At 41.8% G+C, this 72089-nt stretch overlaps 1 protein-coding gene and 1 pseudogene across 1 annotated transcript; both read left to right on the forward strand.

The window, feature by feature from the left end:
- The first annotated feature begins 13670 nt into the window (after nucleotides 1-13670).
- LOC147892971 (peroxisome biogenesis protein 2-like) lies at nucleotides 13671-49713 on the forward strand (annotated as a pseudogene).
- Nucleotides 49714-69089: 19376 nt separating this feature from the next.
- On the forward strand, nucleotides 69090-70164 carry LOC147892972 (17.7 kDa class I heat shock protein-like). The gene is made up of 2 exons (XM_087386968.1): nucleotides 69090-69417; nucleotides 69529-70164. Exons 1-2 carry the CDS (start codon nucleotides 69186-69188, stop codon nucleotides 69795-69797), a joined length of 501 nt encoding a protein of 166 aa, XP_087243094.1. The 5' UTR covers nucleotides 69090-69185; the 3' UTR covers nucleotides 69798-70164.
- The last annotated feature ends 1925 nt before the right edge of the window (nucleotides 70165-72089 follow it).

Genomic DNA, 72089 nt, shown 5'->3' on the forward strand with positions numbered 1-72089 from the left:
AGATCTGAGTAGTGCTTGACTATGAGAGATTGATAGCACTCTTTTCAAGAACGTCCCATGCACACCCTACTACATTTCATAAATGAACAAATTTGGAATTAAGGGGTGGAATCTATGTAAACAAATTTGGAATCTATGAAGGTTGAACAACACCACTATTAAATATATTTATGTTATTGTCTTACAAACATTATGCTCTAGTGAATTCATGCAAACATGAAAATGACATTCAAATCTTTGGTCAAAGGACAATCATTAATGCATGAAGGTCCATGGTTGATGATAATATTACTTAATGTGCTTATAATACATTTTGCAAGCCTTATAAAAACTAAAATGAACGTGGATCGATTCACAAAGTACATAGATAACATCATTTAGTTACAATTCATACATGACAATACATTTAGTGCCAATGTACTACACCTTGTCGGGGTTTTGGGGTTTGACATATGTTCGTGTTTTCTCAGGATCAACCATCTTTTCTAGCACCCATCCTAGATGTATAACAAAACTTTTTGTGACTTGCAAGCATTCCCAGTCTGACCAAGCCCCAAAAGGGTCTCCAGAAGCAAACTGCAGCCGATCTTGTACACTTGGGTCAATGGCTGCTTGGGTGTAGCCAATTTCAAAACTATGTTTAGGGCCATTTTGGATCCGCAACGTGATGTGCTCTTGGGTGAGATTTTGAATTTGGGGTGGACCCATGCTTTTACCAAAAAAGTTTCTCACATCATGATGCTGCACTGGCATAATAACAAGATGCAATATATCATTCTAAAATTTGCAAAGCTCGACACACTGCAGCTCTACCTTGCTTCGTGTAGTGCAGTCTCTAGCCTAACTACATTGTGCATCTTTGCACTACTTCATGCATCACAGTCTTTGGCCGGACCATCTATAATCACGTAGCATTTTGCCATAGCTTTTCCACCTTTCATTGGGCAACTCGCCCATGTAGATCCTGAGAATTCAAGGTTGGCTTGGAGAGACCAACATAGTGGTTCTTGGCATAATAATGAGGCATAATCTATCATTCTAAACACTACAGAGCTTGACACATAGCAGCTCTACCTTGCTTTGTGTAACCCAGTCTCTGGCCTATGACCACCTATCATTGCCTAGCCTTTTGCAGCAGCTTTGCCACCTCTCACCAAGGGAGTGCACTGGTGTAGATTAAGAAAATTCAAGGTTGGCTTGGAGCGACCACCGCGTTGGTTCTTAGAGTTATGGAGTTACCTATTTTTACTTATTACAGAAGGAGATCTATGACAACCATCACCCTAGCAAACAAAAAGAAATCTATGACAACCACTACATTGGTTCTTGGAGTTATATATTAGTGCACCAAGGAAAACGTATTTTCTTATGCAACCCAGGAAAATCTATTTCCTTGTGCAACCAAAGAAAATGCAATTGTTTGATATGGCCCTTGAGGGGTCCCCTTTAGGGGCAAGGGCCATATTGACATGCCTTATCTGTCCAGTGGCATCCTAGACATTATAGAATGCATGTCAATATATGCCTGATTTGTCCAATGGCATCTTGGACATTGTATAATGCATGTCGATATGGCCCTTGCCCCTAGAGGGGACCCCTCAAGTCGTATCATCAATTGCATTTTCTAAAAGTTTAATTGTATTTTTCTATATATATCTCCATGCACCGCCATCGTGATGGATTTTTGGAGCTATTTTATCACTATTTTGGTTCTAAATTAAGGAAAATATAGTCCTACTTTACTAGTATTTTAGTCCTTGTTGCAATAAATCCTAAATGAGGTCAAAACTATTCTGAGCCACCATGGTGAATTGAGGCCCGATGGTGCCATCCAGATAATCAACTACAATTCTTTAAGAAACTTTAGCATGCCCTTCACATGCATTTTAATAAATGATGCCTGTATCTCATCTTTCTCAAGTGCTACACAATTTCTCCCACTCTTGACAACACAAGCTATTGTAGTATTTATGTTATAGAATGCAAATAATTTAGTATAAGATCTTATACTACCTACTCTATACATCTTTAGAATGCTTATTTACATCTCTAAATCCTATACTTTAGATTAAAAACCCTAGCTGTGAACCCTAAAATACAAGCAATAATTTAAAATTTTTGGTGCTTTGTGCAACAGGTTTGGGGTGTACCCCCAACTTGTTGCATGTGCAACAAGTTGGTGGGTGCAACCCCAACTATTGCACAAATCACCAAAATTTGGTGAGGGTGTACCCACCAACCTGTTGCACATGCAAAAGGTTGGGGGAACCACCTCGCAACCTATTGCATGGGCAATAGGTGGTGGGTGTACCCACCAACCTATTGCACATGCAATAGGTTGGGGGGACCATGTTGATTTGTGCAACAGGTTGGGGTTGCACCCACCACCTGTTGCACAAATCACAAAATTTGTGCAACAGGCGGTGGGTGCACCCACCAACCTATTGCACATGCAATAGGATGGAGGTACGTTTACCATGATGGGTTTGGAGTTTAGGTTTACGATTTAGGGTCAGAGTTTAGGGTTTAGGATTTAGGATTCAAGGTTTAGGTTGGGGTGCACATCAATATATTTTGTTTTTTTATTTCAAGTGTGAGATTTTTTGGGATTTTTTACAGTTTTGCTAATGTTTTTTGTCTAAAATTTTTACAGGTATTTATCCTAACAGAGGGTTTAGAAGTGGTGTTATATGAGAAGAATGAAGTCATAGGATTTGGACAAATACATAGTCTTGATCCTATGAATGTGTGCCATTTTCAACATTGTGGTGAGAGAAGATGTATAGTGATAATCACCAACATGCTAAGTCTTGCTGTGCATTTAAAATATCCACATGGAGACTTTGAAACATTGGGTGATATCTTACAATGTGACATTTTTTATATGCAATCACTTAGAAGTCTTTGGGACCAAGATGAAAGCGTTCCAAAGATATACTTTCAAGATATCAAGAGAGCCTTTATTGAGGGGGAAAAAGTTGACATGTTGTCTTGCTCAGGAGAGGTGTTAGCACTTGATATATTTAAGGGCTATGCTTAGAATATTCTTTGTATCATGGAGGTAATAAGCTGACTAGTGAAGGGGTCATTCACAATGCAATAAATAATATGTCACATCTAGAGGTCCTTTAATACTACATCTCATCTTCAAGTTCATAGCATTGTCAAATGGGGTTAGATTTCTTGAAATCAAATTTACGTATTAATAAAGTTTCCTTCAATGTGGTGGAAGATATAGGAAAGTATTATGAGAAGAAAAGAACTGCACAAATGGGCTCGAAATTAAGAAATCATGGCAGCTCTAAAGACTACCATAGTGGCATGATTTCAGGTATTGAGGACATTATAATAAGTGATGTTGATGCAAGAGAGGTTGCAAGTCACTCAAATATGCTCATTGGTATAGAGGACATGTCTTGTGTTGCAAGTGACTCAAACATGCTCAATGGTATAGAAGACTTGTCTGGTGTTGCAAGTGTCCAAAAAATGCTCACTAGTATAGAAGACTTGTCTTGTATTGTAAGCAACTCAAACATGTTCACGATTATAGAATACTTGTCTTGTATTGCAAGTGACTCAAACATACTCACTGAATCATTGATATTAATGAAGAGGCATTGGCAACAAGTTTACTTTAATGAACAAGTTGTCTACTAGATTGTTAATTCCAAGATATTATAAAGTGACATCAAATAATTCCCAAGGGCACTCTGCATTTGATTTTTAGAGATGAAGATTAAGGAGAAATAGATTCAATGCCAGATAATGGACCCACAACTTGCAAACGCAAGACACTATTCACAAAAATAAAGTATGTGAGTGTCAAGAGGCGACGAATCATGACACCAATTCCAAAACCCAAGAGATATGTAATGTTATCTCAGGAGAATATAGAAAGGACTCTTATGCACATTTGTTGCAGGAAAATTTGCATAAGAAAAGTTGCAAAAGATGATTGTAAAGCCATGCGCATCAGCATTTGGAGTAAGACAGGGACTAATAGACATAACTATCTTCTTCAAGTGTTTTCTTGTTTTCTTCATCAAGGTGATAAGGACTTGAGGACAAGACACTGTAAACCCAAATTGAAACCCATGGTTAATGGAACATCCATATGTAATCGAGGATATCAATGGTTAATTGGACTATCACATGGTACATATTGGACCATCTGGGCAGAGGTAAAAGACAAAGTGGTTCATAAAATTCATGGAAATGCCTACAAGCTTAAAGGGAAAAGAAGCACTAGAAATGCAATTGCAACATTAAAGCAAATCCTCGACAATCATGAATTACCATAGCCTCATCTTCCACCACAAACAATGCCGGATGGAAGTGTGAAATGCCAACATCATCTTCCTTTGGGAATGACAAAGAAGGTTGTGCTAGAAACAATCAATAAAAGTTTACAAGATAGAGAAGAGAGCATGATTTCAAGGGCATCCTTGTATAAAATTTGGTGTGGATAGTTTTTCCATGTCAAGACACCATCAAAGCAAAGGATGTCAAAATGCAAGACATGTGATGAATTGAAAAATGCCATTGAACATAGTAAATGTGAGCACAAGCGAGAAAAATATATAAGATGGTGAACAATCCATTTAACTCATGTGCAAGATGCTAGATTGTTGTATGCCACCTCTTGGAGAGAGGAAGCTATTGTGCATGTCAAAAAGTTCCATGTGCATTACCATTGATGGCATGGATTAGAGTACAACAACATTACCAAGGTATAGATGTACCTCACCACCATTGGAGGGTAAACGTGGACTACAAACACATTTTTGTGGAGTATGAGTGCATGGATTTCAACTCTTTGAAACATCACATATATGCACAACTTCATAGTAAAGCGAAGACTGAAACAAAGAAGTTGAAGTAGAAGCAAGAAGCAGGGCTACCCTTTTCGAAAGTGTTTGTCTCAGTGTCCATCGCCTCAAGTACGTTCTCCATATCTGCCATCTCAGAGACATGAACGAAGCATGCAAGCGGCAGGCCAACGAAAAGGGTACAGAACAAACAAACGATGTACCCAAATTTATAGGAAACCCACACCCATTCGCCCGTTTGTGCCACTACTATCATCGAATTATGTATAAAATCCCCTTCTTGATTACCGTATCTTCCTCCCAAGTGACAGAACACCTCATGCAAGTCGAAAATCCTTATTCTCTACGCAGAAGGCAGTGAAAATTGAATGAACAACTGTCAAAACTTTACTCGGCCTTTAATATCGTCACCCAAAAACCGCCTTCATTCCCAAATCTTTTCTCAGCAGCAGGGAGTAACATAGAATTCGTGTTTCCTGCATGCATCCACAGATACATGCAAAGCTTCTGCATAGACATCTGGCACGAAGATTTAATCCCTGCAGGGTCCCATGCACACATGATTAGACTCTACAAAGAAGACAAACTTGTTTGCCAAAAAGTAGTGCCTAAACTTCTTTGTAGCGTAAACCATTGCGAGTCCTTCCCTCTCAGTCAATGTATAGTTAAGTTAGTGGCTTGTAAAATATATCGGAGAATCTGGATTATACTTGCCTGGTTGCACCAACACACACCCTATTGGGAGCTTAGAGGCATCAATATGGACATGGAATATCAAATCCTAGTTTGGTGCTCACAAGATTGAGGCTGAAGCCAGAATGAGTTTGAGAGTTTCATAGGAGGTTTGGCACTTCTCTGTCCAATGGAAAATTATCAACAATTTATCTTGGCATAATTATAGATAAATCTATGATAACAGCCCATATGCCCAATAAATTTTTGTACACCCCTTTTCATTAGTGGGGGCGGTAGCTCCAAGATGAGTTTGATTTTATTATAGTCTGTGGAGATTTTATTCTTAGACACATGTCCAAGTCCCTCAGATATTCTTTAAAAGCCATGATCATTAGTCTTTGGAATGTTACGGAAGCATTGGTGAGCCCGAAGAGCATCGCCTTGCAGCAGCAACAAAACTCCCCATTCCATGGAAAATGCAATTTTATGTTGATCCTCTAGTGATATAGATACTTGAGTATATCTAGAGATTCCATCAAGGAAGCTATAAGCCTCCTTTTCGATGACTCTTTCCAGCACATGCTCCATGAAGGGCAGCGGCAGGTAGTGATCCTTTTGAGTCGTGGCATTTATCTTTCCTAAATGTTACTGCTCTTTTTCAGAACAATTATGATTGGGGAAATCGAGTCCGTATGCTCAATCTTGTAGATGAATCTTGCATCAATTAACTTATGTATCTCCTCTCACAATCATGGAATATTTTAAATTCATCGGGTAGGGTCTGCTCCTCACCAATCTAATATCCTCCATCATAGGGATGGTATATTGTACGACCTTGGGTGGTGTCATGCCCTTCATATAAGTGTACTTCCATGTGAAAATTCTTTATACTCATGCAGAAGGACAATTAGAGCCTCTTCTTGCTTAGGGGTAAGGTCTCTGCCTCACCAATCTAATATCCTCCATCATAGGGATGGTATACTCGGTAGTTGAGGCCAAAAGTTTTTATCTTAATATCCCTCAAAACCCCTATCGGTCAGGCAATTGCGGCATCGGCTAGCTTGACAACAAGATTTGTGCTTTCAATTTCAGGTCTTCTCCACTTGGCCCAGCACTATTTGGTGACAATGTTAACACCCACCCCTCCATCCAAGATTGTTGTCATAATCTTGTTTTGTTAGGTGATTGGGAGCACATAATTCATATCGTCACTTTTGAAATACTGGCCTAGTTTATGGACCAGTATCTTAAGCAGATTTGGATTTTCCATGGGGGCTTTGACTAGCACAATGGCCACTTTTGCATTCTATCCATTCATCTAGCAAGAGATCTCTCTAAAGGATGGGGTGCCCTCTTAATAAGGCAACTATAGGCATTTTTACCTTTGTGGACAAGAATACGGCAAGCCCTGTCACATCTTGAGGTTGGTTGATTGGCTCTCAACCTTCTAATTGCGGCTCTTCGAACCCATAAAAGGACACATGGTCCTCCTTAGCTACCTGGTACCAAGTGGGATCCTCTTCAAACGTTTTGTGCCCTAGGAGCGATCATCCCACTGAAGTGCCACCTAAAACTTCCTCCTCCACATTTTCGGTTTGGGCGCTCTTTTTAGGGCTTGGTAATTAGGAGGTATAGTATCCATGCCCTAGTGGTCCCAAGCCTTTGATCAAATTTCTCCTAACACTCATGGACTAGCTATTGTGCCTCTGCAAGGCATTGCTTCTCAATGGCAGGGTCAGGGTATTCGTTATGACTGATTGGACTTAAGTACCGCTTGTGTGGCTGTACCTTCCTTGCATTACCCTTTTCCTCAGGCCAAGGGTTGGTAGGATCTAGTACTGATCGGGCGAGTCCTGAAGATGTGGAGGTAGATATGGTGGCAATATCCCATGCCCTTCCTACTTTAATTGCACCCGTGCGGCCCTTGTCTTTGGACTAAGATGTGGCCGCTTTATCGTTCTTGGCTTGCTTCTGGAGTTCCTTACTCATAGCCCTAGCCTGGCCCTCATAATCACATTCAATGATAGAGGACACTTGGCCTCTCTCAATACTCAGTAAAATTAATGACGGTCGTAGGATCAAGGGCCGTTCTAGGTGTCCTTCTCATGGGACAATCCTTGTACAGATGATCCACCCTACACCTAAACATAATGGAGCATTTGGGTTAGTAGCACATGTTCCAGGCAGGGTTGATAGGGACGCAAGTTTGATAGGGACAGTCCTAAAGGAAGTGAGGTCCTTGGCACTTATAACAAGCTATCGGCTAGTTGGTTATTACCTTGTATGGACACTCACTTGCTTGGTGTGGGCCTTGACTAAACATAGTATCTAGTTGACTAGTACACAAAACTCTATACAGCGAGGAATTGGGTGCCAGAACGGCATAGACAAGATCTTCCCACTCCCTAGGGCACCAACTCAATATGTATTATGTTACTACCCTTGTCCAAAATCCAAGGTATGGGGGGACAAGGTCCATATACAATATGCATGGATTTCCTTTAAAATTTTCAAATATGCAAGGGAAAATATAAAAATCTCATGTCCCCCTCCCACAAAATATGAATTATATACCTTGAAAAATATGCAAGATTTTAAGGTTTGTACATATTCTTCATAATATGTGAGGCCCAAAGGGGGGGGGGGGGGGGGTTCTTTTAGATGGGGGGGTAAAAACAAAAAATACACTAAAATACGAAAACCCATCTCCTTTCAAATTAATGTAACTTTTTCATGTGCTACCTACGTTTCAAGGTGTAAAGACATATTTGAAGCTCTTTTGGTGTAGAACACAACCATGCTAATTTGGCTAATTTCTACTCATGGAATATTGTTAAATTCATGTCATACTCAAGATTTTGATGGGCATTCTTACTAAAGGGAGTTGGCGCCCCAAGTCCCACTCACTAGATGGCTCCTCAATAATCACCTAATTCATAGGTGTAATCCGAAGTGACGGAGGTTGAGGGCCTAGGATGGGTGGTGGCAATGGGGGGTTTTGAGCCCTCTATGGCCCTTCATTGGCCAAGGGCTAGTTGGCCCTGATTGTACTAGTTTGATGGTGCGGGCAGAGTCAGTGTCTACCGTTGTTGATACATTGGTTGGGGAATAGCCTTGGGGTACCAACATTGCGATATCTCATGATTTCCCCATCTTGCATAGTGGGCATAGCAATGTGCCTTGCCTAGCCCTAAGGCGGGGGTGTTTGCTCATGTAGAGACCACACCAGGGGGGGAGGATTTCTCGGGCCTTCTCTTAACAATCCACCCTTAAGTTGTTGGGCCACTCTATTTAGAATATCAGTGGCTATTTCATCAATATTCATGCCCTTAGGAATTGGAGTTTCCTCCTTAGCCTCGCATGTACTAATAGTCTTACCCGTGTGGGACACCTCAGATGAAGCTACTTGGAGCTTTTTATGATGGGCCTTATCCTTCATGTTGTCATCCAAGAGTACAACAGTCTTGCTGCACAGCTCAAACGATATGGGGTTTAGGGTAATGGGATGGTCATGAAGCTTAGCATCCCTTAAGCTGATGAGGAAGCGTGGCAATAAGCATTCATCCTCTCAGAGGCTTGCACTGGGAATTCAAGTGTTTAATCCTTGCAATATATTCCCATAGGGATCCATATGGGACCATTGAATGCTTGCCTAAGCGTTTCCCGATTGAATTTCTCTTTCGCACCTAGAGCCCTATCCTATTAGGCTAGGAATAGCTAACACAATACCTACACAGCCTACAACCTTTTACAATCCACCTAAAAGGCCACCCAATCTTGGCATCATGCGAGCCCCACAAGTACCTCTACCTCAACCACAGACTGTACTTTCAGATGAGGCTATGAGGATCCTAGTGCAAGCACCGGGCTGTGTGCTTTTGTGGGGAGAGATATATTGGTGCTTTAAGGAGCCGTCCATTACCAAATTCCTAGGAGCACGAGACTCGGTGTCCCATGTCGAAAGGTTCGAGCAAATCTACAAGACCTTTGGCGACATTGGTAACTTAGATAAGGTGAATGCTTTCACGTTGAGCCTTGATGGTAAGGCAGGCCAATGGTACCTAGAGCCAGCATATGTGGCAAACTTGGTCATACTTGCCGCACTAGTGTGGCCCTTGGCAAAGGCATATCACATTAGGTGCTGGCCTATAGGGTGCAGCCGTGGAAAAGGAGTGTCTTCTGGGACTCCTACCCAAGTCCAATAGTACAGATTGGGACGAGGGGCCATCGTGTGTGGAAAAGTATTCTCCCCAAAGTCCATCTATTCATTTCCTTGCCCTTCTCGACTCGGTGGCAAGAAATTGGGTACCTAGCGCTCAGAGGTTTTAGTAAAGGATGGCTCACCTTCATAAAATTGAACATGTTGCCACATAGGATCTATGATCGAGATGGGAATTGGGTTACTTTGAGTACTTCTTGATGTAGATGTTGGAGGAGGGTCCTCGCAATTTGGTTTGCTTGGCAAAAGGATCGACCAAATCAAGGTCAGCCAGGCTGAACCACCTTATGAATTTAGAGAATGATTCCCTCAATCACGAGGCTATGGTTGGAGGTGTGGGGGATTGGGGCCTAATCAAACTGGAGTTAGGAGCCATGCCCCAGGATTTGGTTTTTCCCCCATCTCGACATTGAAGCTCATCGCATCCCTCGAGCTCGAGGACTTCGTGTGTATGCGATCGTGCACTAAATATGAGCTTAGGGTTGAGATCCTAGATGGAACTGATAATCCATTGATGGGCTAATTAGAACGTTAATTGAGGCACCGTGTTCCAACTTTGTGTCAATCCTATCACTCTGTTAGACCTGAGGTGCATGTTCTCCATTCTGAATTAGTCGCTGAGTCTCCCAGGACTTCAAGGAGCAGTCACTGTATTAGCCTTAAAACAAAGACTTCTTAAGTCACTACGTCATCAGGTTGATGCATTGCATTATAACGTAGCAACTCCTTAACGCGATGGTTTTTTATAACGACTCTTAGTGCAACGACTTCAATAATGCAGCGAGTGATTATCAGCAATGACTTTTTAAGTGGCAGGTTTGTAAAACGGAATGGTTGAATATAGCATTGACTCCTTATCACAGCGCCTTCGGAGTCGCTATGTCAGCCTTAACGTAGCGGGTTGACTTTTGATGTGACAGTTATGAGTTCATTTAACACCATGTATCAGTTAGGTCAGGAAGTTGACCAACTATCAAATAGCATGGGCAATCATTGTATTATAATGCAATGACTATTGCAGTTGCTACATTAAACTCGCTAACCTTAACGTAGCGACATGCATTTTGGCTATGTCGCCGACTGATTTTTGGTGCTCGTAAATTTGTGAGTTTTTGTGCAAGGTTTATGAGCATTGGGGGGTGCTTTCCTATCTAATCTACCTACTCAAATAAAAAAACCACAAAAAACAATGTAAACGCGACAAATGAGAGATTTTCCAAGGGAGTGGTTGGGAACTCACTCACACCTCTTCCAAATCTGATTTAAACTCCATTTCTTAGTGTTTTTAGTAAGATTTGACAATGCACACACCTTAGCAATCACTCAAACTAACTACTTCTGTGATTTGACGACAAAACATACTGCAAAACAAGCTCAAATGCATTAAAATCACCCCGTGAATAGAAATGATAGTTTTTGTTTTTTCTACTCCAAACACACTCTTTTTCCCTTTAACCAATCGTATTCTCCACTAACAACACTCCTCGGTAAGCTATAAAGCATTGTGCGATGGATAGAAAGCTTATGCATTGCAAAGGCTTACCTCAAAATCCCCAGCAGTGATATAAAAAATGTATAGTTTAGCGGTGACTCCGTGTGTCGTAGGGATCTAGGAGGAATGCCAACGAAGACTCCACTCCCGAGCAACTCCTTGTGAGAGCTTAGCACAAGCGCGAGCCAAACACTTGCGTCACACAAGTATCTACCGGATTGTGTCAATGTGATTCCATGAAGGAGGGGAAGGGAAGAGGAGAGGGATGGGAAGAGAAGGGGAAGAGAGTAGAAAGGAAGGGCAAGGTGAAGGGGGAGGAATGGCAATCACAAGGCAACAACTCACAAGAAGATAGAGAGAATGAGAGAGCTTGTATTCCAAAAGTTGTACGTACACAATGAAGACCAAAAAACTTTTGGCATTCTACCTTTTCAAGGGAAGGCTAACCCTGTACTCTCTTTCTGGTCTCTCGCTTTCTTTTTACAAGCACTTGGGTTCATACGGCTCCAAGGTGGATATCATATAGCCTACCTCACATCCTCTCCTACTTCTTCGCTTTATCTTTACAACTACCTGGCGCTTGCATCAACTGTTATTTGCCACAGTTAACACGAGTCTATAAAGAAGTATAAACAAGAGGAAGGAAGAAACCCCTTAAGCAGCCTGCTAAAGCTATGTTTATTTGTCTAAGGGCAATAGAGACTAAGGGCATGCCTAAGGATGTTTACACACTTGCCCGCCTGTGGGCACGCCCAAGGCTCATGGACAGGCAAGATTGCCCGCCCATTGCCCACCCACGGCTAGATGTCTTTATTGCATCTCGGGTGCCCATAGTGAGTAAACACCCTCATTAGAAAGCCCAATCATCATCATTGAGCTCCAGTAAAGGCAAGTTATCACGTAGTGCCCTCCTTTTTGTGCGGCGGCGCGGCAAATCACGCCTCTCCACGTGGAAAACACTTAAGGGGACACTCCTTCCGAATGCCAGCATCCTATAGTGCAAGGACGAATTATTCTTATGTGTTTTTCTGAGCTCTCCAAGTTCTCCTGTTTTCCCCGAGTGGTTTCCCTAATCCGGCTTTCGTGTTCTTTTTCGTTGTCCTTCTGAGGTGATCTTCTCCCGAGGTAAGTGCTTGTTGTTTATGGTTTTGTGGAAGCCATTTTTGCCGCATGATTGTGGGTTGTTTATGGTCTTCATCATTCATTATGGATTAGCTGAGTTCTTGTGCGTGTTTCTTTTCTTTTTCTTCTTTTGTTTGGTTGCAGATCTTCTTCTGTTGATTTCTCATGCTTGAGGATTCATAAGAATCGCAGATATTTTTTTGGTCATGACAGATATTACATTAGAGCTGTCCGCAGCTTCAATCTTAGACGATAGAGACTAGAGTAGCCACATGAGCGTCAGATGCTTTCAAGGAGGTAATCTATCTCTGTTTTTTTGGTGCTCTCAGCTCATCGCAAAGTCACAGTATGTTTTCTGTGCAAGCACATTTTGGGTTTGAGTGCCGATTTCATGTCTTTTTCTCCCTGTCTGCAAGATTTGCCTTATCAAGAACGGGGTGGTCTTGGTCTTCGGTGTGAAGCTATTTTGTTTGCTTCTGGATCCTCTTTTGGGTAGTTCCTTCTTTCCTTTGTAGCATGTTATAGTTGTCTTGTCTTCTGCTTTCCTCATTTTTATTCAGTTTAGCAAGTACGGTTTCTTACTACTTCTCTTGTGGTTTTCCATGTGTCGTGCTAATGCTTTTGTTACCTTCTTCACATATGTTGTAGTCGCATTGGTGCCTAGCTTTTTTATCGTCTCTCGAATGTCTATCGAATTTGGGTTAATTCTCAAGCCAGTTTGTAGCTAGTGTAAGACTTTCTTGTTTTTGATTGCGGATTTTGTAGCACTATTTTAGTTGTGTAAGTGATGTTTGATGCTTGTGGTTGAGCTGCTAAGTTTTTTGTGTGTTGTGAGTTATAGCTCTCAATGGCTTATTCTGTTGGGGTTGTTGTATTTGTGTTGATCATTGTTTGTAACGACTAGAATTTCTGTTATAAGTTCTTGGGAGGTTTTTTGTGTTTGGTCTCTTTTTTTCAGAGAGATTTTTTTCAGTTTCATACCTCTTTTTTCTCTTTTACAAATTTTATGTATGACAATCTGGTAAACAGAAGTTCAAAAAAGAGTACACAAAAGTTGTCAAAAGCATCATAGATAGCTTCAAATTGGAATCTTTGTACTCCCATAGCTTTATTCGTGGTTGTTTCTCTGCATATTGTGCAGGCTTTCACTGTAGTTGAGCGTGTTTGCTAACTGTAGCTTGCTGGGAGGATGGCTAGTATAAAGGTACGAGGATCTATCTTCTTGTGTGGGGAAAGGTGCGGTTCAGTGATAGATTGGAATGTGTTGTCTTGACCAGAGTTCATTGTCTGTCAATCTTGTAGGTCTCTCCTTGGGTACCTATATCAAGGGTGAATCAGTTTGATGCAGCTAAATTGGACGTGGACATGACACCTATGCTAAAGGAACAGCTTATGAAGGTGTTCTCCTTGATGCAGGCAAGTGCCGACTTTTGTTCAGTAGATGAACTTCTCTTGCTGCCACTGCAGGATCATTTTTCCAGAGTTTGTGCACTTCTTTGTGATGAGTGGAACTTATGGTGCAGCCAGGTTTTCTTTCTCGTTATGAGCCAGAATTGCAGGCCTTTCTTGAATTTATGATTTGGAGATTTTCAATATGGGTGGACAAGCCAACTCCTGGAAATGCTCTTATGAATTTGCGATACAGGGATGAGAGGGCATTTACTTCACTAGCCACTATCGGAAAAGGTGTTATTTATTTCGGGCAAATTTGCAATCAAAGCAGTAACGCAAAGGAAATTATAAGGTACCTGACATGTTAAACCTGAGCCATGAATACTCTCAAATGTGCATTTAGCTTGGAATTATGTAATGATGTCAGTTATGTTTTTGTGTGCTTGATGTTTAGCATAAATAGATTTTGGCTTTATCATTGCTAATCAGGAGAAATTTTGTTTCTTAAACTTTCAGTTAGAACTGGGTTGGAAGGTCCTGGACTCACTCAATATCAGAAGCTTGGGTATTGTTTGGCCTTGGTTGGTTGTCGTTATGGATGGGCTTGTCTGCAAATGATTTCGGCCTTTCGACAATGGGGTGACATCGGCCAGGTATAAACAAAAGAGGTGGTCACTTGAATTCTCCTTGCATGCAACCCGATTAGTTTTTTTGCAGCATATATATGTATGGCTACACATGGAGCTCATGGTCTTTGTTTTTTTGGGGACTTAAGACTCTATAGCTTTAGACAAAATTGTGCCTTTTAAGCTAGCATCTCATGCGATACCTAGAGTGCCATCAGAAATGCAACGAGTTTTTAGAATTAAATCAAGATGGATCTCCAACATGGTGGTTTCGGTTCCCTAGATTATGCATGAGTTCCATTTGAGGAATTTGAGAGAGATTCATTATGCACCTATGCATAAATTCGAAGCAAGTACTCATATGAGGCAAGGGGATCTAAGATAAACAATGTGGGGCCTAATAATCCATCAAATTGAGGCTTACCCCCTTTTTCCCCTTCTAATCCCTCGACTTGCCTTTATTGGAATCTCCATCAGTTTGAGGCTTACCCTTGGCTTTTCCTTGCAAGACAAGCCTTGTCATTGGATTTGTCAAGCTTCTTCCTGCAAGAGTAGAGGCACTTAATTGGTGCCGACTATTGCCTTGCAATGATGGTTGTCACAAAAATTTTGTAGCTCCTGGGGAGTATGCCAAGCAAAAGACTGGCTACCCGACGGGAATGCTGAGAACTGATCCCTTACTATTTCTATCTATGTGATGTGGTCCTGTATTTAGCCCCCTTCGTTCATGTTAAAAAGCTATGTCTTGAGGCCGAGGACTTTGGCTGCGGTGTTGATCTCATTCATGTCTGTCAGGATGGTCCATGCTTGAAAACACTGTATCCACAGCTAAATATGTGGGAGGACTAAGTCTGCAGTTGTGCCAATGACTATGGCTAGGGAGTCTGGATCATGCAGTACCCAATCTTTTGACTGCAAAAGGATTTACTTTGTGTCACTACTACTGGGCCGCATTTTGGATGTCCTGAAGCCTCAGCTCCACTCCTGTATCTCCAAAATCACCCTCACCACAACCCTATTAGAAAACTAGAGGCAGGCTACTTGCTTAGGGCCAACACTACTCCGCAGCGGAACATGATCACAAGAGACTATTGCATGGAACCCAACTCAAATACATGTGCTTTAGTTGAAATGAAGAGGGCAATCCAGATGTGAAAGAGTGCTCAAAAGTAGAGGAAAAGCAGATATGTGTGCACGCACGCGCACACAGTACTTACCATTGGAAACAAACTGAATAACATTGTTTGCTGCCACATTCTCAATGGCCTTCATCCAAAGCTAGCCAACCTCTCGGCTAACCTTTGAATTGTCAGTAGCTTTAATGCAAAAGCTAGCTCCTTTAGAGTATGCAATGATTGCCTAAATAGAGCGGCTCCTGCAGGATCTCTACAAGACCAAGGACACAGGGAGGATTATCATGCTTCAGAGCCAACTATTCAACCTATATATTGACGAAACTTTCTAGTGAAGGTAAAGATTCAGAGAGATCAACTTGGACCGATGGGTCGCAAAGTGGATAGTAACCAATTAGCCATGCTCTTGGTCAATAAGCATCCCAAGAAATACCCAAGGGTTGGTGACTCTCTACTTGGAAAACATCGGAGGCCACACACATTTGAGGAGCTAGGTCCATTGTTCCTTCAAGAAGATTATGTACATCAGTAGGTCCGTACAATAGGCTTTTTGTTGTATGCGATGACCCACATTGTGAGCACTAGTTCGAGGACGAGTCAGGCATAAGCTATGTGCGTCAGTCTCCAGCCCTTAGGTTAAAGTCTTGTGTACCCACTGGAGAACTAGCTAGATTAGCTAGAAGTCAGCCTAGATTAGTTTAGGGTTAGTTTAGATCAAGTAGCCGCCTTAGGGCTGCCATTTCAAGGCCTTCCATGTAGCGGGAGATAGACTATCCTCACTTTCTTTCTTGCTCAATACTAACTTCAATTGCAAGATGATGCACTCAATACACAAAGAGATGTTGTGGATTTGAGCGAGAGAATCAGAGGGAGAGAATGTAGTGGACCTCCGAAGACTGGATAATGAATGCTCAAAGGGCTGAATACAACTATATGAAGGGACTGAAACCCTCACTGCAAAACTGGAAAGACTAGACTACCTAGAGGAGGTGGATCCCTGAAGAGGTTGAGGCTACCCTATTGGTTTGCTGTGGGGAGGCCTTGTTGCTTGTGGATGCCCGTGACATCCCGTTCTGCTGAAACTCGAACTAGGGTATGAAAGGGGCCTCCCATCGTGCTGACGTAGGTGATTGTCTGTGGTATACCTAGATGATTAATCCTGATCTGAATGCCTGGTTCATGAATCCGAAGGTGATCTCTTGGTTCGATGCCTGATTTGTAGGAATTGAATTCCTACGTCTGGTGCTAACTTCTGGTAAGGATATTGGATGTGGGTTAATGATACAGGATGATGCTCCATGTGTTTTTCCTCGGTGCATATAGGTGATAGGGATGGAGGACTAGGTTTGAGAGAGGCATCCTGGTCTTGTTGTAACCCGTTGCTTGCTGTAATACTGTATCCTATAATCTATTGTATGACTGCGTCTTGATGGCGCCTGTCTTGAACCCCTTGAATGACCGATATCAAAGGTCAAGGTGGAACACCCTTATTCCAATAGATGAACCCATGGCCTGGGATTTTGACATCCAAGCCTTGGTGCTGATAATCTGGTCGACTTCAAACTGGTGCCACCATTGTGCTCCTAGGATGTCACATGCACCCTTGCACTTGGGTGCAATGTGACACATTGGCTACATCGACAAGTGCATAACAATTCCCTAATAGGAGATTTTGTCGTGTGCTGTGATCCCTTTGTGAGCCCTTGTCCAGGGACAGTCAGGCACTACGTAAGTCAGTCTCTAAGCCTTAGATCAAGTCAGAAAGTCATTCTTGCTCACTGGTACCCACTGGAGCACAGTATGATAGTGTTTCCATCTTAGGGTTTAGTTAGGTCTAGGTCATAGCGTAGGTTAGGAGCCCGAGAGGGACCCCCAAAGGCTGACCAGGATGCCCAGAGCAAGCAGGGAAGGCAGCCTGCAAAGGCTGCCCAAAAAGTCCCCTGGCAAATGAGCCAGGGTTTTTTTTTTAATAGGCTGAACTGAGCCAAGCAGGCTGCAAAACAGCCGACTCAGTTGGCTATTTGCAGCAGGCTGGTTGGCCCAGCCAGCCCTATAAAAGGGCCCCTTCCAGCCCTCTTTTGCTCATTGAGTCCTCCCCCCTTCAGCCTCCTACAGCTCCACTCCAGCCCCCCGTCTGAACAGCCTGACACTCTCCAGCAGTGGGCCTTTGACCAGCCTCAGCTCTTGGCCTCAGTTCGGCCCTCCTGGAAGGTGTTCACGCACCGCATCAGACGGGGAGTTGGGACAGCAAACGGAGTAACGTTTGGGGTCTGTTTCAGCAGCTTTTTTCAGTTATCCTTTACAGTTTGCACAGCTCACTTCTCAGCTCTATATTTTCAGTCATTTCTCAGCTCTCTTTAGGATCTACCACTCCTAGCTTTCACTCTCACTCATGCAGTAATCCTGCATTCTGGTGGACAGCACAAGCCTCTCCCTTGCCTTGCAGAAGTGTCCTACATTGTCAATGTGGACAGCATTTCTCGGTTTCGGTCAACGTTGCCTCTCGGGTCTTTGGGTTTGCTATATGTGCGCACAATGAGCTCTTCAGAAGCGTGTTTCCGTGCTTTCTCGAAGAGTGTTATTTGTATTTCTGAGTTCCCGAAGTATAAAGAAAATTCTCCCCTGATTGGGGAGGGGGGTCCTTAGTGGGTACAGGGACTCAATCGGTTGTCAATTCAATTCCCTCTCTACTCTTATCTCCTTTCTCTCTTTATGGTGCATAACGCTAATTCCTCGCTAAAGCTTTAAAGGTCTTGCTGTGATTACACGATTAGATTACTGTTGCATGTTACACCCTTCTGCCCGAGCTCAAAATCCTGAGCAAGCTCGTGTGCACACTCATAATCCCGTGGCATGAAACTTCTGACATACCACTGGATGTCTGTACACAGCCCATGGAGAAATTTGCTCAGCTTTTGATTGTCCTCCGGCTGCAGTTGTAAAAACACTTGAGTAAATTTGTTGGCAAAATGATTCACTGTCTTGTTTTCTCCCTTGCGTAGCTCGTAGAACTGACTCTTGAACCTGTCCATTGCAGTGGCAAGAACCATGATCGAAGATCTTTCACAAATTTCGTCGAGCTGTAGAAAGTTGTCTCCTCGTCTGCAACATAGTGGTCCTCTTGCCACTTGAGCCACCGGGTGACCACCACCTCTGTGAGGTGCATGGATGCTAGGATGCACCGCTCGTTGTCCTTCGTAGGCATCACTGGAAAACAAATTTTGAATTGATTGAGCCACGAAGTCAACACTAAGGGTTCTTGCTCACCATGGTACCGTGTGAAGTTGAGTTTCCCCGGAAAGGAAGGCTTGGCTTGAGGTGGAATTCTCTTTGTTTCTCCCCCTGTCGGTCGGAGTAGAGAAATGAGAAGCTACCGGTCCCATTCTTCCTTCTCTTCTCGAGCGGTACGTTCTCGGTGCTCCTTGGCCTCATGAGCCTCGCAGTTTCGGAGTTTCTAGGCTTCCCGAGTCTCTCAATCGTGTTCATGTTTTTCTTTTCCTGATCGCGTGCCTCCGGAGTGTGTCTTTTACGCTCTCTGGCGGGGTGCTCATGATCTTCCTGCATCTCCTGAAGCTGGGCCATGCGGGTGAAGAGAGCCTCAGACTGTTGTTGGTGCATCTGCATCATAGCCTATAACATGGCTGTCATGGTAAACATGGAAGTGTCTGCAGGATTCTGTGGTGGGGGGGGTGTGTGTGTGTACGCGCGCGCAAGAGGGCAGCATAGAAGATTCTTCAGGATCATCATGCTGAAGCGGCTTTTTAAGCTGAAAACTTATTGGAGGCAGCTTGTTACTTCTTCAAAGTGGAATGCATGGAATGAACATAATTGTGTGAGGCCCCAGAGACTTAAATCCATTGTTTTGGAAAGATGTTGGCCTATTGCTTCAGGTCACAAAGCCTATTCTCATTACATTGAGGCTTCTTGATGGGGATGACCCTTATAACTGGAAGGTGTATGAATTGTTGGATAAGGATTGAGACAATTCAAGTTTTAATGCTTTGTATGGTTGGAGGAAGGTTGAGGGCACTTACAACCTCTCGGCCGACAGTATGATTCACCTTTGGAGATTGCAGCCTTTGTTTTGGATCGATAATTTCAAGGGCAAGGGCTATTGAGGCGGTGGAAGGATGGGAGATAATATTGAGATCAGCTGTCTCAAATGCAGATGATTGAAGGAAAGTGAGGGAGGAGCTCACATATTACAAGCAAAGAAAAGAGTTGTTTGGCTTGGAGGATGCACAAAATGACAAGTTTAAAATTTCCTCGTTTGTTGGTGGAAAGGACTATGGAGCAGATGCTCTATTGTTAGTAGTTACAAGGATTGGCCATTCGCAATACTCAAACAAGGTGCTAGCTCTTTGCCTATTGAGTGCCTCTGGAGAATTTCTGAAAACATTGTATCTGAAAGAGGAACATGCTTGTGGTCCAGAAGGCTAATGCTTGTATTCGCTAATGCAAAGTTGTCTATGCTTAAACAAGTTTAGGATAGAGTGCACTCCTAAACCATATACTGGATTTTGACCTGACAAGGATAATGACAATGATGCAGCAAAGGCTGCTCCTAAGCATGAGGATGATGATGAGGTCCAGATGAGTCAAAAGGAGGAGGGGGCTGACACCACTTTGTTAGAAAATGTAGAGGTAGGTTGCTTGCTTAGGGCCAACACTACTGAGCAGCAGAAGATGCACTCTAAGATCACAAGAGATTAATGTGGAACATGACTCAAATAGATATTCTTTACTTAAATGGGCAATCCATAAACACAGCCTACTGGGTTTGTTTTGCTGCATTGTCTATAGGAAACTCTTTCTCTCTGCCACACACCTCTGTGGTGGGCTTTAGTAGCTGCTCAAGGCTGAGCACTCATGCAAAGTTCTGCTCCATTGTTCTATGCTGACAGACGCTTCCTCTTCAGATTAGTTATGCTCTCCTACTGGATGTAATCTGCACCAAGGTTTGCTCTGGATCTGCTGTGTGTCTGCTCCAACATGAACGGTTTCTGACCTCTTTGCTGCCCTGGAATGCAGCTTAAGTGTGTTGTCCTTGGATTGTGAAGTAGATCCCTGGATCTCCTGCTCCTCCTCTCTCAGAATAGTGACTGCAGGTGAGGCTTCAGGAATGACTTTGGCTCCTTGTGTGGGACACTAATTATAGGGGGAAATCCCCTCCAAAATGGCCAACTGGTTGGGCAGACTGCCGACACAGTCTTTGGTCTACAGACAGCTGACCTGCTGCTATCTCCTGGGTCCACCCAGTCTGCAGATAGCCGACGTGCTTCTGTCTTCTCATGATAAAAGGATTTCCTTGAAGGCACCTTGATGATGGTTCTTCCATGCCTCCTGTACCTGCTGCTGTTGCCGACCTGTTTGTGCTGCTGTACCCACCGCCCTCCTGATGTACTTGCTGACATCCAAGCCTTGGTGCTGATAATCTGGTCGACTTCAAACTGGTGCCACCATTGTGCTCCCAGGATGTCACATGCACCCTTGCACTTGGGTGCAATGTGACACATTGGCTACATCGACAAGTGCATAACAATTCCCTAATAGGAGATTTTGTCGTGTGCTGTGATCCCTTTGTGAGCCCTTGTCCAGGGACAGTCAGGCACAAGCTACGTAAGTCAGTCTCTAAGCCTTAGATCAAGTCAGAAACTCATTCTCGCTCACTGGTACCCACTGGAGAACAGTATGATAGTGTTTCCGTCTTAGGGTTTAGTTAGGTCTAGGTCATAGCGTAGGTTAGGAGCCCGAGAGGGACCCCCAAAGGCTGACCAGGATGCCCAGAGCAAGCAGGGAAGGCAGCCTGCAAAGGCTGCCCAGGGTTTTTTTTTAATAGGCTGAACTGAGCCAAGCAGGCTGCAAAACAGCCGACTCAGTTGGCTATTTGCAGCAGGCTGGTTGGCCCAGCCAGCCCTATAAAAGGGCCCCTTCCAGCCCTCTTTTGCTCATTGAGTCCTCCCCCCTTCAGCCTCCTACAGCTCCACTCCAGCCCCCCGTCTGAACAGCCTGACACTCTCCAGCAGTGGGCCTTTGACCAGCCTCAGCTCTTGGCCTCAGTTCGGCCCTCCTGGAAGGTGTTCACGCACCGCATCAGACGGGGATTTGGGACAGCAAATGGAGTAACGTTTGGGGTCTGTTTCAGCAGCTTTTTTCAGTTATCCTTTACAGTTTGCACAGCTCACTTCTCAGCTCTATATTTTCAGTCATTTCTCAGCTCTCTTTAGGATCTACCACTCCTAGCTTTCACTCTCACTCACGCAGTAATCCTGCATTCTGGTGGACAGCACAAGCCTCTCCCTTGCCTTGCAGAAGTGTCCTACATTGTCAATGTGGACAGCATTAAGGTCTCGGTTTCGGTCAACGTTGCCTCTCGGGTCTTTGGGTTTGCTATATGTGCGCACAGTGAGCTCTTCAGAAGCGTGTTTCCGTGCTTTCTCGAAGAGTGTTATTTGTATATTTGAGCTCCCGAAGTATAAAGAAAATTCTCCCCTGATTGGGGAGGGGGGTCCTTAGTGGGTACAGGGACTCAATCGGTTGTCAATTCAATTCCCTCTCTACTCTTATCTCCTTTCTCTCTTTATGGTGCATAACGATAATTCCTCGCTAAAGCTTTAAAGGTCTTGCTGTGATTACACGATCAGATTACCGTTGCATGTTACACCCTTCTGCCCGAGCTCAAAATCCTGAGCAAGCTCGTGTGCACACTCATAATCCCGTGGCATGAAACTTCTGACATACCACTGGATGTCTGTACACAGCCCATGGAGAAATTTGCTCAGCTTTTGATTGTCCTCCGGCTGCAGTTGTAAAAACACCTGAGTAAATTTGTTGGCAAAATGATTCACTGTCTTGTTTTCTCCCTTGCGTAGCTCGTAGAACTGACTCTTGAACCTGTCCAGGTATTGCAGTGGCAAGAACCATGATCGAAGTTCTTTCACGAATTCCGTCGAGCTGTAGAAAGTTGTCTCCTCGTCTGCAACGTAGTGGTCCTCTTGCCACTTGAGCCACCGGGTGACCACCACGTCTGTGAGGTGCATGGATGCTAGGATGCACTGCTCGTTGTCCTTCGTAGGCGTCACTAGAAAATAAAATTTGAATTGATTGAGCCATGAAGTCAACACTAAGAGTTCTTGCTTACCATGGTACCGTGTGAAGTTGAGTTTCCCCGGAAAGGAAGGCTTGGCTTGAGGTGGAATTCTCTTTGTTTCTCCCCCCGTCGGTCGGAGTAGAGAAATGAGAAGCTACCGGTGCCATTCTTCCTTCTCTTCTCGAGCGGTACGTTCTCAGTGCTTCTTGGCCTCATGAGCCTCGCAGTTTCGGACTTTCTAGGCTTCCCGAGTCTCTCAATCGTGTTCATTTTTTTCTTTTCCTGATCGCGTGCCTCCGGAGTGAGTCTTTTACGCTCTCTGGCGGGGTGCTCATGATCTTCCTGCATCTCCTGAAGCTGGGCCATGCGGGTGAAGAGAGCCTCAGACTGTTGTTGGTGCATCTGCATTATAGCCTATAACATGGCTGTCATGGTAAACATGGAAGTGTCTGCAGGATTCTGTGGTGGGGTGTAAGAGGGCAGCATAGAAGATTCTTGAGGATCATCATGCTGAAGCGGCTTTGGAGGCAGCTTGTTACTTCTTCAAAGTGGAATGCATGGAATGAACATAATTGTGTGAGGCCCCAGAGACTTAAATCCATTGTTTTGGAATGATGTTGGCCTATTGCTTCAGGTCACAAAGCCTATTCTCATTACATTGAGGCTTCTTGATGGGGATGACCTTTATAATTGGAAGGTGTATGAAGGGTTGGATAAGGATTGAGACAATTCAAGTTTTAATGCTTTGTATGGTTGGAGGAAGGTTGAGGGCACTTACAACCTCTCGGCAGACAGTATCATTCACCTTTGGAGATTGCAGCCTTTGTTTTGGATCCATAATTTCAAGGGCAAGGGCTATTGAGGCGGTGGAAGGATGGGAGATAATATTGAGATCAGCTGTCTCAAATGCAGACGATTGAAGGAAAGTGAGGGAGGAGCTCACATATTACAAGCAAAGAAAAGAGTTGTTTGGCTTGGAGGATGCACAAAATGACAAGTTTAAAATTTCCTCGTTTGTTGGTGGAAAGGACTATGGAGCAGATGCTCTATTGTTAGTAGTTACAAGGATTGGCCATTCGCAATACTCAAACAAGGTGCTAGCTCTTTGCCTATTGAGTGCCTCTGGAGAATTTCTGAAAACATTGTATCTGAAAGAGGAACATGCTTGTGGTCCAGAAGGCTAATGCTTGTATTCGCTAATGCAAAGTTGTCTATGCTTAAACAAGTTTAGAATAGAGTGCACTCCTAAACCATATACTGGATTTTGACCTGACAAGGATAATGACAATGATGCAGCAAAGGCTGCTCCTAAGCATGAGGATGATGATGAGGTCCAGATGAGTCAAAAGGAGGAGGGGGCTGACACCACTTTGTTAGAAAATGTAGAGGTAGGTTGCTTGCTTAGGGCCAACACTACTGAGCAGCAGAAGATGCACTCTAAGATCACAAGAGATTAATGTGGAACATGACTCAAATAGATATTCTTTACTTAAATGGGCAATCCATAAACACAGCCTACTGGGTTTGTTTTGCTGCATTGTCTATAGGAAACTCTTTCTCTCTGCCACACACCTCTGTGGTGGGCTTTAGTAGCTGCTCAAGGCTGAGCACTCATGCAAAGTTCTGCTCCATTGTTCTATGCTGACAGACGCTTCCTCTTCAGATTAGTTATGCTCTCCTACTGGATGTAATCTGCACCAAGGTTTGCTCTGGATCTGCTGTGTGTCTGCTCCAACATGAACGGTTTCTGACCTCTTTGCTGCCCTGGAATGCAGCTTAAGTGTGTTGTCCTTGGATTGTGAAGTAGATCCCTGGATCTCCTGCTCCTCCTCTCTCAGAATAGTGACTGCAGGTGAGGCTTCAGGAATGACTTTGGCTCCTTGTGTGGGACACTAATTATAGGGGGAAATCCCCTCCAAAATGGCCAACTGGTTGGGCAGACTGCCGACACAGTCTTTGGTCCACAGACAGCTGACCTGCTGCTATCTCCTGGGTCCACCCAGTCTGCAGATAGCCGATGTGCTTCTGTCTTCTCATGATAAAAGGATTTCCTTGAAGGCACCTTGATGATGGTTCTTCCATGCCTCCTGTACCTGCTGCTGTTGCCGACCTGTTTGTGCTGCTGTACCCACCGCCCTCCTGATGTACTTGCTGACCAGGTACTGTTGCAGCCTTTATTTACTGCTGCTCACTGTTCTGCCCTTTGCTTGGGCTGTTGGCTGGGCTCTTTCCAGCCCCACAGCCAGCCCATGTGGGCATCCTGTGGTGGCCGTGCCAAATAAACCCTAACAGGGACTTCAGTATAGCCATGTTGCTGCCCACATGGCACCTAACCCCTTCCCCCTGTAGGTTCATCCTCCCAGAAGTATGCTAAGGTGTCAACCCCGTGAGCTCTCCTCATTTGGGGCTCATAGGTTGGGCATTGGCCCTATTTCTCCAACACCCACTCTCATGACACACTCTGGCCCAACACCAGCTCTATCAAAGCTGCTCCATCAGCTCCTTTGCAGATGCTCTTAGGAACATGTCGAGGATGTTCTCTCATCTGGCCTGAATCCCGCATATTGTGTGTGCAATCTATTTTTGTATTGTTTCTTTTTGTTGACTTCATCTTGATGCTTCCAGTCCATGGCTGAGTCTGTCCTTCACCTCCAGAGTGCTGACAGAAACTGAGTACATAGACTTTGTATAAATGGATGCTCAAGTATGCGTGGGTGTGTGGATTTGTATGTGCTAGAGCATATGTTTATACTATGGTCTACACCCACTGTTGGGTGCTGATGATGTCAGTGGGGATGTCATAGTAGCTAGTCCCTGCTATGAGTGATGGGTTTTTTTATGGTTTTCAACCTAATGAGTGATTATCACGAGATTGAAACTGCACTATGATGAGTTTGGGCATGTTCCTGGACTCATCTAGGTACATGTCACCTACTTTATACATGCAAATGCTTTTAGACCTGTGAACTCCATAAATATCACAAATGAAAAGCAGGATTTCGTGGGGAAGTGGTCATTGTACAGGGTTCATCAATGTGAAGGCTTCTGAAATTTTAGTAAATGTGATTGTTGCCCTTTTCGTACGTAGTTCACATGCATGCATGATGACAAATAGTGAATTTTTTCTGCTTGTAATCTATGTTCAAATTTACATCTGTGTATGCTTGTTTACTGCAAGCTAGCTACTGAAGGTAGAAATCTTTTCTTGTCAAAAGTTAGAGCTTATATGCCATTTAAGAACATAATGCGTTCCCATCGTTCCAGAAACTTCATTGGGTGGGGATATCTGTCATTACGTGGGGTCTCTCCTAATTTATAGAAAGAATAAAACTCATCGGGGGCACCTACTTGTCTCTAAAAGGTTTACATTCTGAAATCATGGCTCTTTTGTTTGCCGGCTAAGCAGTATGTTTTTTGGCTTGCATAGAACTCCTTGGGACACAAAGCATGGGTGTTGCTGCAGCGGGCGGAAACTGTGTTCCAGCTTGCAAGTTTTGTCAACCTGCTTTTTTTCCTTTGAACGGGAAGGTCATATTTTTTTCTTGAATCGCCGATCACATTTTGCTATTGTAACTGTTATCTAATGTATCGTTCTTCTTTGTGGTGCAGATATCGAAGCTTGATAGAGCGTTTTCTTGGTGCAAGACTTATCTATCAAAGGCCGAACATGGATCGATCAGTAAGCTTTGAGTACATGAACCGGCAACTTGTGTGGCATGAATTTTCAGTATCCCTCTGTCAATATTTTTTGTGAGATATGCTTTTGACTACTGGAGTGGGATTGTGCAATAATTGAAAATTTTCACAATATAGAAAACAACTTTTATGGCAGTGCTACTTACTAACCTATTTAATTTTTATTTGTACCAAAATAACAAAATGCCATTAAATTGCAGGAACTTTTACTGTTAGTTTTACCACCTTTGAACATCACTTCTATTAAAAAGGCTTTTACATTTCCGTTTTCAAGTGGAGAAGGGGCAAAGGCAATCACGAAAGAGGATGCTTTTCCTGTTTGCGAGCGATGCCCGATAACTATCACTTACATCGCACTTCTGTGTGAGCATCAATATTGCTACTATTGTTTGAGCACTAGATGTATAGCAAGCTCATCATTTCGATGCATAAAATGCAATGTACAGGTTTTGGCCATGAAACAACGTCATTTGCAAGTGACCGTTGAAACAAAGAATTAATGGAAGTCAGCCGGGTATTATAAAAAGTAAGCGTGTGAGTCACTTTGTATGAAACGACTCCTTTATGAGTGGAAATGTAAAATGGGTATTCTATTATAAAAGTTGGGTTTTCGTCCAAGTTGCGGCCTGTTGGTATTGCGATAATTCTTTCTATCTTAAATGGTGCGTTGCCCTATGAGCTAGATTTAGATTTAGATGCTCGTTTGGGAGAGACTAAAATGAAATCGTTAGACTTCACAAGCAGTTGTACTTGAATGAAGAGATTTGGACTGCTTTTTGATTAGCCTTCTCCTTTAGTGCTAGCCTTCGTCATGGCTGAGTTTGCCCTTCACCTCCGGAGTGCCGATAGAAACTCAGTACGAAGACTTTGTATAAATGGATGCTCAAGTATGTGTGGGTGTGTGGATTTGTATGTGTGAGAGCATACTTTTATACTATGGTCTATACCCATTGTTGGGCGTTGATGACATCAGTGGGGATGTCATATTAGCGAGTCCCTGCTTTGTGTGATGGAGTTTATGGTTTTCAATCTTACGAGTGACTATCGTGAGATTGAAATTGCACTATGTTGTGTTTTTAGAGGGTGAAGTTGGGAATGTTCCTGGATTCATCTAGGTATATTCTATTATTAAATCTTACTCAAGACTGAGAAGTCATCCACTAGAGTTGGTTTAGTGGTTGCAGGGTACTGGTTTATTTTGTAGATGCTCTAGGTCATTACAGGGCAATTTTGCTTGTGAAGTATTCATAAACAATAACAAATTTCATAAAATAATAACAGGTGGGAATGAACCTTATGGATTTGGTACCCCACCAAAATCCATGGAGGATGAAAGATAAAGTTAGGCATTGATATTGGTTGGACATCATAGTAGCTATGGTGTGCGTGATGAAGCTCTTGGTTTTCAAATTTGTGCATGACTATAAAGAGGTTGAAAAGGCATTGTTTGCTTTGTTTCTATAGGATGAGGCTCGGTCGTGTGGAAATATGCTCTAGAGTTTTACTAAATACATTTATCTCCTTACTTGGCCTTGCAAGACCTCACTTGTTATCTTTTTATCCTCATTAGTTCGTATTCTTGAAGATTTTAGATCTACATTTTTCAAAGCTTAGTAGCATAAAATAGAGATTCATAAATAAGGAGTAAGAAAGCCACCCATGTGCCATAGACCCTTCTGGTCATGCCTTTTAATTTGCGAATCCCTTGATAACTTTCATAGCCCACTTAACAATGAGCATGCTCTCTTAGTCAAAATAATATGTGAATGTAAAATAAACAAAAGATTTGTAGAAGTCATCTATATGCATGCTTGCTTACCTTACAGCTACTCTTAGAGACTTAAAATCCAACGTGAAGATTCTCAGTCTTAAATTATGTTACAAAGGCCAGAATATAGCTATGTCATATAACAACTTGGGAAGAGTTGAGCCTTGTGCACTCCTTGAATTCTTCAGTTCTCCAGATAGAGTAAGTTACTTTTTGTGGTTTATACTTTGTCTCATAGCCCCATGAAATGTCAGTAGATCTTTCTTTCTTCACATATCTCTTTTTCCAATCTAGCCCACTTCTTGTCAATATGCAAGAGGTTGGCATGGCCTTGTTTCTCTACATGGTGGTAGGATGTTCCTATCATTTGGATACATCACTCATCTTAGGCATTAGTATATTTGGTATCCAATTTCTTGTCATATGCTTGACATTTATTAAGAACCTTGGCAAAGTCTTTTACAAACAATTAAAGAGTATGTTTATATTAACGGATCAATACATATTTTAAAAAATGGTAATGACATAATACATGAACTTAAAGAGAGATTGGGATCATCATGAATCATCCATATTAATATGCCATGTAGTGTGCATCTTTCGCTAGTCTAGAAATGTCAAATATGTCAACACCATTCCATAGAAGCCTGAATTCTTCTATTACTTGCTCCAAGTATACATCCCATGTTTTTGGAGAGCATTAATAGAATATATGTTGATCATATTGCAAATGTATACGCATGTGAAAATAAAAAAAAAAGGTCATAGAATGCTATTTTCTTATCACCAAAAGTTGTTAACAAATATAACTAGCCACATTATTCCTTGTGTTTAAACTAAATGCTCTTTTCTTATCACCATAAATGGTGGAATATGGTAGTTAACAAATACAACTAGCCATGTAGACCATTTTGTTAAGTGTGTTCCAAAAAGACTAACTCCCTCAAGAGCAAGTCCCGTGTTCACATTACGAGGCTGTCACCATTAAATCCAATTTCTTCTGGTCACTTAGTATGTTGTAATCCCAAACCTTTACTACGTCCACAGATCCTAATCTACCCTTTGCTAATCTCAATCTTATCAAGTGCAAAGGCAAGATTGGGAGGACCCATCAGAGTCCCAATCCGATGACAATCATACAAGTCTTCCACTTAGGAGATCTAAACCAAAGGCCATATGGGACACAATGTAATCAAGATCTAGAGAGCATGACATAATAGAATCGCCCTTGCATTGGCCCACGCATGAGATATCTCCTTCATAGTCTCCGACATGGGGAGATAGATGATTGGAGCAATGGTGGCCCTTGCCAGATGGTGAGCTACAACTTGTAGACCATAAAGGAGGAGGAAGGGTATCAAAATAGGTTGATGAGATTGAGCACCAAAAATGTCTTATTAGTTACTTCCTTTCTTGACGACACTACTCCTCAAGGATTAGACCCTGATCGCTTGTGCATATATTTATACTAGGCTATGCATTCCCTTTTGGAGAGACATTCTTGTCTCAAACACCAGCCTTGAGTGTTGATGCTTGGTTTAGTGGATACTGTGTGTGTGTGTGTGTGTGCATGCGTGAATGCCAACTTGTGCATATGTGTGTGCATCCATGTTTGTGTGCAAGTGCTAATTTTTCTTTGGGAAAATTTTAGAAAACTTAGCGCTCCTTTGGGTTTGGCAAAAACCATGGCCTTTAAAAAAGAGAGGATAAATGTGTATTGGTTGCCAAAGATAGCCTAACTTTGGTAAACTGCATCTTTTGATTGGCAAAACCAAAACGGGTTGATGTTATATATCAAATTACATACTAAGGCATGATTTACATCAATATAATGTTTTTTGCACCATTCAATAACTCTGCACTCATGAAAATAAGTAGTTTATGAAGTTATGGCTCATTTTTCCATCAAATTTGGGGCAAGGTTGCCCATTTTAGGCTATCATTTCTCAAGGATTGGGATGGTGGATAGCCCACTTAGGTTATCCTCCCTTGAAAAAGGTCTTGGTAGGCTATTAGTTAGGTGGTACCTTGTGTGTTTGTGTGCAGCACAAGGAGCTAATGCAACCCTTAGGCTTTGGCATAGCCTAGTTAGTCTCCTCTATTTCTTCCTTATCCCATGACCTATTCCAGCTCTCTTGTCTCTCTCCTCCATTTCAACATCCTAATTGGGTAGCGACCTTCTTACTTGAGGCCCGACATAGAGATTACCCAACGGGTGTAGGAGTGAGACTAAGTTGACCATCCGGAGCCCAACTCGAGGATGATCATAGAGAAAGGGGCTCAAATAGGTTGATGAGGCTGAGCACCAACAATGTCCTATTTAGTGACTTCCTTTCTCGATGACACTAGCCCTCACTAGAGCCATTATCATATGCTCTATCCTTAGTTGACTAATAGATTTGGTTCCCCAAGCAACATACAAAGGTTCAAAACATAGAATGGGGATAGCTAATCGACTAATTCACTGACAAGGATCTGCCCCGTATCTCTCGTGTAATAGTTATACTAGGCTATGTGTTCCCTTTTGCAAAGACATTGTGGTGTATTTCTCTTTTTTTTATTATCGTCTCAAACATTAGCATTGGGTGTGGATGCCTGGTTTAGTGGTTCCGTTCCGAGTCAACTTTTATTCTATTTCGTTTTCTATAGTCTCATAGACCCTTTGATCTTTTAAAGACTTTAATATTCTCTCTCTCTCTCTCTCTCTCTCTCTCTCTCTCTCTCTCTCTCTCTCTCTCCCCCCCCCCTTCGCGTGAGTGCCACAATTGTGCATATGTGTGTGTATCATGTTTGTGTGCAAGCGCTAGTGTTTTCTTTGGAAAATATTCAAGTTCGAAAAAGTTGGTGCTCCTTTGGGTTTGACAAAAAAGAAACAATGGCATTCAAAAAAGAGAGGAAAAATGTGTATTGATTGCCAAAAATAGCCAAACTTTGGTAGCTCGTATCTTTTGATTGAGAATCCAAATGGGGTCATGTTATATATCAAATCAAATAGTAAGGCATGATTTACATGAATTTCATGTTTGCTTCACCATTCAATAACTATATACTCATGAAAATAAGTAGTTTATGAAGTTTGGGATCATTTTTTAAATCAAATTTAGGGCAATATTGCATATTTTAGGCTATCACTTCTCAAGGATTGGGATGGTGGATAGCCCACTTAGGCTATTATTTTTCAATCGGGGTCTCCAAAAAAAAACAATGGCAAAGCATCTCCTAGTGAACTTGGCCTTGAATTTGGCACCATTGGCAAAGAGAGGTGTGTAGGATGATGTGTTCCCAAGTTTTGCTTTACTTATGAGGCATGGAAAGCTCAAGAGTGAGGAATGAACTTGAAGGAAGGTGATGCTTCAAAAGTAGAAGACAAGAACTAGTTGGCAAGTTTGTCTATTGAAATCATGGAATTGGATTGGACCTACATACTTGTAGCTATCATCATAGCTAGATATCATTGAAATTAAATTGCAAATGGGCCATGATGCTCAAGCCATGTTTGGTCTTGTATGAATAGAATGGATCTTTGCTCATGGAGGAGGATTGGATATGCTTTATTAGCACTGGCTCTCCTAGAGACAATGCTTTAGGATTGAGTCGAGTGGGAGTTTTGTGATTATTATTAGTTTTTTACGAACTTTTATTAGGAATTTCTAAAATTCTTAACCTCTACTTTACATGGCTGTTGGCTTTTTAGCTTTTAGCTTATGTGTTCTTTTAACCCCCCTCCAACATGGCCCCCCTCCAACATGGCTATAAATCAATTCAAGGACTCCACTCTCCCTCCATTCTCCCTAGAACAATTTCCTTGGCTTCCTCCAGCTACAAGTATTCAAGTCACTTCAAGCTTTCCGGTCGCTCATCTAGGTCTCACGTGTTCATTTGTGAGCAATATGCTACTGATTCGCTTGCTAACTGCTGCTGAAGCCGTTGCTTGGAAAAAAATTACTATCCAGAAAGCTGTTTGCCAGAAAAGCAGGTTTGCTTGTAAAAAAAAATCCATTTTCCTGTTGAAAGGGCTTTATGCTAGCCAAACGGGCTTTATCCTACCTAATGGCCTTTATGCTTGCCAGTGAAGAGATTGTCATCTACTCGATCTTTTTATAATAATAAAGTTAAAAAAAAAACCCCAGGAAAATGTTGACATCAAAACTTTGCAGGTATCATTGGTAAAACCTTCAAGGAAAAATAATGTTAATTTACCTTTCAGTTTTAAATTATAGTTTTTTTTAAAGAAAGGCGGTGGCTTTGTAGTCAGTGGGAGACCATCCAAATAACCATAGAACCTTGGCAAAGCCTAATGGATCTTGCGAGTAATCAAAGCGTTTCTTTCCTGTTATTTCTTACTTAACAATCGACACTGTCTAAAGACCTGTAAAACCCACAAATTGGAGCCAAGTGCTTTCGTGTGTACATGCAGCCTTGTTCTTGTTAGCCACCACCTCACTTGTAAGGTGCATGGATTTCAGGATGCATAGCACATTGTTGTTTGTAGGCACAACTTAAAAATAACTATTGAATTGATTGAGCCATAAGGTCAACACTAACACTTCTTGTTTACCATTGTACCACATGAAGTTTAGCTTCCCAAGGAAGGAAGGCTTGATGGGTGGTGAGAGTATCTCCCTGTTCCCCCCAACTGGTTGGAGTAGAGAAATGAGGAGTTGTTCTTCCTTGTCCTCTCAAGCACTACACTCTTGTTCATCCTTTCTCTCTCAAACACTATGTTCTTTGAGCTCCCTAGCCTGAGCTGCACGGTCTCGAAGTTCCTTGGCTTCCCAGTCCCTAAGTTTCTAGGCTTCTTGAGCTTCGTGGTCTCAGAGTTCCTTGGCGACCTAAGCTTGACAATCACGTTCCTATTTTACCTCCTGAGCTGCTCTATTGCACTACCTGGCGGCTTGCTCACAATTGTCCTACATTTCCTGAAGCTAAGACATGGGGTTGAAGAGAGTCTCGCACTGTTGTTGCATCTACATCATATTCTACATCATCACCATCATGGTATACATTGGAGTAGAAGTATTTGTGGGATTCTATGGTGGCAGGGGTTGGAAAATTGATCCTCCTTCCACTTATCTTGGACTACTCACTAGCGCTCATGGTCCCCTTACTAGATCTTGTATCGACCATAAAACAGTGGAGCTATGTCTAAACTGAGCCTCCCTATTTTAGGACAAAATTTTTGAAACTCTGATACCAATGTAACAGGGAGGTAGACTGATTCACTCTCTCTCTTGCTCAATACTATTTAAACTAAAAGAATGATGCAGTAAAAACACAAGTGATACTATGGAGTGAGTGTGAGAATCAGACAGAGAGAATTTATAGGGCCTCTAGAGAGGGAAAGTAACTAATGAATAATGGTTGTCCAAGAGGGCTGAATACAATTGTAAAATAGATAAGTACTATATGGAGGAGAATCCCTCATTACAAAAGAGAGAACTAGAAAACTACTATAGACTAACTGAAGGGTTGGAGGTGCTATTGGTTTGCCATAGTCTTCTATTACCATAATCGTGGACTCAAGTGCTACTGCTGTGGCTGAGTGCTAGAGCTCAATGAGGAAGATGAGGAAAGAGGGCTGAAGGCTCTCCTTCTATAGGGCCTTTGGACCCCCTAAATGGTCGACTAGCTTCATGCTACTCCACCGACTGAGAGACACCATTTGCCGACCTACTATGGGCAGTCCCTTCTTGGGTGGCAATCCTGCCTGGTGGTGGCTAATATGTCTGCTACATGTCTGCCTACATGGTAGGTGATGTGGTTGCTATGCTAGCTACCATGGATGATTTTTTCCTATTAGTTTTGTGAAGAGACGAAACTTTTATATTGGTGTTGAAAGTTTGTATGCCCTAATAAAAATAAAGGTTTGAAAAATTCGCAAAGATTTGAAACTTTTATGAGAAAAAATTTAAAGTTTTGCCATAATTTACAACTTTTTCTTTAAAATTGAAAAGAAAAAATATAAAATTGTAATATGTTATACAAAAATTACAAAACTAAGAAAACTAGCTCAATAAACTTTCGCCAAGATTTTATATTAATAAATAAGCATACATCCCTGCTAGCTAACTACGTGGTAGTCCAACATGTCCACAGGCTACGAATACCCATGACAATTTTGTGCTAGTAGAATTGTGCCACTGATGAAGGATGGCAGATGAGGCCTCCCAAGAGAAGGAAGTGGGGGGGGGGGTTACATTTTTTTCACAAGCTTGTTGGACCATCCTCTAGTACTATAAAAATTTTATCTTTCATAGGAGGTAGGCAGATCTTATTGTCGACATTTCTTTTAGATTCAATAGAAGATACCACAGTGTGGTAGCTTTTGTGATGTAATCAAGCATATCTAGAAGGAGACTAGGGCTGATCATGAGATAACCCATTTGCCAAATGTGATGCCTGCAATTATAGGGGTAGAAAGGTAAATGTTAAGGCCGAAAAGGCGATATCCTTTCTAGAGCTCAAATCGCAAAATGCATGAAGATGTTAACATAGTCAAGGGAATCTCTAAGGATAGGGCTAATTTCCTCCCCATCAAATGTAGTCCTTCTTACCTTGGTAAATCGTTAATAGACCATGTAGATTTGGAATTGGAGAAGGTAGAAAGGGCAAGAATTAAAAGCTAGATAGCTTTGGCTATCAGTGGGTGATTGCCCTTCAAATATTTTTTTCCAAGATGTAAAAAGGAAGCATGTCAAAGAATGAATTGATAGAGTGGTGGATAAGAATGGCAACATGATTGTAGAATTTTGGCACATTGCAAAGGTGTTCAAATTAGAACTCAACAGCATACGGTGGGTCAAGTTGCAAAACAAGATGTTGAGTGGCTTTAGAAAGCCTAGGATGTGCTATTCACTGTGCAATGTACGGTTTCTAAAGTGCAGGCTTTCAAAAGTCTATGTTGTGATATCTATGTGAATGTAGGGTTTCTAAAGTGCAAAGACAAGGCCTTACAAAGACCTTCCACCATCATTAAAGAATAATGGAGGCAACTAATAATATGGAGAGTGATAAAGCCCCCAAGCTTCATACAGTTTCATAGTGGAGTTTTTTGTAGTATTCTGGGATTCTAAGAACAAGTCTAATATTTGAAGTTGGATACTCTCTCTCTCTCTCTCTCTCTCTCTCTCTCTCTCTCTCTCTCTCTCTCTCTCCTGCTTCATTTGAGCTTTCCTCTTATGAGAGATCTCCACCTTCGAGAATTCTCTTCTTTGCACTCCATGTTTTGCAATAAGAAGTGTTTGGGAAGGTAGTCAAACTCTTTACTTCTAGTTTTTTTTATCATCTTCTCCGAAAGTGGATTTTCTCTCTCCCTTTGCAACTTATATCCCTTTTAAATACAAGCCAATTTTGAACCATCCCTTTCAAATACAAGTTAGTGTTGAACCATCCATATGGCCTATAGAGGCTAGCCCTCAAATAGGGCTAAATAATTGCTATGGTTGACATAAAACCTTCAGTGGCCGTGACTCGAGTTTCCCTCAAGCTCCTCCTATAGCAAATCCTTTCATCAACATAGCCTCCCTTACCACATTCTCCAATCTCAATAGACACCCCATACCATTGGGTAGGGCCAAAACAAAGTGAGAAACTTCCTCCCTAGACTTCTTGTAAACAAAAGGGCCAACCAAGGTGTATATTTAACCAATCTCCCTATCACCAGCATCCGCTTCTCCAAATTGAAAGCTTCTCCAAAGATGAATTTTGAATATATTCTTGAATTGGAAGCTTCTCCAAATTTCCCACCATCTGTATCCACTGTCTTGATAAGGATATCCCATTTTTCAATGGTGACTTTCAATATCTTGATTCGTTAAAACCCAATGCCTTGTGTCTAATAATTGCTCCCAACTTTTCACTCGATGGTACAATTTGAATGAAACTATATCAACGTGAAGCTCTCTTCAAAGAGCATTATCATGTATCTTTAGTTATTATATTAGATATTAAACCAAAAATCTATGACTCTCCGTGTGTGACTGTTTCTTTTTCAGACAGTTTTTACCCCTGCCCAGTAAACTGCCCATATCTCTCCGACCGCTTCTCTGTTTCTTATGAAACTTATATCAAAGCGAAGCCTATTTCAAGATGCATCTTAACATGGTTTGAATATTTGATATCATGTCTCTACTGAAAGTTATGGTCCTCTGTGTCTAATGATAGTTTGCAAAGTATTTTGAGCTAATTGTAAAGGTATCTATGAAGGAGGTGCAATGTTTCCCCAGAACCTACCCATTCGACCTAATAAGTCCCTTCAAACTCCTCCATATATATAAGTTCATGCCATGTTGAGCCGCAAGATCTTCTTTCAACAATGTATCGCACTTCTCTTTGGCACATACCGGCTTCCTGAGATTATGGCCTCCGTTGATCCTTTCCTTCTCCCTATGCTTTGAGTACAACATCACTTGGGATGTTACCATCTTCATTCTCATATAAGGGAGGATAGTATGGTGTGATCTCCTGGTATAAAAGCTTCTTTTTAATGTCCTTTTTCTAGTGATGAATATCTCTATCACTCAGTTTGAAAGCAACAGGAAGTGAAGAGGTGCGTGAAGTTTATTACCCCCAACTTCATGTCACATCTTTTGGTGGAGACGCCTGGTACGTTTGGTATTGGATTCATCCCACCTTAATAAACGGTCTCGGGTGTACTTGATTGCATGTAAAGCCTAGTATAGGCATGTGGTTTTTGATGTGATAAAGAAGATGCCTGGAAGAAGTCCGTTAAAGAGATTGTAGCCCGCCGTTTAAGAGAACTAGAAGATTGTGAAGGTGATGTTCAAGCTATTCGCACGGTCACCATGATCATATCCTTTATTTTTACACACTTGAATATGTTGGTGAATTGACAATGCCATCAGTAGGCATAATGATAGATTGGGGATTGTTTCATGCACTGGCAGCTTGGTGCGAAGAAGAGTTGAGTCTTTGGGTAGTTTTTGACTATAACAATGGAGTGGTGATTCTCAATGCTTTCAACTTCTTTTGCTATGCAAATGATGAAGAGTACAATATCTTGAAGCTGTTATGTGCACTTCCAATTGTGAGAAGGGTCATTCTTGAATGCATGTATACACAATGTTTTCATGGTGCTGGTTGGGCACTTATTTTTGAAGATTTTATTGAGGATCACATTGTGGAGGGCTTTCAACAAGTGGTTATGTATAAGAAGTTGGTCTTGGTATACTAAGGCTCTGTGGGATCTTGTTTGGGATATTATTTGGATCTTGATGTTTCCTTTTTGTGTTTCATCATACTGAAGATTCTAGTGCTTCGAGGGACCCAAGGGGAAGACTCGGAGTCTTATCTTCAGGATTTTGTTTGAGGATGCCGGCTTTTTGGATGGTCCATGAAGGATCAGGCCGAGATTTTGCCTGATTTTCTTGAAGGTGTAGCCTTGAGTTGGCATGAGGCCTTGCCGGACTCTACCAAGGAGGACTGGGACCAAGTGGTAGCTATAATGAAACAGAGATTTGGGGCAGTGGAGTCGCCAAATGCTTTGATGTTGCAATTGGACCGGTTCTATCAGGGAGAGGGTGAGATGGTCTCTACGTTGGCAATCCGATATGAAACTTTATGGACAAAGTATAAAGGGGTAGCTTTGCGAGCTGTGGCATCTGCAACATCGGCCCCTCAAAGTCTCGTAGGGATGAAGCACTTAAAGATGAGCAAATTTGTTATGGCTTTGGAGCCTCATCTTTGCTCGAAAGTAATGAGTAAAAATCCAACAACATACATGGAGGCACTTCGCATTGCGACCAAGTAAGAAGCTTCTCTAAAGATCGAATCCTCTTTTGTGTCTTCAATAGCTTCAACTTCTAAGGTGGAGGTAATGGGCACGCCTTAGGTACCAAAGTCCTCTGAGTTAGATCATAATATCTCCCAATTGATGGCAGAGTTTGCTGATTTGAAATTGCATTTGGTCAATGCATGACAACCGAGAGCACCAAAGAGTGAGGATAGGCCTTGAGATAAGAGTGGGATCACTTGCTATGAATGTAATGAAAAAGGTCACTATCGCCCTGAGTGTCCTAGATTGAGAAAGAAAGAAGAAAAACAAGTATCCTTGTTAGAAGCTTCTTCAGGGGATGAGGAAAGAGAGGTAATGATGGCTAAACAGGGGCATGGTAAAGCAAAAGAAGAAGAAGAAAGCAAGGAAGAAGTAGATGAGGAACGTCGTAGTAAGAAAAAGAAGGCAGCTAGAAGGAGAATTAGCCAGCCACAATTTCGTTTAGGACAAGGAATTGGAAGCTATGACTTGTTATCCGACCTTAAAGAAAAGGAAGCTCATATTACCATTGGTCAATTACTTGCTTTGTCTCCAAAACTACGGAAGGAATGGGGAAAGTTAGCAAAGCACAAGAGTGTCAAAGAAGAAAAAGAAGAAAAGTGCCATGCCTATTGTTCAAAAGGTAGATATAGATGTTGGTGATGATGTACCTATGGTTGATGTGATCATTGATGGTCAAGTGATTTCTAATGTGTACATTGATGGAGGTGCATCGATTAATGTCATGAGTGAGAAGACCATGATAGATGCTGATTTAAAATACTCTAGTACTACCTCTCCTTATCGCATCAAATTGGCTGACAACACTAGGGTAAAGACCTTGGGAGTTGTGAAGAATCTAGAAGTGGATGTATGTGGAATTTCTGTGCCGACTACTTTTCAGGTGATCCCTACCAAGCCAGATGCAGGTGCCTATCCATTGATTTTGGGAAGGCCTTGGCTATGCAAGGTGAAGGCTGTTCAAAAGTGGGATACTAGAGAATTGATTTTGCAGGGAAATGATAAGAAGGTGCACTACAACATCAGAAGCCGCAAAAAGGAAGTTGTCAAGGAAGAGTCTTCAACATCAGAAAGTTCAAGCTCTGACTTAACCGATGAAGAAGAAGAGACAAGGTGTAGCTCCGAGGAGTCTAGCTCAGAGGGTGAGGTGGATGGAGTGGCCTTTGGTCTTTGTCTTTGTGCTAATCGAGATGAGTTAGGAGGGAACAAGGTGGTGGTACAAGAAGATCCTGTAGGGACACTTCATGTGGAGGATGTGGAGCACACTAAACGACACCAACGAAATGAAGAGCTTCTTGGTGATTCTCTATCAAGTAGTGAGAAGCTCCAGTACTTGGATATGTTAGATGATTTTCCATGTCTCTTTGCAACAAGCTATCGACTAGTCTCTCTTGTGGAGCACAAGATTGAGTTGAAGCCAGAAAGCAAGCCAGTTGTGCAACGCTTAAGGTGATTGGGAGTGATCCAAGATAAGGCACTAAAGAAAGAGGTAACACAACTACTTGAGGCAAGATTCATTTTTCCTGTTGATGATTATCTCTTGTAGTTGTCACACCAAAGAAAGGAAATAAGTGGTGGGTTTGTGTCGACTTTCGTCCTTTGAATGTATGCACTAAGAGGGATCATTTTCCTTTGCCATTCCAAGATGAATACTAGACCAAGTAGCAGGGCATGAGATGTATTATGTATGTGATGGCTATTTTGGGTACTTTCAAATTTGTATTCGGGAGGAAGATCAAAAGAAAACATCATTTGTCACACCTTGGGGAGTTTTTGCTTATAGAGTGATGCCTTTTGGATTAACCAATACACTAGCTACAGTTTTAAAGGTTCATGAGTCAAGTGCTTGAGCCTTACTTGGGAAAGTTCATAAGGGTGTTTTTGGATGATTTTTGCATTTATTCTCGGTGCATAGATCACATGGAGAAGCTAAAGATGGCCTTAGCTAGGAGTGATGAAGCAAAAGGGTGTCTAAATCCTAGCAAGTGTCATTTGGCTCAAACAAAAGTCTTGCTGGGGCATATTGTGTCTGAAGAAGGCTTGCAAATGGATCTTGACAAGGTTCAAGCAATCATGGCATTGCTAAGTCCTAGGAGTGTCACTGGTGTTCGTAGAATTCTAAGAAAAAGCAAGTATTATCAACGCTTTTGTGATGATTTCACAGAGATAGTGCATCCCATGAACTTGTTGACAAGAAAAGAAGTTTCTTTTCAATGTGGTGTGGAGCAATAAGAGTTTTTTCAACAACTTAAGGAGGCCATGAGTAAGGGCCCAATATTGAAGCCCCATGATTGGTCTCAAGACTTTTATGTAAATCCAAGTGTATCTTTGCATTCAGTTAGTGCGGTATTGCTACAAAAAGGAGAGGCAGGTAGAATGCAACCCATCTATTATGCCAGCCACTGATAGCTTACAGAGGTGGAAACAAGGTATGAAGAAATGGAGTAGCAAGCCCTCTCTTTGCTGTTTTCAGTCAAAAATTTTCACTCCTATTTATTACTTCGGCCATTTTTCTTCCTTACCTCTCAGTCTGTATTAGCATATCTAGTTCGCAAGCCTAATCTTGGGGGGAGATTTGCAAAATGGTTATTAGAGCTTCAAAATTTCTCTCTCTCTTTTGTCACTAAAAATACCATTAGGTCCACTATGGCAGATTTGCTCACAGGATAGCAAGATCTAAGAGAAGAAAAGAAATATAAGGAGGACATTAATGATGAAAGGGAGACACCACCAATAGCTTTTGTCTTGTATTTTGATGGGGCTTCTAGTCCTTCACACCAACAAGGAGCCGAGGGGATAGTCTTGATGAATTCTGAAGGTCAAGAGGTGTGGGCAAGAGGACAAGAGCTTCCAGGTATCACAACTAACAATGCAGCTGAGTAAAATGCTTTGATTCATGGTTTGGATGGTTGTGTTCAAAGTCAAGTTAAAGAATTGGAAGTAAGAGGAGATTCTCAGCTTATTATAAAGCAAATGCAAGGGCATTACAAGACAAGAAGTCCTCTTAATCAAAAGGCTATGGCACTATGTAGTCAATTTGATTTTTGCAACTTTGTTCATATAAACAGAATAGAAAATCAAAGGGCAGATGAGTTGGCTACTCAAGCCATTGTAGTACAAGACCGGGGGGTGGTTTCTTTAGTAGACACTGGATGGCCAAAACTGCAAGATGTGCAATATGTGAAAGAAGGCATGTTTCCTCGAGGGTGAACTCCACAATAGAAGTAGAAATTGGTTACTTTTGGCCATGCCTCTATAAGGATGTATATGAATGTCACCAATGGAACCTATCAACTTGAGGATGTTGATGGCATAGTGATACCCGAATGCACCAATGAGTTTCACCTTAAATTCTTCTATGCTCGACCACCTTGAGGGCCAGTAGACCCTCTCTATCACTAGAGAGGATCTGCTAGGGGGGGGGGGAAAGATGTGACACCAGAAATTGATATTTCTTATTTGGCATTGGTATTGTTTTTCTCTATGTTTAATAAGAGTTTGAATATCAGGTGATAGCCTAGCGGGTCTCACTTATTTCTATTTTCTAAGACATTGTATGGGATTGAGAGGATGAGTGGAATGGATCATTGTAAATACCATGTGTATGAATGATAAATACCTTGGTATAGGGTGAGAGTTCTTTGTGTATGGGATATTATGGGGTTTTAAGAAAATAGGAAGAGTGAGTCATATAAAGAGGTGGGCTCATGTCCATGTGTTTCAATGATGTAAGAGAGGCCACATGCCAAGTGTGTGGAAGGCATGTGGAGGAGTGTCGAGTCAAGAGCAATCCTTCTAGAATTCCTATGTGGAATAAGGAGGACACAGACATATGGAAAAGAGAGGGTCCCTACGGGCTCCATGTGGAAAGACTCTTGACTTTCTCAATATTTTAAGAGTCTTGAGCATCTTTTGATAGGACACATGGCAAGAGTAGCCAAAAAGGACATGGATGGTGGCATATGGGCTTATGTGATCGATGGGGAAAGGAATCTACATGCAGCAATTGTAAATGGGTGAAGGAGGGTGACAAAATCTCTATAAAAGGAACCCTTCTCTCCCTTGTTCATCATCTCCTCCACCATTAGGCCTCATGTTTCTATAGCTCTAGTCTCCTTAAATCTCTTCCATGAGCCTTCTCTCCCTCTTGTAGATATTCTCTTATGTAGACTCTTGAGTCCATCTCTCTCTAGTTTATTCTCTCTCTATGAGTAGTCTTAGAGATTCTGCTCCCTCTTGTACGTATGAAACCTCTTCTTCTCCCTTGTGTTTGTAGTATTTTGAGTTGCATTGGAGTGGAGTATCACTCTATTGGTAATGAAGGTCACTTCAGGTTCTCTCTCTTGAGTGTCTGTTCCCTTTTTCCATTGTTTTCTCTTGCAAAGTACTCAAAAGCGTTGTCTATTCGGCCGCTCATTGCGCATACATGGTTTATCTATTTCCCAAGTCACAAAGGGAGCTCTTCCTTCCCTCCTACGCAACCTCTATGGGACTTGGATCATTTATGAAGTCTAATCATGGAGGTAGTATTCTCCCAAGTCAGCACCAATAGAAGGAGTAGGTGTTTTTCATGATAGTTTGACCCCCTGTCAGTATTTTGCTCATAACTTTTTGCTCGATGGTACAATTTGAATGAAACTTATATCAACATAAAGCTCTCTTCAAAGAGCATTATCTTGTGTCTTTAATTATTGTATTAGATGTCAAACCAAAAATCTATGACTCTCTGTGTGTGACTGTTTCTCTTTTAGATAGTTTTTACCCCCGCCCAGTAAACTGCCCATATCTTTCCGACTGCTTCTCTGCTTCTTATGAAACTTATATCAGAGCGAAGACATTTTAAGACGCATCTCAATATGGTTTGAATATTCGATATCATGTCTCTATTGAAAGTTATAGGCCTCTGTGTCTAATGATAGTTTGCAGAGTGTTTTGAGCTAATTGTAAAGGTATCTATGAAGGAGGTGGAATGTTTCCTCGGAACCTACCCATCTGACCCAATCAGCCCCTTCAAACTGCTCGATATATATCAGTTCATGTCATGTTGAGCCACAATATCTTCTCTCAACAACGTATCACTCTTCTCTTTGGCACAGACCGGCTTGTTGAGATGGAACATCAGGTGCATCGAAATCCCCAAAACCCAAATCCCCCACAATGAAATACCCCAAACCACATGCATGCAATAAATTATAAGGTTCATAGTTTCTTGGATGCTAGGAGGTGTCTTTTTGTAAGATCCCCACCTTTAGGAGGTGTGTTTTGTAAGAACAATGATAGAGAAAACTCCATTTGGTCAATCACATATATAATGAAGTATCTCCCTTTCCTATTTATGCATGACTCAAAATCTTTTATTGTCGTGTTTAAATACTACAACTTTCTTTACAGGAAGCTTTGCTCCTATTGGTTGTATAATAGTTATCTAGATACCTCCCTTCCTATGCATTGCCATTGATTGGTTAGGAGGGGGTGTCATGCATGTTGTGTGGGTGCCACAATGTTTGCTTTGACATATTTGCAAGCATACATGCCTCGTAATTTCTTCCATGTGTGCGCATACCAACCATAGTGTTTCATGAAGAGTTAAAGACATTGTTGTGCCTCGGTCAACTAGAGAAAAAAATGACATTGTTGGCTCTTGGGAAACCAAAGAAAAAAAAGATGCCAAGAGAGAATAGTAGAGGAGGACATAGAGGACATTGTTTGAGTGCTACCTATCCAGTAAAATGTTGTACTTGTTGTAAATCTTATGCCACTTGCGAAGGAGAATGATTGTAAAGAACACTGTATTCATAAAATTTGGACTTTCTCACTTCGTTTGGAATTTTTTTTTTAAACCGGTCACCTCCACTCAATATCACTTAGTAGACTCATAAATTGGGTATTTTGGGAGCACTAGATGTGTAAGTTCCACATAATAAACCTAAGAATTCCCTAAAGTTGTAAGTGGTGCCCTCTACTTGAAACATCATGGGTAAATTTGCAAAAAAATGGATCATCCCCACACAAATATGGTTTGATAAAGCTTAAAATGTTGTGCACCTCCACTCAATATGCAATATATGGAAAGAGTTGGTTGAATTAAATATAAAGGGGGTGTATAGATACACTATTTTATTGTATGGAAAAGAGTTTGTCGAATTCAATATATAGGGGGTGTATAGATACACTGTTTGATTGAATAATATGTTTAAAGGTCACGGTGTAAAGATATACCATTTTTAAGGAACAAGGCATACAATATGTTATCCTATGCTTCTTAATCTCATTCATTGTCATTAGATTCTGCTATTGCATTTTCACTTGATGGGTTAAGCCTAGCCAAATGATGTTTTAATATGTGCAAGGCTAGGATCACAGGAATTGTGATATATTTTTCAACATCATGGCCATGATTCTTTTTGTAACTTTGAGTCCTTGATGTCCAACAATGAATAATGCTACTCACTTCCACCTTTGTCAAGCCCTTTTTATTTGGAATCCATTCACGTTTCTTTTACAAGCAACCCTCATATAGTTGTTTGATTGTGTATTTTTTGGGGTGACTTTTCAAAGGATTTGGTTCATACCATAAACTTGCTGTGAATGTTATTGGCATTCCCTTCTAATCCCTTGCTATATGAGCAACCTTTGCCACCCAAATTGGGCCAGCTTGTTCATCCAACTCTGAATCTACATATAAGATGCCCAAACTGCACAACAAACATATCCTCTTCAATCTCATTAGATGGTACAAACTCTGGTAAGGGTTTATCCCCCTTCCTAACACAATATTTTCGAGGTAAAAAGCATGGCTCAGCTTTTGTTGAGATATCCAGCTCCACTCATGATATGCTAGGGTGACCATTGTGCATTTATGTCACTGACTTGTTAGCTACAGATGTGGTTGGTACACCGCCCATGAATAATAGCTGGATGATAGCTATCTTTATGTACTCTAGTTAGTGGCTCAGTTAGTATGCCACCTTAGTTACCTAAGTTTGGTTTGAGACCCACATATAGGGTTCACCTATTCTTTTGTACTTAGAGTTCTTTTGGATTTCACAACTAAGAAGAGAAAAATTGTTTTCAGCCTCCACCTTTGTGTATATTCCCCCATTGTGTATGTCAGAAAGCTGCAAGTGAGACTCCTTCCTTCTCTCCCACTCTCTTCACATGGTATCAGTTCGTGGAAAGGAGCTCAAGAAAGCAAACCAAGTTCGCGATGTCCTAGTAAGAGGATTAGTATTGCTTTCCTTTTGTTTCGAGTTTGGGAGCAAATCTCTGCAGGTAGCACAGTTGAAAAGTGCAAGAGTGCACTGTCCCAGATTGGGATGCCCTTCGCGATGTGGTGAGAGGGTGGTGAAATTATTTTTTTGATTCGAGGCCATTTCGGGGCCCGTTTTATTGGCAGAAGTTTTCCGTAGGCACTCAAGAAAGTGCCCTGTTTTTGTTGTGCAACCACTTTTCTACAGGTCCGTGAAAAGTTATCACAAAAATAACATCATATGCCTGTGCACAGAGATATTGGGAGTGACTGAATCATTCTTATTGCCTGTTAATGTATAATCGTCACTAGGAAGTGCCTGTGTGGTCAAATACCACTCTCGTCAATTTGGCAAATTTGCCCTTGTGAGGCAGAAGTTGTGTTTTTTTGTAGTGACAATATATTTTGTAGTGTTCTATAATGGCATCCAATGCTCTTTCACAGATTGTCACTGAAAAGCTTGACAAGGACAACTTCCAAGCATGGAAGTTTAGAATGAGGAATTTCCTTAAGGGAAAAGGCTATTGGGAGTTCATTACTGGAGCTGAACAAGAACCAATTATTCCTAATGTTCCCAATCAATAGGAGTTGCAGGAATTCTCATTTGAGTGCTGGAAGACCTATTTCATGTGAAAGCTTAAAGACACATGCTACTGCACTTATCACATGTAGATGATTTCTTTCAAGGATGCAGTCAACCAGCTAAGGACCCAAAGTTTTGGTCTTCATGGAGCATCTTGCAACTGTGACTGTCAAATATGTGGAAATAGTGAAGATTGTTGAGCTTTTGGATAGGCTTACAAGGGTGTCACCTTGGTGTCACTCCCCTTTGGTAGTCTGTGTGCCCCAAATTTGTTGGAGCCACATCCCACTATTGTCAATGTCTATTGGGTGAGTGCAAAAAATGTGGTCCAAAGAACATGTCATGTTGCCCTCGTGAGTTGAATCAAGTTTCCAAAAAGGTGATGGTGAAGGTGTTTTAGAATGTGGACATAGGAACCACTGTGAATGGGAAAAACAAGCAAAGAACACTATTCTACACCATTGCAAATGAAGTGAGAACTATTTCGTAGAAACGATAACTGAATGGAAGATTCTTTTTTACACTGTTAGAAATTGCCATTTTAAACTCATTTTTGAAAAACTGGCTTCCTATTATATGTCCCAACAAAAAAAACATTGGAAAAATGGAATTCTTGACTTGAGTGGATTTGCATGAATACATTAAATTGAGAATGTTCTCCATTAAACTGATGTACACACAAGGAAGAAAGTTAACATGATTGAAATTTATCCTATCAAAATAAAAGAAGAAGGTGCCCATCATACTCTCTGCATATTTTTCTCTCCTCATCAAGAACATATTTTCTAATTCCCAGATGATGCCAGCATGTATTGCATCCTCATCTTTAAGTCGTTGTACATTAACATGACCAATGTGTTTATGCCAGATATCAATATCTGCAACTACACCATCCCATGTGCAAACATTGCTGCACTCAATTCAAGCATGTCCACATCCAACGTAAACATCCTGCCCTTCTTCTTCCCTTTTGCTATCAAGCGGCCTTTATTTTTCATATCCTCAACAAAGCATCCATGAGGATTAAATCTGACCTGCAAGCCCTGCTCAACCATTTGACCAACAGAAACTAGGTTCTTGGTGATGTTTGGGACATGAAATACATCAGACAAGTATTTCTTTTTCCCATCCTGCATAAACAAAGGAATCTTACCAATCTACACAATTGGATGTGTAGGATCATCACCAGTCTCCACGAATCCTAGCTTTTCCATTTTCCTTGCATCCTGCATCCATTTTGCATGACCTGTCATGTGGTTTGATGCAATTGAGTCAACATACCACATATCATTGCTTTCTTCTGCACTTGTCATAGAATTGGTCATAGAATTGGTCATGTGCTGCACCATAAACAAATGCTCATTTCTGTCATCACCCTATCTACTAGAGGATGCATAATTGCCTTGCTGCAATTTTCCATTCATAATGTCATTCTACTTTTTATAGCAATCTTTAGCCATATGACCCATTTTACCACAGTAGTAGCATTCAACATTGCTATTTGCATTTTGGCCTCTCTTCCATCCACCATGACCTCTTTGGCTCCCCCTGCCTCTAAGGCTACCACGTCCTCCTCCATAGGACTAGTTTTCTTGAATTTGCTGCATATTCTGATTTTTGCCACGGCCTCCACATCGGCTTGGTCTACCTCTACCTCTACCTCTTCCAGCATTTGAGTAGAAGATAGTTTCTTTTGAAGTTCCTCCTGAAGAAGATGCACCACCATTTCTCTGCTCTTCAGAAATTAGAAGAGCAATCAACTCCTCAAAATCAGGAAATTTTTCACGGACGGCAATGGATGTCCAGAGCTGTGCATAATCCTTTCCTAGACCATTCAAGGTCACAGAAACTAAATCATCATCTTCCACCGGTGACCCAATGGAAGCAAGTCCATCTGCAATCTTCTTTACCTTCATGCGGTAGTCATTGATGCTCATATTTCTCTTTGCACATTATGCAACTCCTGCTTGAGCTACATTTTCCTGGCTTGCATATTTGTGCTATACATTTTTGTCAAAGTATCCCATGCCTCCTTTGGCGTGCTTGCATCCTGAATATGCACAATCATAGAATCTGAAATACTGATAGACAGCCAGTACATAACTTTTCTGGCTCTCTCATGCCATTCTTTAAATGCCTGCAACTCCTGTTGATTGGGAACATTAGGAATAACTGGTTCTTGTTTAGCTCCAATAATGAACTCCCAATAGCCTCTTCCCTTAAGGAAATTCGTCATTCTAAGCTTCCATGCTTGGAAGTTGTTCTTGTCAAGCTTTTTAGTGACTATCTTTGAAAGAGCATCAGACGCCATTACAAAACACTGCAAAAATATTCTGTCACTGCAAAAAACACAACTTCTATCTCACAAGGGCAGATTTGCTAAACTGGCAAAAGTGGTATTTGACCACACAGTCACTTCCTAGTGACGATTTTGCATCAACAGGCAATAAGAATGATTATGTCACTCCCAATATCTCTATGCATAGGCATACGATGCAATTTCTGTGGCAACTTTTCACCAACCTGCAGAACAATGGTCGCACAGCCAAAATAGGGCACTTTTCTGAGTGCCTGCGGAAAACTTCCGCCACCAAAACAGGCCTCAAAACGGCCTCAAATCAAAAAAATAATGTCACCCCTGTAGCATATAGTACCCTCTCGCTGCACCGCGAAGGGCATCTCAATCTGAGACAATGCACTCTTGCACTTTTCGGCTGTGCTACCTGCAGAGATTTACTCCCAAACTCGAAAAAGGAAAGCAACACTGATCCTCTTACCAAGACACTGTGAACTTGGTTTGCTTCCTTGAGCTCCTTACCACGAACCGAGCTCTGATACCATGTGAAGAGGGTGGGAGAGAGGTGAGGAGTCTCACTTGCAGCTTTCTCACATACACAATGGGGGAATACACACAAAGGTGGAGGCTAAAAACAGTTTTCCTCTTCTTAGTTGTGAAAGCCAAAAGAACTCTCTCTCTTAGTACAAAAGGAATAGATGAACCCTATATGTGGGTCTCAAACCAAACTCAGCTAACCTCGGTGGCATACTAACTGAGCCACTAACTAGAGTACATAAAGATAGCTGTCATCCAGCTATTATTCATGGATGGTGTACCAACCACATCTGCAGCTAACAAGTCGGTGACATAAATGCACAATGGTACCCTGGCATATCACGAGTGGAGCTCGATATCTCAACAGAGATGATAGCTAGAATTAACAAAACATGGTACCGGAGAGACGAGGATAACATATGGTCTCACAGATTCTCTAAAGTCTAGGACCAGGAGATCTCTAAAAAGCAATCGTGCCTTCTTTGGCTCATCTTACATCGAGGTATCTAGACTGCAGCTCGAGCCCAAAAGATCGGTCATGGGAATGGCTGGTGTAAACGATGCAATAGAATGAGAGAGGATATTCCACATTTGTTCCTCAATTGTTCCTATTCCAGGGAACTATGGCATTTGATACATCGACACATTGCTCCCTTCCCTTTTAGCTACTCGATCATTCTACTTGGAGACTCTCTTAACAGGGCTCTGCAAAATTGGAACGTCATCAGAGCCTCAGTGCTTTGGTCAATTTGGCTTCAGAGATGCAATAAACTATTTAACAATGTTCTAATGGATACTAAAAGTGTTTTTAAATCATTATGCATGACCACAGGAACGAAGAGCTAACGTCAAGAAACTCGGCCTTCTGCACACTCAAGCCCAAGACTACTTCAAGGTTGAAGAAAAAGTTACAAATGAAGAATTCATGCTGCTGGACCAAGCCAAGGCGCTGGTTGAATTGGTGGAAGCCAAAAAACAAGAGTTCTTGCGGAACAGTGGCACCCCAGCCCCAGTCCCCTTTGTCTTGTCGACTCCTTCCCCCCCCCCAGCTCCTCCTACATCACCACTTCCTTCTGCTGCTAGACCAAATGTCGTTGCTAGGTTAGTGGATCAGATCATGTCTCCTCTTGTGCATCCCTTCAAGAGACCAACCTCGCATGCAAATCCATCTAGTGTTTCATTCAAGGTTCGCCGAGAAGCATTCACTTGCTGAAGAATTCACGAAAAGAATGCGCAATCCCATTGCCCCTCCACCAGCTCTTATGGCTGCTCTTATAGCTCCTAATGCCTCTCTGTTAGTTCTTGCTCAAGTCAAAGAAGAACTAGAATAGATGTGTCTCTTATGAGGAATCCATCTAGATGGGCCAGATCATGTTTTGTTGTATCCCTAAGGACTACTTGTTTGTACTCACGTCTCTTTACTTTGATAGTATGCTTGCTGCCTATCATAGAAAGCTTTTCTGTTGATAATGCATCAAGTTGTAGCGAATGTTATGATTAAAGTCAATGATATCATTAGATTTCGGAATGATTGTGATAGAACTGGATGGTATCATCGAGTTTTTCATAAGTTATGACAAAACTTGATGATATCATCATAAGTTATGATAGAATTCGATAACATCACCGAATTTCGTCACAACAAATATAGAAATAGTAAAACGATGATAACTTTTAAACCAAGACTCCATTTTGGGAGCTGTCTAGCTCAAAATTTAGATCACGAGTGGCTCAACAATCATATTTTGGCACTTTGTTATAATTTTAAGTTGAATGCACTCCAAAATATGGTGAAAGGTAAGGGGGTCATTATGTACTACAAAATTCCTTATAAAAGTAAATTCCATCCAACCAACACATATATTGTACAAGCACCAAACAATAATCCTAGCATAAATATGGCTCTAATTTCCCATGTTTGACAAATCATATTATAGCTCATTGCTATTTTGTTGCAACTTATGACATAACTTGATAACATCATCAACTTCTATCATGAGCTATGAGTCATAATAACATCAAGTTTCCTGATAACCTATAGATGACTTTATCATAGGATGGAGATCAAATTTAAACTTTCAGCCCAAAATATTGTTGCAGGATTGCCTAAGTTCACACCCTCCTTGAGGATCTTGCATCTCTTATCTATGAGAATTTGGGGAGGAGCCTCCCTAGTTCAAAAGACTCTTGTTTTCTCATGATTAATTTTAGACCTTGACCCTGTGCAGAAGGTGTCCAAGCACCTAAGGACTCTCTCAACTGATCTGGCATCATTGCTTGGTGTGAAATTTGTGTCTTTTGCAAATTGCTGGCAGACTATTTGTACTCCATTTCCCAGTTGGACACCTATGATGTTCCCATTGTCTTCTTCCTCCTTGATGAGCCAACCAAGAGCATCTGTGGTGGCAATGGGGCGAAGAGGAGAAGCGCTAAGGGGCAACCCTGTCTAATAGATCTTTTAAGCAAAAAAGAGGAGGAAATAGCTCCGTTAACTTCCACCTTGGCTCTGGCTTGGTTCAGCAAAGTGTCAACGGATGATATAAACCCAAGACTTGCACTTATGTCTTGGAGGGAGGACATAACAAGTCCCCACTCCATTCTAGATGGGTTTATCAATGTCTATTTTTAGAAAATAGATATCCTAGTTTGTCTCATCAGCATGCTCCAGTCCTTCCTAAAGAGCTAAAATGGCCTCTAGGATGTGTCTGCCTTGGATGAAAGCTTTTTGTTCTTCCCTTATCCGGTCTTTCATTTTGAATTTGAGTCTGATGGCTAAAGCCTTAGCAAAGATTTTGTAACTAGTATTAAGCATGATGAGAGGTCTCCAATTCTTGAGTGTTTCCTTGGGGCCCCCTTTGGGTATATATTTAATCATACCTGTGTTTATCCGTGAGTCATGGAAACCTTTTGACTTGGACTCTTGCCAAAGGAGGAGGAGGCATAGTCCCACTATGTCCCAAAAAACTTGGTAAAATTCGATTGGAAGTCCATCTTCACTAGGAGTTTTTCCCCTTGCCATGGCAGTAACTGCACCTTTTAATTCTTCGATGGAAAGTTCCTTCTCTAGAAAAATGGAGTCAAATCTTTGGATAGTACTCCTTCTAGACAGTCGACATTTTTCTCTTGCTATGAGCTTATCTGTGGAAAGAGATTCGGGTTCCCCAAGAATCCTCTAGAAGTGCTCCGCCATGACCAATCTCTTTTGAATCTTGGATTAGTCATCGTGTGTGTAATAGAGTATCTATCGATTCTTGAGCCTGCTTTTTCCTAAGGCCTCTAAACATGTCATCATTTGGCCTGTCACCTCTCCTTGTCCACCATTCTCTTGTGAACACTTTGGATTGCGCTGCCTTAATGCTTGCTTCTATCCTGGCTCTGTCTCTAATTGCTTTGAGTCTTTCCTATCCCTGGGTTGTTGTGTCCTCCTCCAGAAGCTTGATTTGATCTTTAATTTTTCCTCATCTGGTAGCTCTAGCGATATCTGATCGCTTCTTGATAGCCTTGAGGAAAGTAATTGTTTTTTTTGTAGCCCGAACCCACTTTCTGTTGTAGTGGCTATGCCATCAAATGCTTTTTCCCAGATCCTGACTACCTTCTATTGGACATAGGGAAAACGAAAGAAGAAGGGGTTTGATTTGAACCAAGATCTACTTCTCTTTCCCTGACTTTTGTCTAGAGTAATTAGGATTGGTTTGTGGTCTGAAAAGGGAAGAGAAGCAAGAGCTAAGCTCTTGGTACACAAGGTTGCATCAGCGATGTCTCTTCAAAAGTACATCCTATCTATCCTTGCTTTCCTGTGGAGAGATCACGACTGATTGTTAGTCCAAGTGAAAGAGGTATCTTCAGAGATGACAATGAGAACCGTAGAATCTTTGAGGGCAGTCTAGGAAGAGAGTATCTTGTCTCTTAGTGTGTTGTTGCCTATGCCATTCCATCTATCCCTACGGGATTCTACCATGTTGAAATCCCCTATTAAGATAGCATTGTATCTTCCCCTCCCAAAGAAGAGCTCGATCTCTCGTGGCATTGCGGACATAAATGGAGAATATCTGACATGGAAGTTGAGGGTGGGAAAAGTCAACTCCAATCCTGACAGCCTCAAAGAGGGGCAGAGGGTGCATGACTGCCTCGCCAAGGTGGCCAACTGCACCTAAGATGGCTCCACCTCTCCCTTCTTCATGGGTGGTGTAGAAATTTTGACTCTTGTTGTCAATTTGGTTGAGATGCCAACATAGTTTATCCCCAGAAACTTTGACCTCTTGAAGTGCTAAAAAATTAGGTCTCAGGCATGATGTTTTTAACCACCTTTTAAGGATGGCGGGCTTGAGGTTATTTGTTAAGCCGTGAATGTTGATGCTAAGAAAGGAAAAGTTGTCTTGCATCATTGAGGAGTGTTTTTGTTTCTCTTCTTCTTAAAGCTTATAGGACTATTCTGTGGAGAAAGATCGAAGCCTTTGGACATCCTCCGTTTCTCCCTTTCAATTGAACTGAGTTCCTTTCCCCTATCATATAACTTGTGCCTTTCCATTTCTTAACCATGTTTCTTTTATGCCTTTGACAACTGTGAAGGGAGGACCATCTTTGTTAACTGACTCTTGCTCTGCTTGCTCCAATTGTGCCTTGAAGTCTTGGGTGGCAACCACAAATTCTTCCTCACCAGAACTATCTTCCATCTAATCTTCCCTTTTCGTAGTAACCTCTTTACCTTTCCTTTCCGTCTGTCCCCTTGATTTCTCAACAGTTAACTTGCTCTGAGCCTCCTTTCGTTCCATGGGAGGAGAAGGGACCGGATGCTTAGTAGGTGTCTCAGTGTCCTTGGTTTCTTGAGGGTCCTGTTGGATTGTGTCTAGTTTTTCTTTTTTTTTGATTATTTCTAGATGGATAGTCCTTGATACCTCCCATACCACAGAGGAAGCAGGAGTTAAGAATGTTCTTGAAAAAAACTTTTTAGATCAACTCAGCTCCATCCCCATCAAGGATATGAATGGCACTAGTAGGGTCAGAAGCGAGGTCCATCAGGACACAGGCCTGAGGGTTATCTCGAGGGTGTATAAACTTTTCTGTTTCCACACTGAGGAACTTGCCAAGCGGTGCACAGAGAGTCTCAATCTGGGGAAAGAGAGATAACAGTAAATCGGAGAATTCAACCCATATGGGGACCTTAGATAGAGGCAAGGAATGGGGACTAAAGGAGGGCTCCTAGAGCTGGGACTGACAGTAGTTGACTTCTAATAGTCAATGTCCCTTTTTACACTACTTCTGTCACCATCTCTGGTTTTTCAAAGATGAAGATGATATACTTGTTCTTGAGGAAACGAATAGTTGTGACAACTAGACCTTTATGTGACCAGAATTTACAGACCCAACCTTCAAGGAAAAGTAAGTGGCCTTGGGCCATGAATATATCCTACAACAGTGCATGAATAGAGCCATTTCATCATTTTGTTAAGAAGTCCATTGTGTACTTTGACTGTTGGAATCTTACCTTTGAGAGGCTCTGTAGCCTTTGCAGCGTTTGGATCAGTGGCAGAATGGAACTTTGCGGGTTCTAAGGCAAAGGAGGGTGGGGTGCCACTAAAGATTCTCTTAGCTCGTAGCGAGAGCTGCTCCTAGGTTGACTATCTCGACATCGGTGGAGCCTTGAAAAGGCCTACTCCACTGACAGCACCAGCATAGGTGCTCTTCGGTAGCTCTTGCACGGGGTTCCCTTTCGGGACCTGCTGGTGCACTGTGGACTTGACGACTCCATTGGGTCATGGATCCTTTGCAGCGAAGGGAATGAAGAGAGGTTTTTGGCTGTTACTAAGAACATTACCGATCGGAGGGGTTTTGAACTCAGAGAAAAACTTACGCAAAGTGTTCGCCTCTCTGCCACCTTGTTTGAGTTGAAGAATGTCGCTTTCATCTAGGTGAAGGGTGAAGGAGAGGACAGGGGTATCACGCTTATCATGATCTAGATCTTGCATGACAGAATCTGATGCACTGCTGATGTCTATTTGATTAGACTCCAGATTGATAGGAACAAGACTGATGGGATGGGGACAAGGGGCGGGATGTGAGAGCTTCAAGAGAAGAAGATAGAGAACCCTTGTCTGCATCCCCATAGCTAGGGCCACCATCGCTAGGGATGCCATCGCTAAAGGAAGCCATCGGTGTAATATTTCTTGCAACCTTTAAAATAAAATTCATAATTTAGTATGTGTTTTGAAGCTAGTATTCATGTGTAGTAAAGTGTGAAAGCCTAAGTATGTGTATCTAGTTCATCTTAAGAAGTTGTGTTGCATAAATTTGTGCCCTTTTGTAGAATCAATCATTTTTGGAGATGGACCAATGATGAAATAAAATAATTTTAAAAAGTGGCCAATAATCTTAGGACTTTGAATGGAATCTTTTTTTCATAAGCCATGCAATGTTCTCACTTCATATGCAACAGTACATTAAGGGAAAGACCTTGTGAGGAAGGAGATGGATTGCAACGATCTTATACAGTTAATGAAGAAGAACCTAAAGATATTCATCAAGCACAATTACAGTTATAAGTGGCAAGCTGAACAATTCAAAGAGTGCATGCTAAGATTTCCTGAAGATGTGGTAGTTTCGCTAGTCAACTTCACAAAAAACTACTATTTCAAGGAGCAAAACGAGATTCCGTCCATGCATTCACACTCCAGTCAGATACAATTTGTGTGCACATATATATGTTTGTATCAAAAGTGAGGTGGATAAGACATTTCACTTATTTATTTCCAGATGACAAGGTGCACGACACTCTCTTTGTCCAGCCTTGTTTTATGCTGCATCATAGGTGCTCGATACATCAAGGGTTGGAGCTTACCAGTCATTTGGTTTGGTCAGACGGTGTAGGTGCCTCCCAATTCAAGGGTAGAAGGCCTTTCTATTTCCGATCTAGATTTGAATAGTGCACAGGTTTGCAAGTGACATGGAATTTCTTTGGATCTGGACACGGGAAGTACGAGCATGATGGAGCTAGGACTATTGTGAAGAGAGCATTGACACATGAACAACTTAAGGAAAATGGAGCCACCTTATTGTGCATCTGATGTCGTAGGTTTCTTGATGACCAACTTGTGTCATGGGGCTCAAGCTAGCTATGCATCTAAGGAAAGGAACGTAGCATGGATGTTTTGGGAGGTTAAGGAAGGAGACATTGATAGATCTATACAGTGGGATTGTCAAATTGTTCCCAAGACAATCCATGCACTGAATTAGAGGAGCTACACAAGGGGCTAGCAAGGAAATAGGATTGAAAAGGTTGTCACGCTACTGCAATGCTTGTATCCAAGACTCAAGAGTCTTGGAGAAAGTGCACCAATAAAAATCATGTGTCCAATTGGTAATATCACATTGTTGTTCCTAAATTATGATGTCGCTGATTTGGGTAGTGATGATGAGCTCCTTTATTAACCTATGTATGCATGGCATGATGATGCAATTAGTGCTGCTCTTTGCATGGGGGAAAATTTTGTAGTGAATGTAGAGGTAGACAATGAAGAAGGTGTAGACTTCTACATTTTAAAGTGTACCAAAGCTAAAGAGTGGAGTGAAAAGGTGGTTGCTATGCAAGATGGTTGGGGCAACATAATAGCATAAAAATCTTATGTTGTGAAGGGTTTATTCTATGGCCATCAAAGTCACCGCCACTGTAAGCTTCTTGATGATCAACCTAAAGTCTTATTATACTCCCATCTTGTAAGATCAATCAAGTTTCCAGTAGAAGCCATTGAGGGAGAGAACTTTACTTGCTTCCACTTGAAGTGTATGATGAAGTCTACAATAGTATGCCTTATGATATTTATAATATTTATTTCCCTATCTTGCTTTCATTTCTAGCGATGTTTCTTTGTTGCCTTAGCTTGGACAAGGATGTTGGCTAGTCTGTGTACTGGTATATATATTGTCTTTGGATATGTAGTATCATAATAATGGATGCGAAATTGATTTTTTTAATAAAAGAAAGCTATGTGAGTGCTTTGTGATGACTGCTTGGAAGTGCTTGATCATGGCTCTGTGAACACTTATGACACTGCTTAGTAGTGCACTCTGAGTGTTATGAGACTTCTTTATGACTGCTTGAAAGTGCTTTGTGACAGTTATGTGATTGCTTTGTGACTACTATATGATTTCTTGGTAGAGCTTTGTGACAATTATGTGAGCTCTTTGTGATTGCTCGGTAGTGCTTTGTGAAAACCAGGCAGTCTCATAAAAGTGAAAGTTATGTGTATGCCTTGTGACCACTTTGTGAGTGATCAATGCTTTGTGACTGTTATGACACTACTTGATAGTGCTTTGTGAGTTTTATGAGACTTCTTGGAAGTGCTCTGTGACTATCTTGGAAGTGCTATGTGACAGTTATCTGAGTGTTTTGTGACTATTATGTGACTACTTGGTAGAGCTTTGTTATAGTTATGTGAGTGCTTTGTGACTGCTTGGTAGTGTTTTGTGAATACCAAGCAATCTCATAATAGCGAAAGTTATGTGATTGCTTTGTGACTACTCTGAGTGCTTGATCGATGCTTTGTGACTACTTGGACTTCATGTCAAACATAGTCATAATGGATAGCAAGATGTCCTATTCTGTTGTGTTGAACATGATTTTTGTTAAGGGTGAATAACACTCTGATTATAAGATCTGAGTAGTGCTTGACTATGAGAGATTGATAGCACTCTTTTCAAGAACGTCCCATGCACACCCTACTACATTTCATAAATGAACAAATTTGGAATTAAGGGGTGGAATCTATGTAAACAAATTTGGAATCTATGAAGGTTGAACAACACCACTATTAAATATATTTATGTTATTGTCTTATAAACATTATGCTCTAGTGAATTCATGCAAACATGAAGATGACATTCAAATCTTTGGTCAAAGGACAATCATTAATGCATGAAGGTCCATGGTTGATGATAATATTACTTAATGTGCTTATAATACATTTTGCAAGCCTTATAAAAACTAAAATGAACCTGGATCGATTCACAAAGTACATAGATAACATCATTTAGTTACAATTCATACATGACAATACATTTAGTGCCAATGTACTACACCTTGTCGGGGTTTTGGGGTTTGACATATGTCCGTGTTTTCTCAGGATCAACCATCTTGTCTGGCACCCATCCTGGATGTATAACAAAACTTTTTGTGACTTGCAAGCATTCCCAGTCTGACCAAGCCCCAAAAGGGTCTCCAGAAGCAAACTGCAGCCGATCCTGTACACTTGGGTCAATGGCTGCTTGGGTGTAGCCAATTTCAAAACTATGTTTGGGGCCATTTTGGATCCGCAACATGATGTGCTCTTGGGTGAGATTTTGAATTTGGGGTGGACCCATGCTTTTACCAAAAAAGTTTCTCACATCATGATGCTGCACTGGCATAATAACAAGATGCAATATATCATTCTAAAATTTGCAAAGCTCGACACACTATAGCTCTACCTTGCTTCGTGTAGTGCCAGTCTCTAGCCTAACTAATTGTGCATCTTTGCACTACTTCATGCATCACAGTCTTTGGCCGGACCATCTATAATCACGTAGCATTTTTGTGGGGGTTAAATGTCATTGTGCCTTTACCCCCGTTATGTACAATACTCAAACACATATATAAATGAATGAAAAAAGAAGATTAGGGTGGTTCTGCACCCACCAAAACTTGTGTGGCTCTCTGTCTCTCTCTCTCTCCTTCTTCCGTTCTTACTTCCGTTGAGAGCACTCTCAACTGGTATCAGAGCCCGAGTGATCTAGCTGAGCGTGCATGAATGCTTGGAAGCTCTTTAGCTCTATGGGAGGAAGGAGACGCTTTGTGGGAAGCTTTGTGGGTGACTTTACTTGCATCTGAGTGTAGAGAGACCTTGGAGGAACCTTTGGAAAAGTCACTTTGGCTTTGCGAAGTGGTTTTGAGAGCCTCTTAAGTGATTTCAAAGAAAAAGTCGTTTTTTGAGCTTTTCCCTGCTCCGTTTGAGGACAGAGACTCCATATTGACTTGTAGAGGCAACTATTGCTTGCTTTTGGTGTCCACTTCACTTCAAGATCTTGGAAACACCTTCATTCTTGAATCTGGGATCATTTCATTGGATTTCTGACTCACTGTGTCAGTTCCTGTGTTTTTTGCCCGAGGGTTGGAACTTAAGTTTGGAGCAACCATTTGCAGATCTGTCAGTTCCAGTGGACTTAGGAGGTCCTAAAACTTCTATGTTGCTCATCATTCGCACTCCGGTGGAGTTTCCAAACAACTTTGTTTCCAAAAACGTTTTTCAGTCCATGTATTGGACCCAATGATTGAGACCACGGTTTCTAAAACCATTTATCCCATTGCGTTTCGGACGCCTAAAAACCCCTACCTATCAATTCTTGTGCGATTCGATGGAGGATTTTCAGAGTTATAAATCTCTGTGTATTCGATTTCGTCTCTTTGTTATGCATTCGTGCCTGAATATCCTTCTCTGCTTTTGCCAGTAAGAATTTCTCATACCAGCCGACTTCAAGGACCGGCCCTGTGCCACCAGGCTTGCCTAACGAAAGAGGGCTAGCATAGCTCCAGATTCCCAGTTCCCACTTGCCAACTTGCAGGAAAGTGCCGGTCATCCATTTCATACTAAGGTTTTGAAACCTTAGATTTATGCCACATGGCAGTGGATAAGTGTTGACTCCCATTTCTCACTCATCGATTGGGATTTTGGAGTTCTGGCAGAAGAGAGATATTTGTAGATTTTCTTGCTGAGTCCGATTATGCAATGGCGCCCATGTTTTGAGGCATCTCACGTTCTATTTTCAATAGCGATCATTACCGTGGGACTATGATTTCTTGAGCATACCTTATGCAGATCACTCTGGTTGCAGTTTGAGCAGTGTGCGCTCGTTTGTGGTATGCATTGGGTTGCAATGGATGATTTATAGGCCATTTGGATGCATTGCGGTCCTTATTGGATGTGCTGATAGGCCCAAATTGCCTTGTGGGATGCTATTTTTTATGGACGCTTTTCACATGGATGCTATTTTATGCTGAGGGACAGCTTTGACACATTGCAGGTGATGCACTAATAGTGCTATGCTCTCTTGGATGAGATAATATTGATGCATATGCCAGTGGACGATGTTTATGCTTGAGTCATTTGGCACTTATTGGCATTTTCTTTTGGGCCAGATTTGCTCATATGGATGCATAGTATATGCACATGAGTTAGATGCATCTTTTGATGCTTTGAGCTTTGAGTTTTGGTGATATTTCACTCTATTGTGGCATACACATTTGGGTGCACCTGGTATTTGGTGTAATTCTCTCTTACAGGCACTAGCATTTGGGATTTTGTTTCATTTGCATCATGGCATCCTCTTCCATGTCTGAAAAGGAGTTTTTCAGCATTAAAAAGTTTGATGGAACAAACTTTTCTTTGTGGAAAGAACAAATAAGGGATGTGCTTATTCAAAAGAAGCAGATTAAACCCTTGGCAGGGATTGAAGCTAAGCCTGCAAATATGTCTGAGGATGATTGGAATGAGTTGGATGCATTAGCAAAGTCTACTATTAGACTTCATCTTGCAGAGTTAGTTTATTTCACAGTAGTAAAATGAGCAGACTACAGAAGATTTGTGGAAGAAACTGTGTGCCACTTATGAGAAGGAAACTACCTCTAATAAAGTTTACCTCATGAAGAGGTTGTTTGAGCTACAGATGAAGGAAGGGGTCTCCATTGCTTCTCACTTGAATGAATTCAATATTATTTTCAGCCAGCTTCAGGCTCAGAAGATGAATTTTGATGTGGAGACTAAGGCAATATTTCTCTTATGTTCATTGCCATCCTCATGGGATACCTTCCGTACAGCTGTCAGTAACTCTGCGCCTGGTGGAGTACTGAAATTTGATGATGTTGTGGGAAGCTTGTTGGCCGAGGAGATTAGACAGAAGTTTATGGATGGCAACAAGCAGGATGCAGCCTTAAATGTGCAAAGGGGTAGATCACAATTGAGGGGGAAGTCCCAAGAAAGAGGGAAGTCTCGTAGCAAATCCAGGGCACGGAACATTGAGTGTTACCATTGTGGCAAGAAGGGCCATATGAAAAAGGATTGCTACAAGCTGAAAAGAGAGCAAAAGGATAAGAAAAAGAATGCAAATTGGGGTGCAAATCAAAAGGAAGAGAGTCCAAGGGAGGACAAAGGAAAAGTGAAGATCGAGGAGATCAATGCAGTCACACATGATAGTGACAATGATGTTCTCTTCATGTCTAGTTTATCTGCAGAGTTGCTTACCACTTCAGATGATGCATATTCCCAGGATTGGATTTTGGATTCTGGTGCTTCATTCCATGTTACTCCCCATAGGGAATGGTTCTCCACTTATGACAGTGGAAAGACAGGTTGTGTGCATCTTGGAAATGACTATGCATGTGACATAGTGGGAGCAGGTGACATAAAGTTTTCTTTTGCAAATGGGTCTGCATTTGTTTTGAAACATGTGAGACATGTGCCTAAGCTGACCAAGAGTCTTATTTCAGTGGGTCAGCTAGATGATGCTAGTTTTCACACCACTTTTGGCTTTCAAAGTTGGAAAATTCAGAAGGGCTCTATGCTTTTGGCCAGGGGTGCCAAGTGTGGGACTTTGTATCCCTTACATGTATCAGGGGCATTTGATCATGTTGTTGCAATAACCGAGCAGCCAAGCACTTCTTTGTGGCATTGCAGGTTGGGGCACATGAGCCAGAATGGAATGAAACTCTTATGCCGTTTGGGTTATGTACCGCATTTGAGTCTCTCTGATTTTGAATTTTGTGAGCACTGTCTCTATGGGAAGCAGACTAAATCAGCCCATAAAAGAAGGGGAAAGAAAGAGTTTGAAAAGCTTGATTTGGTGCATTTAGATGTATGTGGTCCCATGCCTACACAGTCATTAGGCGGGGCTGAATACTATGTGACATTCATTGATGATGCAACTAGGAAAGTGTGAGCTTATGCTATAGCTCGGAAGAGTGATGTGTTCCAGGTATTTCAAAAATGGCTGGCCTTGGTTGAGAATCAGTCAGGTAGAATGCTTAAATGCCTACGGACTGACAATGGTGGAGAGTATCTCTCTCATGACTTTCAGCATTTCTGTGATACACGTGGGATTAAGAGGGAGCTCACATCCCCTCGTACTCCAGAGCAAAATCCAGTTGCTGAAAAGATGAACCATACCATTCAAGAAAGGTTGCAATGCATGCTTTCCAATGCAAGTCTTTCTGGTGGTTTTTGGGCTGAGGCAATGAAGACTGTAGTGCATGTGATCAATAGATCACCTAGTAAGAGTTTGGATGGTGGTATTCCTGAAGAGGCATGGAGTGGCAAGAAGCCCTCTTACTCTCATTTGCGTATATTTTTGGGTGTGAGGCATATGCACATGTGCCAAAAGAGCTTCGAAAGAAGCTAGATCCTAAGTCTAGGAAATGCATCTTTTTGGGTTATGGTGAAAGTGGAGAGATGGTCTATCGTCTCTGGGATCCAGAAGCAAAGAAGATCATACGCAGCCATGATGTGGTCTTCAATGAGAAGAAGATGCATAAGGCACCCATGAGGGATGTCGAAATGAGGAGAATCACTTTCCAGGATGTGAATCCACCTGCATATGTCGATAGACAGCAAGCTGTCCTTGCACCAAATATACAAGAAATGGTACCACCAAGTACTCCCACAGGTATACAATCAAGGGTAGATGATGGATCATCTATTAGTGGAAATGATGATCCAAATGTGGCTGATATGCAGGTGGGACAGCAAGCTGAAATGCCATTGAGAAGATCATCTAGAGTGTCTAGACCGCCTGATAGGTTTGTTCCAGGGGTAGACTATGTGATGCTTACTGATTGCGGGGAGCCTTCTTGCTACAGAGAGGCTATGATGCGTGAGGATCAACGCAAGTGGGAGTATGCTATGCAATCAGAGATGAGTTCACTTATGAAGAATAAGACTTGGGACTTGGTTTCTTTGCCACATGGAAAGAAAGCATTGCCATGTAAATGGGTCTACCAAATGAAGGTCAGAGGTGATGATGTGCCTAGGTACAAGGCCCGTTTGGTTGCTAAAGGGTTCAAGCAAGAGAAGGGTGTGGACTTTGATGAGATATTCTCTCTAGTTGTGAAGATGACCACACTTAGATGCATGCTTGGACTAGTGGCAGTAGAGGATATGGAGCTTATGCAAATGGATGTCAAGACAGCTTTCTTGCATGGGGATTTGCATGAGGAAATTTACATGGTGCAACCGGAAGGCTTTGAAGAAAAGGGCAAAGAGCATTTAGTTTGCAAGCTAAAGAAGAGTCTCTATGGTCTTAAGCAAGTGCCTAGAGAATGGTATCAGAAGTTTGATGCTTTCATTCGGTCCCAGGATTTTAGGAGGAGTGAAATTGATCACTGCCTCTACACTAAAAGGGCTAAGGATAATAGCCTGATAATCTTGGCACTATATGTGGATGATATGCTATTGGCTAGCAAGAATACTTATGAGCTAGATGCATTAAAGGCCAAGTTTCATGAGGCCTTTGATATGAAGGATTTGGGACTTGCAGCTCATATTCTTGGTATGCGCATCACGCGTGATCGGAGTAGGAAACTCCTTTGGCTTTCACAAAAAGAGTATGTTACAAAAGTATTGCAGCGCTTCAATATGGAGGGGGGGAAGGCAGTGAGTACTCCATTGCCTCCATATGTGAAACTGAGTCATACAGATAGTCCCAAATCAGATGAGGAGAGGGCCATGATGGCCAAGGTTCCTTATGCATCAGCAGTTGGGAGTCTTATGTATGCTATGATAGCTACTAGACTAGACATTGCATTTGCAGTGGGAGTTGTTAGCCGGTATATGGCTAATCCAGGAAAGAGGCATTGGGAGGCAGTTAAGTGCATCATGAGGTACATGAAGGGTTCCAAGGAGATGTGCATTTGCTTTGGTAAAGGAGACATGCGTGTACTTGGGTACACAGATTCAGACTATGCAGGGCATGTGGATAGTAGGAGATCCACTTCTGGTTATGTGTTCACCTTTGCAGGTGGTGCAGTGTCGTGGATGTCTCGCGCACAGAAGTGCATTGCTTTGTCTACCTCAGTTGCAGCCACAGAGGGTTGCAAGGAGGCTATATGGCTTGATCGGCTACTGGGAGATTTGGGGATTCATACAAGTGTACCGACATTGCATAGTGATTCCATGAGTGCTATTCAGCTAGCACAGAATCCGGTCTTTCATGCAAAGACCAAACACATTGAGGTCAGGTACCATTTCATCAGGGAGGTAATTGAGGATAAGCACATAGAGCTTGTCAAGGTTCATACAGATGATAACCCTGCAGATATGCTGACGAAGAGTCTACCTAGTCAGCGGTTTGAGTATTGTCGTGTATTGATGGGCATTGGATAGTATGCTCACTGGTTGTTCTCCCTTAAAGGCACATTGTCCTTTAAGTGGGAGGTTGTGGGGGTTACAGGTCATTGTGCCTTTACCCCGGTTATGTACAATACTCAAATACATATATAAATGAATGAAAAAAGAAGATTAGGGTGGTTCTGCACCCACCAAAACTTGTGTGGCTCTCTGTCTCTCTCTCTCTCCTTCTTCCGTTCTTGCTTCCGTTGAGAGCACTCTCAATTTTGCCATAGCTTTTCCACCTTTCATTAGGCAACTCACCCATGCAGATCTTGAGAATTCAAGGTTGGCTTGGAGAGACCAACACGGTGGTTCTTGGCATAATAATGAGGCACAATCTATCATTCTAAACACCACAGAGCTTGACACATAGCAGCTCTACCTTGCTTTGTGTAACCCAGTCTCTGGCCTATGACCACCTATCATTGCCTAGCCTTTTGCAGCAGCTTTGCCACCTCTCACCAAGGGAGTGCACCAGTGTAGATTAAGAAAATTCAAGGTTGGCTTGGAGCGACCACCACGTTGGTTCTTGGAGTTATGGATTTACCTATTTTTACTTATTACAGAAGGAGATCTATGACAAACCATCACCCTGGCAAACAAAAAGAAATCTATGACAACCACTACATTGGTTCTTGGAGTTATATATTAGTGCAACAAGGAAAATGTATTTTCTTATGCAACCCAGGAAAATCTATTTCCTTGTGCAACCAAAGAAAATGCAATTGTTTGATATGGCCCTTAAGGGGTCCCCTTTAGGGGCAAGGGCCATATTGACATGCCTTATCTGTCCAATGGCATCCTAGACATTATATAATGCATGTCAATATATGCCTGATTTGTCCAATGGCATCTTGGACATTGTATAACGCATGTCGATATGGCTCTTGCCCCTAGAGGGGACCCCTCAAGTCGTATCATCAATTGCATTTTCTAAAATTTTAATTGTATTTTTCTAGATATATCTCCATGCACTGCCATCGTGATGGATTTTTGGAGCTATTTTATCACTATTTTGGTTCTAAATTAATGAAAATATAGTCCTACTTTACTGGTATTTTAGTCCTTGTTGCAATAAATCCTAAATGAGGTCAAAAGTATTCTGAGCCACCATGGTGAATTGAGGCCCGATGGTGCCATCCAGATAATCAACTACAATTCTTCAAGAAACTCTAGCATGCCCTTCACATGCATTTTAATAAATGATGCCTGTATCTCATCTTTCTCAAGTGCTACACAATTTCTCCCACTCTTGACAACACAAGCTATTGTAGTATTTATGTTATAGAATGCAAATAATTTAGTATAAGATCTTATACTACCTACTCTATACATCTTTAGAATGCTTATTTACATCTCTAAATCCTATACTTTAGATTAAAAACCCTAGCTATGAACCCTAACATACAAGCAATAATTTAAAATTTTTGGTGATTTGTGCAACAGGTTTGGGGTGTACCCCCAACTTGTTGCATGTGCAACAAGTTGGTGGGTGCAACCCCAACTATTGCACAAATCACCAAAATTTGGTGAGGGTGTACCCACCAACCTATTGCACATGCAAAAGGTTGGGGGGACCACCCCGCAACCTGTTGCATGGGCAATAGGTGGTGGGTGTACCCACCAACCTATTGCACATGCAATAGGTTGGGGGGACCATGTTGATTTGTGCAACAGGTTGGGGTTGCGCCCACCACCTGTTGCACAAATCACAAAATTTGTGCAACAGGCGGTGGGTGCACCCACCAACCTATTGCACATGCAATAGGATGGAGGTACGTTTACCACCATGCTGGGTTTGGAGTTTAGGTTTAGGATTGAGGGTTAGAGTTTAGGGTTTAGGATTTAGGATTCAAGGTTTAGGTTGGGGTGCACATCAATATATTTTGTTTTTTTATTTCAAGTGTGAGATTTTTTGGGATTTTTTACAGTTTTGCTAATGTTTTTTGTCTAAAATTTTTACAGGTATTTATCCTAACAGAGGGTTTAGAAGTGGTGTTATATGAGAAGAATGAAGTCATAGGATTTGGACAAATACATAGTCTTGATCCTATGAATGTGTGTCATTTTAAACATTGTGGTGAGAGAAGGTGTGTAGTGATAATCACCAACATGCTAAGTCTTGCTGTGCATTTAAAATATCCACATGGAGACTTTGAAACATTGGGTGATATCTTACAATGTGACATTTTTGATATGCAATCACCTAGAACTCTTTGGGACCGAGATGAAAGCATTCCAAAGATATACTTTCAAGATATCAAGAGAGCCTTTATTGAGGGGGAAAAAGTTGACATGTTGTCTTGCTCAGGAGAGGTGTTAGCACTTGATATATTTAAGGGCTATGCTTAGAATATTATTTGTATCATGGAGGTAATTAAGCTGACTAGTGAAGGGGTCATTCACAATGCAATAAATAATATGTCACATCGAGAGGTCCTTTAATACTACATCTCATCTTCAAGTTCATAGCATTGTCAAATGGGGTTAGATTTCTTGAAATCAAATTTACGTATTAATAAAGTTTCCTTCAATGTGGTGGAAGATATAGGAAAGTATTATGAGAAGAAAAGAACTACACAAATGGGCTCGAAATTAAGAAATCATGGCAGCTCTAAAGACTACCATAGTGGCATGATTTCAGGTATTGAGGACATTATAATAAGTGATGTTGATGCAAGAGAGGTTGCAAGTCACTCAAATATGCTCATTGGTATAGAGGACATGTCTTGTGTTGCAAGTGACTCAAACATCCTCAATGGTATAGAAGACTTGTCTGGTGTTGCAAGTGTCCAAAATATGCTCACTAATATAGAAGACTTGTCTTGTATTGTAAGCAACTCAAACATGTTCACGATTATAGAAGACTTGTCTTGTATTGCAAGTGACTCAAACATACTCACTGAATCATTGATATTAATGATCATGGTCATGATGTTGTCATTGGAATGGAGGGCAAAGATGACAGAACATCTAAGACTTATGATGGTCCTAATGTACCCACTAGCATGGAGCATATGGATGGCAGAACATCCAACTATGAAGGAGAAACAATTTAACCACAAAATTCAAGAGGCATTGGCAACAAGTTTACTTTAATGAACAAGTTGTCTACTAGATTGCTAATTCCAAGATATTATAAAGTGACGTCAAATAATTCCCAAGGGCACTCTGCATTTGATTTTTAGAGATGAAGATTAAGGAGAAATAGATTCAATACCAGATAATGGACCCACAACTTGGAAACGCAAGACACTATTCACAAAAATAAAGTATGTGAGTGTCAAGAGGCGACGAATCATGACACCAATTCCAAAACCCAAGAGATATGTAATGTTATCTCAGGAGAATATAGAAAGGACTCTTATGCACATTTGTTGCAGGAAAATTTGCATAAGAAAAGTTGCAAAAGATGATTGTGAAGCCATGCGCATCAGCATTTGGAGTAAGACAGGGACTAATAGACATAACTATCTTCTTCAAGTGTTTTCTTGTTTTCTTCATCAAGGTGATAAGGACTTGAGGACAAGACACTGTAAACCCAAATTGAAACCCATGGTTAATGGAACATCCATATGTAATCGAGGATATCAATGGTTAATTGGACTATCACATGGTACATATTGGACCATCTGGGCAGAGGTAAAAGACAAAGTGGTTCATAAAATTCATGGAAATGCCTACAAGCTTAAAGGGAAAAGAAGCACTAGAAATGCAATTGCAACATTAAAGCAAATCCTCGACAATCATGAATTACCATAGCCTCATCTTCCACCACAAACAATGCCGGATGGAAGTGTGAAATGCCAACATCATCTTCCTTTGGGAATGACAAAGAAGGTTGTGCTAGAAACAATCAATAAAAGTTTACAAGAGAGCATGATTTCAAGGGCATCCTTGTATAAAATTTGGTGTGGACAGTTTTTCCATGTCAAGACACCATCAAAGCAAAGGATGTCAAAATGCAAGACATGTGATGAATTGAAAAATGCCATTGAACATAGTAAATGTGAGCACAAGCGAGAAAAATATATAAGATGGTGAACAATCCATTTAACTCATGTGCAAGATGCTAGATTGTTGTATGCCACCTCTTGGAGAGAGGAAGCTATTGTGCATGTCAAAAAGTTCCATGTGCATTACCATTGATGGCATGGATTAGAGTACAACAACATTACCAAGGTATAGATATACCCCACTACCATTGGAGGGTAAACGTGGACTACAAACACATTTTTGTGGAGTATGAGTGCATGGATTTCAACTCTTTGAAACATCACATATATGCACAACTTCATAGTAAAGCGAAGACCGAAACAAAGAAGTTGAAGTAGAAGCAAGAAGCAGGGCTACCCTTTTCGAAAGTGTTTGTCTCAGTGTCCATCGCCTCAGGTACGTTCTCCATATCTGCCATCTCAGAGACATGAACGAAGCATGCAAGCGGCGGGCCAACGAAAAGGGTACAGAACAAACAAACGATGTACGCAAATTTATAGGAAACCCACACCCATTCGCCCGTCTGTGCCACTACTATCATCGAATTATGTATAAAATCCCCTTCTTGATTACCGTATCTTCCTCCCAAGTGACAGAACACCTCATGCAAGTCGAAAATCCTTATTCTCTACGTAGAAGGCAGTGAAAATTGAACGAACAACTGCCAAAACTTTACTCCGCCTTTAATATCCATATATCGTCACCCAAAAACCGCCTTCATTCCCAAATCTTTTCTCAGCAGCAGGGAGTAACATAGAATTCGTGTTTCCTGCATGCATCCACAGATACATGCAAAGCTTCTGCATAGACATCTGGCACGAAGATTTAATCCCTGGAGGGTCCCATGCACACATGATTAGACTGGGCCACCAATAACAAAGTTGAACTTGGCATAACATCTTGTAATCGAAAAAATTCACAATTTACCTGTGAAAGGACAATCGTCACTATACCCTTCCGAGAGTGAAAAGAGGGGGAGTACAAAGTTTGATTAGCACAACATAAACAAGTCATTCCATGGACCGTATGCAGGTGTCAAAAAAGTTTTGGGTGAACACTCGAGAAGGTGGAGGAACATTCATGGAAACAAGAAAAAGAAGTTTCAAGAACGTTCTTGAGGCTTCCTGTTTTCCGTGTTATATAAACGAGTCATGACCGTTCTGTCACTCGTGAGCAAGTCATTGGAAAGTCTTCATCGCTCGTCTGTCTCCTTTTGCACTTCGCAAGCTTCGTCTTCCTCACTCCTTCGTTTCCCAAGTACTCACTGATCAATATTGCTGCAGCAATGGCCCTCGCCCCCTTCGGTTTCGGTCGCCGATCCTCGGCTTCCTCCTCCATCTTCGATCCCTTCTCTTCCTCCTCCCTCTGGGATCCCTTCCCTTCAGCTTTGTCTCTCCTCGACTCAGATCTCGCCTCCCCCCTCCGCCAGCTCCACCGTGACGCCTCCGCCATTGCCAACACCCAGGTCGATTGGAAGGAGACTCCCGACGCTCACGTCTTCCGCGCGGATCTCCCAGGTTGGTTTTCTTTTTATCTCCTGTGCTCTTTTTATCCTTCACGCATGCGTCATTGCCTTGTCTGCCCCTTAGCAGCGATCAAGGAGACTGATCTCGTTTTCCTCTGCATAGGCCTCAAGAAGGAAGAGATAAAGGTTCAAGTGGAAGATGGCCGAGTTTTGTCCATCAGCGGCGAGCGTACCAAGGAAGAAATCGACAAAAATGACAAATGGCACAAGGTTGAACGTTCTCACGGTAGTTTCCTCAGGCGGTTTCGTCTGCCCGAAAACGCGAAACCGGATGATATGAAGGCACAGGTGGAAAATGGCGTTCTCACCATCACGGTTCCCAAGGTACAGCAACCTAAGCCGGATGTCAAGACCATTAGTATCTCTGGCTAAGCAGCCTACTGCCTCCCGCTGCTATCTGCCTTGGCACTTGAACAGCTTGTATGGGGCTTTAGAAACCCAGTTTTGTGTGATTATATCATATACGAGACACAAGAGTGCGTGTCTTTAGTCCGGTGTGATTATATCATATATGAGACATGAGGGCGTGTCTTTAGTCCAACGGTAATGGGTGGGAGAGAGAAGACAGCGGTTACTCCCTCCTGCCAGAGACAGTCCCGGTTTTGCTAACCTTGCCACTGTATATAATAGATTGAAGGAGCAGATTGTAAAAAAGAGTATGAATAAAGAAGCACAACTTTCAGTAGATTTTCACTCGCGGGTGCTAAGCTTTCCATTGTAAAACAGAATGAATTAAGAAGCACAACTTTCAGTGGATTTTCACTCGCGGTTGCCAAGCTTTCCATTGTGAAAGAGTATGGTTAAAGAAGCAGAAGCAGAACTTACAGTATCTTTTCTCTTTTCTTTTACTTTCCCATCGAGTGTTTTTAGTGTTAAGTGTCATGAGAACTTTCTATGCGCGAAAAAGCTAGCAAATGACTATGTTCTATGACACTTGGGAATGGTCACTCTAGTAAAACAAAATTTGTCCGGTAAACCTCGCTTGCAGATGGTAGTTGTCCACATTTAGTCTAGTTCTGACCCATGTATTGTAGAATGTGATGTAAATAGTCTACTTAGGAGCTTAGCACATGGGAAGAAATAGGATGGGAATGGGAAAAGGTGGGGCCAAGTGGTCCCATGCATATTTGTATCCTATTCCCATCCCACTATGTGCTAACCAAAAAAGAACTAGGGATGGGTTTAGGAGGAAGAGGACACATGGCATCATTTCATGTGTTTAAAAGGTGGGGACCTTGTGGGAACAAGGACATATGTCTCAAGAAAAGGGGAACCCATTCTTGTTGCCAGGGTCTAGAGGCCATGGTCCAGGATGGGAGAAAAAGTGGCAACTTGCATGACCGTTTTTAAACATCAAGCAACAATGCATTGTTAGTCTGTACCCGCCATAGTGTTGTCAGACATTGCAAACAATCCCCTTCCTTTGCTATCAAAATTTGCATGCTCTAAGATCGGAGTTGATACTATTGCCCGTTTCTAGTTTGTTTTAAATGACACAAAGGTGAAATGAAGTTATGGCAACCACTGTAGTCATCGAGGCCTTTACGTACATAAAGGTGCAACTACAAACAAGCATGGTCAAATCCTCATCCTTGATTTTCCACATAGGTTTCTCAAGCATGTGGCCAACTCCAAGCATCCAAACACTTACAATCATCCATAACAACAATCATCCAAATAGGGGGGCCTTGTTGGTGAAAATTTCCAATAGAGCATGAGAGATGGGGCGAAGGGGGAGGGATAATCTGCCACGAGTCACATCTGTACTTCTTTGACATCGCCTTGCTCTAGGATAAAACACCTACCATGGCTTGCCTACCTCGCCGCTACAAATGGAGGTTTAGCTATTGCATCCACCATAGCAGTTGTCGCTTTCGCGAGATTTGCCTTCCACCACCTGTCTCTTGAATCTCTTAAGCAACACAAATAGAACAATAGTCTCAGTGAATATGCAAGCATCGTGATTAACATATAGACAGTCTACAATAGTAAACAGTTAATATACAAGGATCGCAATCAACTGATTAGTATTTTGCATTCTTTGGTAGTCTTTTGAAACACCCCTTGCTGGCCCGAGGGAGAAGCCAAGAAGGTTAGTTACAAATAGGGAGGGAGGAAGGAGAGGCACCGAGGACTAAGGAGTAGGCAGGTGAGCCACCAGGGGGAGGGATGAAAGGAGCAGTAGGGAGGGAGAGCGAGTAGGGCTAGAGAGCAGGGGAGGGTAGAGGAGGAAGATGAGGCGAGCAGATGAGGAAGAGAAGGGCATGGGAGATGAGCCACAAGGAAGATGAGCCACGAGGGAGATGATCCAAGAGAGCAGGGTGGGGATGCGAGCTGCGAGGTGGGCCTGGGGATTGCAGAGGTAGGGCTAAAGTTGTTCCGAGGTTGTAGCACTAGCTTAGGTTCATTTTGTTATTTTCATGATCCTTTTAGCCTTTGGGATGCCTTTGGTTAACATAATTTATTTTTGGGAGCTAAAATAGGGAACTCCAGTTGATCTAATGCAAATTCTGAATGTGAAGACAATTGGAACACAAAAGTACACACCTGATGGAACAAATCCCATGGAGTTAGTATGGCCATTAGGTACAACATCGCCTTGCTCTAGGAGAAAACACCTACCATGGCTTGCCTACCTTGCCACTACAAATGGAGGTTTGGGTA

The sequence above is a fragment of the Dipteris shenzhenensis genome, chromosome 16, assembly GCF_047967505.1.
Source record: "Dipteris shenzhenensis isolate YYH24624 ecotype China chromosome 16, Dip_SZ_1.0, whole genome shotgun sequence".
Classification (NCBI taxonomy): Eukaryota; Viridiplantae; Streptophyta; class Polypodiopsida; order Gleicheniales; family Dipteridaceae; genus Dipteris; species Dipteris shenzhenensis.

Coding starts and splice junctions, on each gene's coding strand:
- LOC147892972 (XM_087386968.1), top strand. CDS start 69,186: ATGGCCCTCGCCCCCTTCGGTTTCGGTCGCCGATCCTCGGCTTCCTCC. Junction 69,418..69,528: donor CTTCCGCGCGGATCTCCCAG/GTTGGTTTTCTT, acceptor TCCTCTGCATAG/GCCTCAAGAAGGAAGAGATA.